Here is a 72,089-nt window from a genome sequence, read left to right as displayed (position 1 = left end):
TGTATTTAATTAATTTAATTTTATGTACCTTTTTATTTAACCATACTATTACAGACAAGACCGGGGGGATAGAGAAAACGGGAAAAAAAAAAATAAAATAAAATAAAATAAAAATTGGGGAGAAAGTCAACAGAAGAGGGGGAAAAGAGAGAGAGAGAGAGAGAGAGAAGAAGAAGAAAAAAAAAATAAAAAAAAAAAAAAAAAAAAAGGAGAAGGAGGATAGAGAAAGAGAGAAAGATCAAAAAAAGATAATCTGCTTCCATACCTGCTGACAAAAGGAGAAAACACAACAGCAGAGTAACTGCAGCAACAACCAACATCTATATAAATCACAGTAAATACTACATGTTAAATGTTATTGTGCAGCACACATAACTAATATTACAAAACATGTTTTGAAGCAACAGCAGATCAAGACAGTGTGTGTCTGTGAGCACCTGTTTTTACACCAATGTGAATGCTTGTGTGTACACCTGTGTGCACACCTGTGTGTGTGAGCGCGTTTGTGTTCATAAGGTTCTTCCATGTAAATGTTTAATAGTGTGTGTGGGGAACCACAGCCCCGCCCCGCAAGGTATGAAGCAGACATGGAGGAGACCCGGGCCCAAACATCCGGATGCCCCCGAGCACGAGAGTCCCAGGAGAACCACCGCAGGGACAACCGCGGCCCCCACCCAGAAAAGGGCAGAGGAGGGCCCGGGGGGGATCATCCGGCAGCCACAATGCAGACGTCCCAGGGGGCGTGGCGGCAAGCCCGCAGGTTCCGCCGGCAGCCGGCCACACCAGAGCAGACCGGCCCTGGGCCCGGCGATCCAAGGGCCCCCACCCCCTAGCCGGGGCCCAGCAAAGCCAGGGGGCCAGGCCCCGCCAAGCAACCGCCGAGATCGGGCCAGCGCTCACCCGAGCATCCCGCCCGGAGCGAGAAACCACCAACGCACCGGCGGCCGGGGCATCCTCCACCGGCAGGGCGTGGTGGGGGCCTGAGATGATGAGTGAGGCGGAGTCTAAGGCCTGACCTGACACATGGACATAGACAAACAGGCACACATATATACAAGCACACGTTCCCACCCTCATGCACGCAAACAAATATTCACGCACTCGCCCCACATGTAGACATACAAAAATGGACACAGTACCCACAATCACACTCCCCATTTGTACTCTATACTCCTGGATCCAGGCACCACTACCCCCAGAGGGGCAATCAGCGCCAGACCCCGGAGCTGAACCCTCTTCACTCTGGCGTGGAGACAGGAAGACCACCCCGGTACCCCGCAGCAGCAGAGAAGACCACCAGCCCAGACCCCGACCGGATGGCCAGCTCGTCCTCACAGCCCCCAGCCCCGGACAAAGAACAGAGAACAGGGGTGTGGAGAAAAAAAAAAAAAAAAAAAAAAAGAAGACCCCATGCCTCACCTCACCCGCTCAAATGTAGTGTTGGTGTGTGTTGTTCTAAAGTGCTTTAAAACAGGGGAGGGGCAAGACACTAACCACCCTCCGCCAGCTCGTGTCAAATCGGCACCTCCCCAAGAGCCCTCAATGTCTATGTGTAACTTAAAATTGAGAAGTGGGCACCAGCACCAGAGAGAAGGCTGAATGAACAGACCGCCCCCTGGATGCCATTCAGTGTGCCCACCCCCAAGGCCCTATATGTATGTGTCATGTGACAGTAAGTAATGAGAGTGTCTAAGTTGTGATGTATGATTGAGATGCAGGTGGCCACAAGGAGACAGAGGAGTACCACCTCCCCTGCATCCCAGCAACACACCCGCACCCCAAAACCCTACCTGTATGTTGGTGTGATGGAGCGGGAGAAGGGAAGCATTAGGGATGGGGAGGAAATCATTGGAGGGGGCAAAGTACCCCCCCCCTGGAGCCAGCTCCCCCCGCTGACCCCCATAGGCACCCCCGTTGCCCCAAATCTGCCCAGGGCAGGGGGTCCAGGCCCATCCAGACCGGGGCCCAGGCCCATGTGGATGCTATCTCTACTGCATATGAGTCCTCTGGTCTCCCTACTCCTTTAGGGGTCAAGGCTCACTCAACCCGGAGTGTTTCGGCCTCCAAGGCCTTCCTCGAAGGTGTCCCTATTCAGGACATCTGTAATGCTGCGGGATGGTCCACGCCTCTTACTTTTGTCAGGTTTTATGACCTAGACTTACGAGTCTCTCCTGGCTCTTCCGTCCTTTGTCCTAGCTCTTCCTAGGCAGGGACTTGGCTTCTGGCGGCGTGGGCATCTCGTTCCCCTAGCGTTTCGACGTGGCTCGAGTTCCTGAAGGGGAACGTCTCAGGTTACGTATGTAACCCTGGTTCCCCGAGGGAACGAGACGCCGCGTCTCGAGGCCCTCATCCTGCATCCCTGCGAGCGCTGCTTCTCTCCTGAAGCTGACGCCGGTTTCCAACGCACGTGTATTTATAGCTTCCTGGTTGGTGACGTCACCCGCCGTTGATGTCTCGCTCTTCCATTGGACTGATTACACATGTGATTCAGAGCACGGTCACGCTGAAGGCGTTCCCCTAGCGTTTCGACGCGGCGTCTCGTTCCTCGGGGAACCAGGGTTACATACGTAACCTGAGACGTTCTATTTAGGGAGCCATATCATTTGGCATAGTTCAGCAATAAACCAAACAGCTCTGTGTTTATAACCACTTTTGGCTTTTATAATTCAGTAAAACTCAGAAATGCTTACACCTATGAATATTTCATGTAATTATACTAAACCTGTAAATTATACTATTATAAACTATTATATTATTAAACCTTTTCAGAATACCATCTTGTTTTGTTTTAATTATATAGCATCAAAAATCTCTGTTCTCACAATCGGCTTTTAACCATGTTTATTATGTGTGATTGTTGACCAGATTTTGTGCCAGCAGTTTAAAAAATGCAATATGTCTTACGCACACTGAACAGACTAGTTAGAGAATTGTTTCTAATAAAGTGCATGCAAACAGAACTGAAATGAAGAATTATTTTTTTCCTCATGCATTACTTGTGGGAAATGTCTAAATGTAACCTCATCTTGTTCACTGGAGACTCAGAATAGATGTTTATAACCACAACTAGTGCTTTACCACAATAAACCACTAATGGGAGAAATGTGCTGTGGTATCTGTGCTACAGACCAACAACAAATGGAAAGATGGTCACACCACTGAGAATGCAAATGGGGTCTTTATGTGTTTAAAAGCATGCGTGATTGCATATCTGTTTAAAAAGGCATTAGTGTGGACTGATTCAATAAATCAACATTTTATTAGTTCATGTGTGCATTTTGACATGTATTTAATTTTATTATAGTATTTTTTTAATAAATATATAAATAAACATAATAAACATTTCTAATTTTTTAAAGCATTTTTTAATTTCATTTTTTTTTAATTCTTGTTTTGTACTGCATGTTAGGCCTTAGACATTTTGCCATTTTTTTACATATTTCAGAAATGCTACTCCTTAAATGGTTCATATGCCTCAGTACTAATAGAAATGCCTCTTATACATGTGTGTAGATGGCATTAGGGACGGGGGTGGGTCATGATTTATAGTGACCCGATCCATCCCCCTCACTGTCCGTATGAAAGACGACAAACATCACTAAAACGGAGGATTAATCAGGGTTTCTGCTATGTACATGTTCATCCCAAGTAGCTGCTCCTTAATCATTGCCGCCACTGCTTCAGAATCTGGCAGACGCAGGCTGACAAGGGCTCTAGACTCATTTCTCCACTGGTCACTCATTTATGACTAACTTTCTCAGTTGGCTGCAGGAGCACATAAATTGGTCGTTTTGTGCTACAACATTAATCAATGCAAGCTGATGAACTTTTATCATAGTTTATAGTTATATGGTAACAATAAATGTTAACCCTCAACCCTTTCTTTTCATCAGTAATGTTTGGTTTGGATTTTGTGAAAGGGAGTTCCTCTTTCGCTATTAGCTGGGCTTCAGACGCTTTAACTTTCACTTTTGAATTCGCGATCTTGTCACGTTTTACAAGAAAAGATTGTTGTCTGTTTTGCTTACATTTATACACCTTTCACTTCTTAAGACTAAAACAAAAGACGGATTCATTGGTAGCCTATTCTTTATTAAAAGCACGACAACAATGAAACAGGCTACAGTGACAATGTTTATTAACAAAAACAAATAAGATAATACACCATATGCTGTATTAGCCTATTTCACAAAGTCATGTTTATGCCTTTTTATGCTCTTAAATTATGGGCTATTGAAAACAGATGTTTAGTTATTAATGAGTCATACACCATTTGAAAGAGCTATTTTTAATCCATAAATTGCAACAAACTTGTAATTAACACTTTTACTTATTTTTGAAGTTGAAGTTGTTGTTGAATTTTATTATTATTATTATTATTATTATTATATGCACAGGTTCTTTGCTTTTTGTTTATAATGACAGAATTTATATGCTTAGATAAGCAAGTGTTTAAAGGCATCAAGGCATGAGGTGGGTGGGTGATTGGCATACTAGTAACAGTTTGATCATGCATTGCTAGTGTTGATCAGGCAGGCCTTTGTTTACCTTTGTTCTTTGTTGTTTATCCATGATTTCAAATAAGAATCCCAAATGGTGCAAACCATTAGTCCAAATTACACAAAGTAACTTCTTGAGCACTAGTTAAAGCCCAGATTACACAAAATAACTGGGTTGAAATCATTTGCTGACAGCTTGGTCCCCCCCAGTTAAAAAATCCCATCTGCGCCCCTGCTATTATATATATCAGATATTATGTAAATAGTTTTTTTTTTTTTTTTTTTTACAAAATGTGTTACCCTTTTTGATTTGAACATCTTTGTTCTGTTTTTTTTTTTTTTTTATTGCATTTTTTTTTTCTTAGGCAATTACAGGAATAATTTAAAATCATGATGCAACAAAATAAAAACATCCCCACAAAATACAGAGAGTGAGATATCACAGACATTATACAACTTTACATTATACAGCTCTTATTATATATACATATATACACATATATACCTACACATACAGAGAAATATTTAAGGAATACGCATGTCTAAGTACCCACAGGTACTCACAAATCCGTCTACATAGATCTGAATACAGACACATTTAAAAAACAAATAATAATAAAATTAAATTAAATAAATAAATAAATAAATAAAAATAAAGGGGTTGTGGTCGTTATCTACTGCAACAAAATACACTTGCGAGCACAATGTAACAATATTTACAAGAGCTGAGTACCTTTAAAACCACAAGGAGTTCCTGTGTAAGACTCAGTAGGCAGATCTTAGGTCCTAACCGCAGAGGGCAGGAAAAAATTCTCTCCAGTTCTAAGAAAACATCTGCCCAGAACTCTAGGACCTTAAAACACTCCCAAAAAGAATGTATGAGGGTTCCCTCAGCAATCTTGCATTTATTGCAGAAACTGGATAAATTGGGGTTCATTTTGTGCCTGCGTACCGGAGTAATGTGTAATCTATGCAGTATTTTAAACTGCATTTCCCAGGATCTGCTAAACAAGAGGGTGTTTCACATGCAACTCTCCAATCTGCTTCATGTATATCCTCAGGGCCCGAGCACCGGTGGTGCGAGGACCCTATTGGAATTGCTCCGTTTATTATTATTATTATTAGGGCTGGTGCGAGGACCCTATTGGAATTGCTCTGTTTATTATTATTATTATTATTATTATTATTATTGGAATTTCAGTTTCTTCTTCTTCTCCAAAATGAATCGCATTTTTGAGGGCCTAAACATGCCCGAAAAGTCATGAAACTTTGCACACGCATCAGACCTGGCGAAAATTTACATCTGATATGGGTTTCAGAAGTGGGTGTGGCAAAATGGCTCGATAGCGCCACCTATACACTTCAACAGAGTGCGCCTCGAGCTACGTTTCACGTACATGTATGAAAATTGGCACACACATGCAACACACCAATACCTACAAAAAGTCTCTCCAGGTAAAATCCAAAACCCAACAGGAAGTAAGTTATTTTAATTTTTTCTCAGCAAATTTTGTGTCATTTTTGCCATTTCCAGGCGTCGTACTTGAACGAACTCCTCCTAGAGATTTATTCAGATCAACACCAAATTTGGTCAGTCTAATCTAAAGCCCTTTGTGACGTTAAATTGCGAAGATCTAGAGTTTTCACTGGAGGGCGTGTCCGTGGCGGCCTGTCAAATTTCGATGATTCGCCATGAAAAAGGAAGTTGTTATAACTCAGCCATACAATGTCTGATCTGCCCCAAACTTCACATGTTTGATAAGAGTCCGGTCCTGAACACATGCCCATAGTCATATTCAGTTTTAGTCATAGCGCCACCTACTGGCAACAGGAAGTGACATGTTTTACTCTGTAACAGACTCCTCCTAGAGATTTATTCAGATCAACACCAAATTTGGTCAGTCTACTCTAAAGGCCTTTGCGATGTTAAATTGTGAAGATCTTGAGTTTTCGTTGAAGGGCGTGTCCGTGGCGGCCTGACAAAGTTCGATGTTTCGCCATGGAAATAGAAATTGTTGTAACTCAGCCATACAATGTCCGATCTGCCCCAAACTTCACATGTTCGATAAGAGTCCTGGCCTGAACACATCTAGAGGCCAATATTCAGTTATTATCATAGCGCCACCTGCTGGCAACAGGAAATGACTTATTTTACACTAACTTAAACATGCAATGTCCAATCTGCACCAAACTTCACATGTTTGGTAAGAGTACTGGCCTGAAGACATCTAAAGGCCAATATTCAGTTATAATCATAGCGCCACCTGTTGGCAGCAGGATATGTCATGTCTTACACTAGCTCAAGCATACCATGTTCAATCTGCACCAAACTTCATATGTTTGATAAAAGTGCTGGCCTGAACACATCTACATGCCAATATTCAGTTATAGGCATAGCGCCACCAGCTGGCAGCAGGAAGTTTGGCACATATAAATGACTTTGACATATTCCTCCTAAATTTACTATGTGAAAAGCATAGTGCCCACCTTTCGCCACCGATCGGCGGTGAGCCCGGGTGCGAGGGCCCTTTCATCGCTGCTTGCAGCTTTAATTATTATTATTATTAGGGCCCGAGCACCGGTGGTGCGAGGACCCTCTTGGAATTGCTCCGTTTATTTTATTATTATTATTATTATTATTAGGGCCCGAGCACCGGTGGTAAAAGGACCCTTTGAGGGCCTAAACATGCTCCGAAAACTTATTATTATTAGGGCCCGAGCACTGCAGTGCGAAGGACCCTATTGGAATTGCTCTTTTATTCTTCTTCTTCTTCTTCTTCTTCTTCTTCTTCTTCTCCAAAGTAAAAAGTCTTTTTGAGGGCCTAAACATGCTCGAAAACTCATGAAACTTTGCACACGCATCAGTCCTGGTGAAAATTTACATCTGATATGGTTTTCAGAAGTGGGTGTGGCAAAATGGCTCGATAGCGCCACCTATAAAATTTCAACGGAGTGCGCCTCGAGCTGCGTTTCACGTACATGTACGAAACTGCTGGTACACAGGTGTAGCACACCAATACCTACAAAAAGTCTCCTGGTACAACATCCTAAACCCAACAGGAAGTCCGTTATATCGAATTTCCTGTCGATTTTTGTGCAGTTTTTGCCATTTTCAGGCCTCGTACTTTAACGAACTCCTCCAAAGTAAGGTGTGATCATCTTCAAATTTGAACACATATCAGTGCCCATATTCAGTTATAGTCATAGCGCCACCTGATGACAACAGGAAGTGACATGTTTAACACTGTTACGGACTCCTAGCAACATATTAAAAAGCATTAGCAAGTTTTAAATAGGCTAGCATCATGCTACAAACTTCAGGTGTGATAACAGTCTGGTCCTGAACACATTAGCTAAGAGCTAATGCATGCTATTAATACAAAGAAAAAGAAAATTGCTGTAACTCATGCAACACACAATGTCCAATCTGACCCAAATTTACAAATATTCAACATGCTGCGAACATAGAAAAAAATTGCTGTAACTCATGCACACAATGTCCAATCTGACCCAAATTTAATATGCTAAAGCATGCTAATATGCTAAAGCATGCTAATAATACAGGAAGTTACTTTAACTCGGGCATACAATGTCCAATCTGCCCCAAACTTGACATGTTTGATAAGAGTCCTGGACTAACACATGCCCATGCCCGTATTCAGTTATAGTCATAGCGCCACCTGCTGGCAACAGGAAGTCACATGTTTAATACTGTTGTGGATGCCTAGCAACATTTTAAAAATATCAACACGTGTTAAATAGGGTAGCAACATGCTAGAAACATGCTAAAACATGTTAGCGACACTTAGCTAAATGCTAAAGCATGCTCTTAATGCAATGAAACAGGAAGTTACTGTAACTCAGGCATGCAATGTCCAATCTGCCCCAAACTTAATATGTTTGATAAGAGTTCTAGCCTGAACACTACGTGCCTATATTCAGTTATAGTCATAGCGCCACCTACTGTCAACAGGAAGTGACATGTTTAACACTGTGATACACTATTATCAACACACTAAAAAGCCATTGAGTGCTAAAGTAGTTAAAAACACACTCAAACATGCTAGCAACACTTACTTAATGCTAAAGCATGTTGTTAAAGACATAAAACAGGAAGTTGTTGTAATTCATGTGTAATTCATGTAAAAACAATGTCCAATCTGCCCCAAACTTCACATGTTTGATAAGAGTCCTGGTCTGAAGATATATACATGCCCATATTCAGTTATAGTTATAGCGCCACCTCCTGACAACAGGAAGTGACATGTTTAACGGTGTTACGGACTCCTAGCAACATATTAAAAAGCGTTAGCAAGTTTTAAATAGGCTAGGATCATGCTAGAATCATGTTAAAACATGCTAGCAACACTTAGCTAAGAGCTAAAGCATGATATTAATACAAAGACAAATTGCTGTAACTCATGCATACAATGTCCAATCTGACCCAAACTTAATATTCAACATGCTACAAACATAGTAAAGCATGCTAGCAACACTTAGCTAAAATGCTAAAGCATGCTAATAATACAATGAAACAGGAAGTTACTGTAACTCAGGCATACAATATCCAATATGCCCCAAGCTTAACATGTTTGATAAGAGTCCTGGCCTGAACACATGCCCATGCCCATATTCAGTTATAGTCATAGCTCCACCTGCTGGCAACAGGAAGTGAGATGTTGCACTCTGTAATGAACGCAACATTTTAGAAATATCAACAAGTGTTAAATAGGGTAGCAACATGCTAGAAACATGCTATAACATGTTAGCAACACTTAGCTAAGTGCTAAAGCATGTTATTAATGCAATGAAACGGGAAGCTACAGTAACTCAGGCATACAATGTCCAATCTGCCCCAAACTTAACAGGTTTGATAAGAGTCCTGGTCTGAACACATTTACATAACAATATTCAATTATAGTCATAGCGCCACCTACTGTCAACAGGAAGTGATGTTTAACACTGTGATACACTATTAGCAACACACAAAAATAAGCCAGTGAGTGCTAAACTTGCTAAAAACACACTCAAACATGCTAGCAACACTTACTAAGTGCTAAAGCATCTTGTTAAAGCCATGAAACAGGAAGTTGTTGCAATTCCTGCAAACAATGTCCAATCTTCCCCAAACTTCACATGTTTGATAAGAGTCCTGGCCTGAAGATATCTACATGCTCATATTCAGTTAAAGTCATAGCGCCACCTGCTGGCAACCGGAAGTGACATGTTTAACACTGTGATGGTCTATTAAAAGCACAGCAAAATATGCCATATTGTGCTAAATATGCTAGACACACTTTCTAAGTGCTAATGCATCCTATTAATGCCATGAAACAGGAAGTTGTTGTAACTCAGCCATACAATGTCCGATCTGCCCCAAACTTCATATGTTCGATAAGAGTCCTGGCCTGAACACATCTAAAGGCCAATATTCCATTACAATTATAGCGCCACCAGCTGGCAACAGGAAATGACTTGTCTTACACTAACTCAAGCATACCATGTTCAATCTGCACCAAACTTCATATGTTTGATAAAAGCGCTGACCTGAAGACGTCTACATGCCAATATTCAGTTATAGGCATAGCGCCACCAGCTGGCAGCATGAAGTTTGGCACATCTAAATGACTTTGATATATTCCTCCTAAATTTACTATGTTAAAAGCATAGTGCCCACCGTTCGCTGTTTCCCTAAAGCCACCGGTCGGCGGTGAGCCCGGGTGCGAGGGCACGTTCATCGCTGCTTGCAGCTTTAATTCTTCTTCTTCTTCTTCTTCTTCTTCTTCTTCTTCTCCAAAATGAATCGCATTTTTGAGGGCCTAAACATGCCCGAAAAGTCATGAAACTTTGCACACGCATCAGACCTGGCGAAAATTTACGTCTGATATAGGTTTCAGAAGTGGGTGTGGCAAAATGGCTCGACAGCGCCACCTATTCACTTTCTATGAAGTGCCCCTCCCGCTACGTTTCACGTACATGTATGAAAATTGGTAAGCATATGTAACGCACCAATACCCACAAAAAAGTCTCTTGGAGGAAAATCCGAAACCCAACAGGAAGTCAGATATTTTTCATTTTCTCAGCAAATTTTGTGTCATTTTTGCCATTTCCAGGCGTCGTATTAAAACGAACTCCTCCTAGAGATTTATTCGGATCAACACCAAATTTGGTCAGTCTAATCTAAAGCCCTTTGTGACGTTAAATTGCGAAGATCTAGAGTTTTCGCTGGAGGGCGTGTCCGTGGCGGCCTGTCAAATTTCGATGTTTGGCCATGAAAAAGGAAGTTGCTATAACTCAGCCATACAATATCTGATCTGTGCCAAAATTCACATGTTTGATAAGAGTCTGTTCCTGAACACATATCCATGACCATATTCAGGTATAGTTATAGCGCCACCTGCTGGTAACAGGAAGTGACATGTTTTACGCTGTGAGAAACTCCTCCTACAGATTTCATGAAATCAACATTATATATGGTCAGTCTAATCTAAAGGCCTTTGCGATGTTAAATTGTGAAGATCTTGAGTTTTCATTGAAGGGCGTGTCCGTGGCGGCCTGACAAAGTTCGATGTTTCGCCATGGGAATAGAAGCTGTTATAACTCAGCCATACAATGCCCGATCTGCCCCAAACTTCACATGTTCGATAAGAGTCCTGGCCTGAACACATCTAGAGGCCAATATTCAGTTATTATCATAGCGCCACCTGTTGGCAACAGGAAATGGCTTGTTTTACACTAACTTAAACATGCAATGTCTGATCTGCCCCAAACTTCACATGTTTGGTAAGCGTACTAGCCTAAAGACATCTAAAGACCAATATTCAGATATAATCATAGCGCCACCTCTTGGCAGCAGGATATGTCATGTCTTACACTAGCTCAAGCATACTATGTTCAATCTGCACCAAACTTCGTATGTTTGATAAAAGTACAGGCCTGAACACATCTACATTCCAATATTCAGTTATAGGCATAGCGCCACCAGCTGGCAGAAGGAAGTTTTGCAAATCTTAATGACTTTGACAGATTCCTCTAAAATTTACTATGTGAAAAGCATAGTGCCCACCGTTCGCCTCCGATCGGCGGCAAGCCCGGGTGCGAGGGCCCTTTCATCGCTGCTTGCAGCTTTAATTAAGAATTATATTACCTTTGATTAAATCTGATAATTTTGTGGATGAAATATATAATAGATTCTGAAGAGGGACAGATCCGATACCTGCTGCTTCTGCACTAATCCAGGTTGAATTAGGATCATCTAAGTGCCACTCCAGTATAAAGTTTAATTGAGCAGATAGCTGATATAAATCAAGTGAAGGAGCTGCCAATCCTCCCATTCTACTAGGAAGTGCCAAAAAACTGTACCTAAGTCTAGGCCTTTTTTTCCGCCAGATGAAAGTTGTAACTGCACTGCGTAGTTGTCTTAAGGCTCTAGTAGGGAGCAAAACAGGCATCATCTGGAAGAGGTATAGCAGACGAGGAACTATGTTCATCTTCACAAGATGAATACGTCCTAGCAATGATAATGGCAAACTACACCATCTTTCCAAATCATTAATAATAGATCGGATGACTGGACTAAAGTTTAATTTATAAAGGCAATCCAATTTAGGTGAGATCTTTACACCTATATACGTAAACCCAGAAGGAGACCACTTAAACAGCAAGGGAGCTGCCAGATCTGGAAACGGAGCATTACAGAGAGGCACTGCCTCTGACTTTGCAAAGTTAATTTTATATCCAGAGACCACACCGAAGTGAAATCTTGTGGATCTTTTTCCCTAAAGAAACTCCTTTAATGTCAGAATCTTCTCTGATAGCAATCGCTAGTAGCTCAATAGCTAATACAAATAATAGTGGTGATAACGGGCACCCTTGTCTTGTCCCACGAGATAAGGTAAATTTAGAAGATCGAACACCATTTGTAATTATACTAGAAGCCGGAAGTGTGTATAAAATTTTAACCCAGTTAACAAAAGTACTCCCCAACCTGAATCTGTCCTGAAAATAAATAGGGCCACTCGGCCCTATCAAATGCTTTCTTAGCGTCTAATGAAATGACTATACCTCCTTTTGCGTAAAGATCTGAATGATTAATAATATTGAGTAACCGCCTAATATTATGGGATGAAGATCTCCCCTTAATAAAGCCAGTCTGATCTATATTAATGATAGTAGGAAGCACCAACTCAAGCTGAGTGGCTAAAATCTTTGCTAGTATTTTAAAATCTACATTAAGCAAAGAGATAGGATGGTAAGATGGTTCATTATCATGACATAAATTTCCAGCATTGTCTTTAATGGTGGAAATTATTTGAGCCTGAGAGCGTCTACGTAGGAGATTGGCAAGATATTTATTTTGTTTATTTGCAAATTCATACATTCGTTGATTTGCAAAAAATAATGATTTCTCTGCCTTTTTTGTGAGAATAGCTTCAAGGGATATTTGTATAGTTTGGATTTCTGCCAATAGTTCATCAGAGGGGGATATATTATATCTTGAATGAAGATCATGGAGCTTCATTTCTAGCTTTCTTTGATCTGCTAAACTTTTCTTTTTCATATTTGACACATACGAAATAACCCCCTGATATATTAACCCCCTGATATATGCTTTCGCAGTATCCCATAACAAATTGGGAGAGATCCCATGGGTTTTATTGTCTATAAAGAACAATTTAATTTGTTCTTTTAGGTAGGATTCAAAATCTGGATCAAAGGCAAGCCAGGAGGGAAATCTCCACATACCCTGATGACATCTGACATTAGAGAGGGATAAGTTAAGGAATACAGCCGCATGATCAGATATGACAATATTACCTATCTCACAGTTTAGTATATTATGAAGGGAAGCTTTAGGTGAAAAAATATAGTCTATTCTACTGCTAGTTTTGTGTACTCCTGAAAAAAAAGTATACTCCCTTTTCCCAGGGTGTAGAACCTGCCATGTATCTACCAAGCCCAATTCCTGGCAAGTCTTGTCCAGGGCAAGGCCCTGCCAGAGCGTCTGCCTTTTAACGGGACAGATTTATCTAATTTAGGTGAAAGAACACAACTGAAATCACCAGCAATTACACTGTGCTCGCACTGCCATTTAGCAAATTTACAAAAGATTTGTGTAATAAGATCATTAGATTGAATGGGGGGTATATATACATTCATTAAAATAAAAGGTACTCCACTCAACATCCCCTTAAGAAGCACATATCGACCTGAGTTATCGGCATGAACATTTACATTTGAGAGAGGGAGATGTTTGTGAATGAGAATGGCCACTCCCCTACTCTTGCTAGTAACAACACTTGCCCAACTCAGTCTCCCTTCAATTTGATGTGTTCATTCACTGTTAAATGTCTCTCCTGTAAACAAGCAATATGAACTTGTTCTTTTTTTCAAATAATTCAGAATCTTTTTTCTTTTAACAGGATTTTGAACACCCCTTACGTTCCAACTACAAAGTTTCAATTACAGATTATTCATGGACATTAATGTAAAGTAACGTAAAGATTAATGCACAATAATGTAAAGATTTAACAACAGGCAAGCTATCCTGTATGCAACATACCTTAGAAATAGGCAGTGTTATATTGTGAGACGCGAGTAAATTAAGGTCATCAGACCCACAGAGGTTAGAGGAAGTTGAGTTAACGAAATGAGGACACATAGAAAAATACATACAAAAAAACCCTGCATGCCAAACAAGAAATTATAACTATTTACACTCATAAAAACACAAGCATTTATGTAAATCAAAGAGCGGAGCCTGACACCGGTCCATTTCTTTTTTGAAATCCATGGGGAAACAGCCCCATGTTCAAAAGAAACCTTACAAGACCGAGAAGTACAACAGATAGCTGGTTTAAACGTTAGAAGATATAGAAATAACACAAAAACCAGTCGTACAGTCATTGGTGTTAGAAAAGCTGGCAGCTGCGAATGCCTCTTTATAACAGAACTTAAAACAAAACGTACTTAATCAGACAGTCAAGTCAAGATAAATCCAGATCCAGTATGTCAAAAGAGTCAAAATTCCTGTCATCTCTTAGAATCCTGCATCTCTAGTGTGATCTCTTATATATAAAAAATATTTAAAAAATGTATTAATAAAATAAAATAAATAATACTAATAAAAAATAAAGAATATCGTTGACTCAAAAAAATAATAATAAAAGACAAAATAAAAATATAAATCCTTTCGTTAAATGTTCATAATTTTTGTCCAATGAATAATCAAACTTCCTTACGTGCAAAACACTCGGGTTGCACAGAAAACTTGTGGACTAAATTTTAAAGTCATTCAGCCACTTCAAGACGGGCTGAGTCAGCTTGTTAAGCAGGAGTCGAGGCAGGTAAGCTAGATAGAAAATCCTCCACATCACTCGGCAGTTTGAAGAACTTGGCGCCTTCATATTGCACTCTGAGGACTGCCAGATATATCATGGAGAAGCTCAATCCCTTCTCACGGAGATGTTTTTTGACTGCACCAAATGCCTGCCTTTTCCTAATAATCGCAGCTGAGAAATCCTCGTAGATGGAAATGACACGCTGCTTGTGCAGAAGTTTTCCGGCTGTTCGCGCAGCTTGTAAAACACTCACTTTATCCTAAAAATTGTGAAGCTTCAGGATCATGGCGCGGTCTCTCACCTGGAGCAGGTTGGCGCATCGGGATGCGGTGCATGCGTTCTACTTTAAGTTGACCATGCTTGCAGTCAATATTCAGCAGACTAGGCAGCCAGGACTTGAAAAACAGAACAGGGTTGGTACCTTCCTTCCCCTCAGGTAGGCCAATTATTCTGATGTTGCACCTCCTGCTTCTATTCTCCAAGTAATCCATTTTGTCCAGAGCATTTTCAAGGGTCGCCTTTATCTTGACCAAGTCTGCATTATCTTTGACAACTGTGTCTTCCATCCTGGATATACGATGATATGACTCAGCTCCAGCAACGCGGGTTTCCAACTCTGTCACATGTGCAGTTACGGCAGAAAGCTTCTCCATCAGAGGATAAATTTTGTTCTCAAGCACTTTGTTTACACCTGCGAGGACTTCTGAGGTAATACGCTTAACTAGCGTGTCTATTTCACCAGCGGTTAACGATACCTCCGCCATCTTGGTTGTGTGCACGGGAGTGGGAAGTTTTGATTGTTGTCGTCTTCTGAGCGTGTAATTTAGATTCAGACTTTTCTCTGACATACTTTGCGTCCACCACACTCAGAATAACACCAGTTAAGGTAGACTATTCTGAAAAAGTTAAAATCAAAGGCCTCAGCAGTGTCTCAGCAAAAGTATGACTACTCTGCCATCTTGCGTCACGTGACTCTTGATTATTCTCATCTTTGTTGTTGTTTAAGGATGTGTGCACTTTACATATTTTTACTTTGTTCATATCAGTGTCTCTTTATTGTGTTGTCTATTTATGCATCCCGTAATATAGGTTTTATTTGCTAGCCAGATATTTGTTTTATATTTCTGTAGCTGTTTTGCAACAACTCAAAATGCTGGTGTTAACATTGTGGTTTGATCAAGGATTTTGGTGGCATCCTCCACTAGATATTGCACATGCTATTACTGCCATAGAAATGCTTGCAAACACTCGGAAACATCAACCACAGCCAAAACCGATAGATGCTGATCATACTTTATTTGTAGTTTGAGACCTCAATTGTTCCATCACACATCATCATACTAACATTTCCATGTTTTTCTCATACAATTCAGTCTTGCATCACACTTCTTGTCAGGAGTAACTTATTAAACAGTGGTCACTAATGGGTCATGTTTGCAGGACCATCCAAGAGCTTGGCCGCATGGACTTATTTCTTTGAATTTTCCTGCAAAATTAAAAAGAATAATAATAAAAATACATAAATAAATAGTTATACAGTGCATTACAATGTCACAATCATCAGTTTCTCCCCATGACTGTTTATCTGGTTACTGGGATGCTGTAAGTGGTTGCTAGGCTGTGAGTAGACAGTTGTCAGGGTGATATCGAAGACTGCTTGCTAGCCAAAATCAAAAGACCCCACCCTGATCTAGCCCAAGTTCTGATCCAGAGTTGACCCAGGGTTAATTTAGGTGCTAAATTTGGTTCATAAGTAATAGTACGTGAGTATTGCTATACTAAAATGGTGCAGAATACTATACGTGAACTATTGTTACAAAAACTTCAAAATTTTCCCTTTCAGCCATGAGAATATTCAAGGTACTTGCTTGTTTGCCTTAATTAGTTTTAAGGAGGAAAGGAAAGAGGAAAGTGCATGGGCTACATCCTGGTAATTGCAAGCACATTTATTTTTGTGGATGATTTCATCATTTTTCCATTCTGTCAACAAATGTGGATATCAGTTTAGTTTAGTTTGGGAATGAATTCAGTAAGCTTATCTGTTTACTAATCATTGGCTGTGAAATTATTGATCACACTTTATATTATGTGACCTTAACTACTATGTATACTTGCATTAATCACACAACCATGAATTTATGTGTATCTAAATGTTGTTCTGGAAAATGACCACATTTACTGTTAATAAATTTGAGGTATGTATTAAAGGTATGAAGTAAAGGTAGGGTTGAGATTAGGGGTTGTTTGTGGGGTTAGGTGCTCCAATGAAAGTATAAATTTATATAAAATCATTTATATTTTTTACAAATGCATGCAAACCATTAAATTAAGGCAACTGAAACCAATGGAGGACCCTGCACGGCCAAAAGTGACACTAAAGGGGTACCTTGAGCGTCAAAAAGCAACACCAAAGGGTCCTAATGCCAAAGGGTCCTAACCAAGCGTCAATATGTGACGAGTTGCTAGAACCCCTAACTGTTTATATCAATGCTTTATGATAGGTCTTGCCACTTTAAATATGTAACTTCTGGACTTGAATAATGACAATACTTGCAATGACCTGTACCATTGTATTTTGTTGTGATTGTATGCATCAGAAACCTCCTAACATCATTTTTTATAGTGTTATTTACTGTGTGTGATTGTTGACTCATAAATGTAGCTCTTGTGCCAGCAGTTAAAGAAAGACATCTCACGCACACAAACAGACACTCTATTTACAGAAATGCTTATAATAAAATGATACAAGCAGAACTGAAATATAGAATTAAGATACATTTTTTTTGGATGGCATCTTTCATTTTTTGTGGGCATCTGAAGTGATGACTTTGATGAACATGTCCTAAACTTTTTATGTTAGACATATATTCTGTTCAGTGGCTGTTAACCACATCCTGTTTTTCACTGCTATCAGTCACAATGGTTATTTATAAACACATATAACACAATGAGCAACTAATGGGAAAATGTGCTGTGGTATCTGACCATACATAGACATTTTAGATATGCTGTTGCTCATAGGTGAGTATTGACGTTGTCTTTTGTTGACAGAAAAGCCTCTTATACAGTATGTGTAGCATATATAAATTACATAAATGTTACCTTTATGTCTATTTATGCATTCCATAACACTAGTTTTATTTGCTAGAGAGATATTTGTTTTATATTGCTTCAGCTGTTTTGCAGAGTCAAAGCAATTCAAAATGCAAGAGCTGACTTTCTGATTGATCAATTTTTATGTGGCGTTTTCCACTAGAATGGCACGCATGCTATTACTGCCAGAAAAGCCTGCACACAACCCAAAAACTCCCAACCCAAACCAGTAGCTGCTGATCATACTTTATTTGTGGTTTCAGACTGCGATCGTTCCATCGCACATCATCATACTAATATTTCCATGTTTTTCTTCATAAAATCAGTCACTCAGACTGTCAACCTTTTGTCAGGGTTATTTCTTTGAGATTTCCAGAAAAAAAAAAAAAAAATAGATAAGAACATTTTCTGAAGAAACTGTGAGTGAGTCATGACCTTTACCCTCTTTACCATCTGTGTGGATAGTAGGGTGCTACTAAGGTACACCAATTCTGTATCTGCTAAAAACAAAAACGAAAGCAGAGAAATCTTAAAGTTACATCAGAAAGAATACTGTACAGTTAGAAGCACTTTACCTGTTATAATCCAGATCATAAATGCAATAACAACAACAGCTAAACTCCTCATGAGGATCCTTAGTGTCTCCATTTTTGTAGCCGACCTCCAAATTAAGGAGGGATTTGTGCTTTTGACACATCCTTACAGCAGTAGACAAAAACCACAAACTGTCACGTAAATGGCAACAAACCACGAAGAGCGAGTGAGTGAGCGAGAGAGAGAGAGAGAAAATGATTCTGAGGCAGTTTATATGTAAGTATGTGAAATTATCAAGTGCTTTAATTTCACTGTAGATATTGTTTGATAAATGGCTTGTGATGGTTCTTGTTTGTATACTGATTTTGATAAAAACTTCTGCTACATGATGAATTGTCAATAATCACCAAGATCAAGATCCTTGTTCACTGTCAAGTAAGTTTTTGGATGTACAATTTCCATATAAACCAAATAATTTTATTGTTTTGTCTCCAGGTTTCTGTATTGTCTTGATGGTTGTCACTGAAGGATCATCAGTGAAAGTTCATCCAGGAGGAAACACAACACTCCCCTGTAGCATTGAAGATGACAGAGAGATTACCTGGATCATTACAAATGGAAACCAAACATTTGTCAGAATTCTGAAACTAGAATATGGTTATGGTCCAGAATCTAAACCAGAACCCTTCAATATTCACCCCAGTTATGCAGGTCGGATAAAAGCTGTCAGTTCATCCACAAACACTCACTCTCTGCTTCTGATGAACATCACTGACACTGATCTCATGCTCTACTGCTGCACTGACTATAAGAATGAACAAACTCACTGCACAAAACTGGACTATGAAGGTAGGATTTTTTTTTATATATATATAATTTTAACCTAAAATAAGAGGAATAAATGTGACCACTAACTTTATTTTGCTTCATATGAATCAAAACACATACTAAATTAGAAATCTGTATTTGTCTGTGTCGTGTGTTAAAGTGAGCATTGAAGATGTGGATCAGGAGGTTACAGATACTATCAATCATGATCCAGTGATCATCTGTATCATTCCGTGGCTGCCTGTCGTCTGTGTGCTTCTGTTACTGTTACTGGTGTCAAGTGTCTATGTGTGTTGCAGAGGTACAGGACTGTGGAAAGGTGATTTCCATTTAAGTTTAGTCATTAAAATACCATCTATTATATTTTCTGTATAACTGTGTTCTCTTTTAAAGGTTGTGCAAGAACTAATAACCTGCACCAGGACTGGATTCACAATAGTGTTAAGGTCAGAATCTTTCATACATTAGTCTGCTAGTAATATAATACTGCATTTACCACAGATGACTATAAAATTCTCTTATTTCTTGCTCTCCAGGGTAATATAAAGTTCATTCATTTTTGGATATCAGAAGATGATTGGACACTGGATGAAGTTATTTATACACCACTAAATAATATTTTTTAAATAATCATTTTAAAATTCCTTTACATACCTAACATCATCTTTTGTGCTCATACACATTATATTGCTTGTATATTAAATTGTATCACACTGAATGCTAAAATAAAAAAACAAAGCTATGAATGAACCTTTCTTCAACTATGTGTAAAATACTCTTTAACTTAAGCACATGTATTGCTCAGTATCACCTGTAGTGTTGTCTTGTAGCTCTGATATTATTTTGTTTTGATTACAAGACATCATAAAGCACCTCTTGGATACTGTTGTTAGTGTAAAAAAAAAAGTTACACTCTAATTAGCGTGCTGCTAATAAAGTTAATTCAAACAAAATAAAATGAAGAAATAAAAGTATGGATGCATTTTCTTTAGTGTACATATACTAAACTTTATATTAGACAAATATTCTGTTCAGTGGGAGTTAACCACATCCTGTTTTTCATTGCTATCAGTCACAATGGTCATTTTTAACTGAAGTGATTTATTCCATACAGACTGTTTTAAAGCAGCACAGTGATAAACAAGAACGCTGTGATACAATGATGCAAGATTCAAGATAAATCGCTCTTTTGAGTGATGGATTGTTTGTGATTAAATCTGAATCACTTAACTTTTTTTTTTTTTGTTGGTTCTTTATATTCTTGTATAGTTTATGTACTTTTGTACATAACACATAATACATATATGTATTTGTTATATATTTTTGTATATACCCTTGGCACTTCTGTTATGTACATGTTGTTCAAGCATTAATAATAATAAATAAAAATAATAATAAAAAAAAAAAATCACTTAACTGTCCTTTTGCAGATATACAGGGGTTGGACAGTGAAACTGAAACACCTGGGTTTAGACCACAATTAATATGCCGTTTGGCCTCCTTTTGCAGCCAATACAGCATTATTTCATCTTGGGAATGACAAATACAAGTCCTGCACAGTAGCCAGAAGGATTTTGAGCCATTCCTTTCGCAGAACAGTGGCCAGGTCACTATGTGATGTTGGTGTATGAAAACATTTCCTGACTCGCTCCTCCAAAACACCCCAAAGTGGCTCAATAATATTCAGATCTGGTGACTGTGCAGGCCATGGGAGATGTTTAACTTTACTTTCATGTTCATCAAATCACTCTTGTCACCAGTCTTGCTGTGTGTATTGGTGCATTATCATCCTAATACACGGCACCACCTTCAGGGTACAATGTTTGAGCTATTGGGTGCACATAGTCAACCTTCACACTCTGCTCTTATTGGTGGAATGTGCGATCAGTAAAGACTGGCCACCAGGCTGCATAAATATAGCCATGAAACCTCCAACACTATATTGGCCAGTGTTTCAGTTTCATTGTCCAACCCCTGTAATAGGCCTCTGGTTAGGGACATTTCTGACACCTAGTGGCGGAATTGCTCTCTACATTTTCAGATTCTTAAATAAATCACTACAATCAAAGAATCAGCTCTTTTCCATGGAGTGTTCGCGATTCCGTCTGAATCAAACAAATCATGCATGCATCTGAAGTGATGACTTTGATGAACATGTCCTAAACTTTTTATGTTAGACATATATTCTGTTCAGTGGCTGTTAACCACATCCTGTTTTTCACTGCTATCAGTCACAATGGTTATTTATAAACACATATAACACAATGAGCAACTAATGGGAAAATGTGCTGTGGTATCTGACCATACATAGACATTTTAGATATGCTGTTGCTCATAGGTGAGTATTGACGTTGTCTTTTGTTGACAGAAAAGCCTCTTATACAGTATGTGTAGCATATATAAATTACATAAATGTTACCTTTATGTCTATTTATGCATTCCATAACACTAGTTTTATTTGCTAGAGAGATATTTGTTTTATATTGCTTCAGCTGTTTTGCAGAGTCAAAGCAATTCAAATGCAAGAGCTGACTTTCTGATTGATCAATTTTTATGTGGCGTTTTCCACTAGAATGGCACGCATGCTATTACTGCCAGAAAAGCCTGCACACAACCCAAAACTCCCAACCCAAACCAGTAGCTGCTGATCATACTTTATTTGTGGTTTCAGACTGCGATCGTTCCATCGCACATCATCATACTAATATTTCCATGTTTTTCTTCATAAAATCAGTCACTCAGACTGTCAACCTTTTGTCAGGGTTATTTCTTTGAGATTTCCAGAAAAAAAAAAAAAAAATAGATAAGAACATTTTCTGAAGAAACTGTGAGTGAGTCATGACCTTTACCCTCTTTACCATCTGTGTGGATAGTAGGGTGCTACTAAGGTACACCAATTCTGTATCTGCTAAAAACAAAAACGAAAGCAGAGAAATCTTAAAGTTACATCAGAAAGAATACTGTACAGTTAGAAGCACTTTACCTGTTATAATCCAGATCATAAATGCAATAACAACAACAGCTAAACTCCTCATGAGGATCCTTAGTGTCTCCATTTTTGTAGCCGACCTCCAAATTAAGGAGGGATTTGTGCTTTTGACACATCCTTACAGCAGTAGACAAAAACCACAAACTGTCACGTAAATGGCAACAAACCACGAAGAGCGAGTGAGTGAGCGAGAGAGAGAGAGAGAAAATGATTCTGAGGCAGTTTATATGTAAGTATGTGAAATTATCAAGTGCTTTAATTTCACTGTAGATATTGTTTGATAAATGGCTTGTGATGGTTCTTGTTTGTATACTGATTTTGATAAAAACTTCTGCTACATGATGAATTGTCAATAATCACCAAGATCAAGATCCTTGTTCACTGTCAAGTAAGTTTTTGGATGTACAATTTCCATATAAACCAAATAATTTTATTGTTTTGTCTCCAGGTTTCTGTATTGTCTTGATGGTTGTCACTGAAGGATCATCAGTGAAAGTTCATCCAGGAGGAAACACAACACTCCCCTGTAGCATTGAAGATGACAGAGAGATTACCTGGATCATTACAAATGGAAACCAAACATTTGTCAGAATTCTGAAACTAGAATATGGTTATGGTCCAGAATCTAAACCAGAACCCTTCAATATTCACCCCAGTTATGCAGGTCGGATAAAAGCTGTCAGTTCATCCACAAACACTCACTCTCTGCTTCTGATGAACATCACTGACACTGATCTCATGCTCTACTGCTGCACTGACTATAAGAATGAACAAACTCACTGCACAAAACTGGACTATGAAGGTAGGATTTTTTTTTATATATATATAATTTTAACCTAAAATAAGAGGAATAAATGTGACCACTAACTTTATTTTGCTTCATATGAATCAAAACACATACTAAATTAGAAATCTGTATTTGTCTGTGTCGTGTGTTAAAGTGAGCATTGAAGATGTGGATCAGGAGGTTACAGATACTATCAATCATGATCCAGTGATCATCTGTATCATTCCGTGGCTGCCTGTCGTCTTGTGCTTCTGTTACTGTTACTGGTGTCAAGTGTCTATGTGTGTTGCAGAGGTACAGGACTGTGGAAAGGTGATTTCCATTTAAGTTTAGTCATTAAAATACCATCTATTATATTTTCTGTATAACTGTGTTCTCTTTTAAAGGTTGTGCAAGAACTAATAACCTGCACCAGGACTGGATTCACAATAGTGTTAAGGTCAGAATCTTTCATACATTAGTCTGCTAGTAATATAATACTGCATTTACCACAGATGACTATAAAATTCTCTTATTTCTTGCTCTCCAGGGTAATATAAAGTTCATTCATTTTTGGATATCAGAAGATGATTGGACACTGGATGAAGTTATTTATACACCACTAAATAATATTTTTTAAATAATCATTTTAAAATTCCTTTACATACCTAACATCATCTTTTGTGCTCATACACATTATATTGCTTGTATATTAAATTGTATCACACTGAATGCTAAAATAAAAAAACAAAGCTATGAATGAACCTTTCTTCAACTATGTGTAAAATACTCTTTAACTTAAGCACATGTATTGCTCAGTATCACCTGTAGTGTTGTCTTGTAGCTCTGATATTATTTTGTTTTGATTACAAGACATCATAAAGCACCTCTTGGATACTGTTGTTAGTGTAAAAAAAAAGTTACACTCTAATTAGCGTGCTGCTAATAAAGTTAATTCAAACAAAATAAAATGAAGAAATAAAAGTATGGATGCATTTTCTTTAGTGTACATATACTAAACTTTATATTAGACAAATATTCTGTTCAGTGGGAGTTAACCACATCCTGTTTTTCATTGCTATCAGTCACAATGGTCATTTTTAACTGAAGTGATTTATTCCATACAGACTGTTTTAAAGCAGCACAGTGATAAACAAGAACGCTGTGATACAATGATGCAAGATTCAAGATAAATCGCTCTTTTGAGTGATGGATTGTTTGTGATTAAATCTGAATCACTTAACTTTTTTTTTTTTTGTTGGTTCTTTATATTCTTGTATAGTTTATGTACTTTTACATACATAACACATAATACATATATGTATTTGTTATATATTTTTGTATATACCCTTGGCACTTCTGTTATGTACATGTTGTTCAAGCATTAATAATAATAAATAAAAATAATAATAAAAAAAAAAAAAAATCACTTAACTGTCCTTTTGCAGATATACAGGGGTTGGACAGTGAAACTGAAACACCTGGGTTTAGACCACAATTAATATGCCGTTTGGCCTCCTTTTGCAGCCAATACAGCATTATTTCATCTTGGGAATGACAAATACAAGTCCTGCACAGTAGCCAGAAGGATTTTGAGCCATTCCTTTCGCAGAACAGTGGCCAGGTCACTATGTGATGTTGGTGTATGAAAACATTTCCTGACTCGCTCCTCCAAAACACCCCAAAGTGGCTCAATAATATTCAGATCTGGTGACTGTGCAGGCCATGGGAGATGTTTAACTTTACTTTCATGTTCATCAAATCACTCTTGTCACCAGTCTTGCTGTGTGTATTGGTGCATTATCATCCTAATACACGGCACCACCTTCAGGGTACAATGTTTGAGCTATTGGGTGCACATAGTCAACCTTCACACTCTGCTCTTATTGGTGGAATGTGCGATCAGTAAAGACTGGCCACCAGGCTGCATAAATATAGCCATGAAACCTCCAACACTATATTGGCCAGTGTTTCAGTTTCATTGTCCAACCCCTGTAATAGGCCTCTGGTTAGGGACATTTCTGACACCTAGTGGCGGAATTGCTCTCTACATTTTCAGATTCTTAAATAAATCACTACAATCAAAGAATCAGCTCTTTTCCATGGAGTGTTCGCGATTCCGTCTGAATCAAACAAATCATGCATGTGCTGAGCTTGTTTGAAGCGGTATCTATCGCTGTAACTCCATACTTAAAACAGAAAACAAGACGAGCGTTGTAGCGTCCACATATGGATGTGGTTTTATTTAAGCAGGGCTTTGTACCTTTGACACATCCTTTTAGCAGCAGACAAACTGATGTAAATGCCTACAAACCACAAAGATAGAGAGAGAGAAAATGATCCTGAGGCGGTTTATATGTGAGTATGTGAAGTTATCAAATGCTCTAATTTCAGTGATGCTATAGATATTGTCTCATAAATTGCTTGTAATATTCCTTATTTGCAATTTGATTTTGATAAAAACGTATGTTGCATTATTAAATGTCAGTAATCACAATGACTCAGGCTATCAAATGATCTCTGTCAAGCAAATTTTTATTGGATTCACATTTTCCCTATAAATCGAATTATTTTATTGTTTCATCTCAAGGTTTCTTTGTTGTCTTAATGATTGCCGCTGAAGGATCATCAGTGAAAGTTCATCCAGGAGGAAACACAACACTCCCCTGTAGCATCAAAGATGATAGAGAGATTACCTGGATCATTACAAATGGAAACCAAACATTTGTTAGAATTTTGAGACTAGAATATGGTTATGGTCCAGAATCTAAACCAAAGCCCTCCAATATTCACCCCAGTTATGCAGGTCGGATAAGAGCTCTCAGTTCATCCACGAACGCTCACTCTCTGCTTCTGATGAACATCACTGACACTGATCTCATGCTCTACTGCTGCACTGACTACAAGATTGAACAAACCCAATGCACAAAGCTGGACTATGAAGGTGGGATTTTTTTTAAATTCCTAGATTATTTTTAATTTCATTGCCATTTAATTTTGACCTAAAAAAAGAGGGGAGAAATGTGGCTACTAACTTTATTTTGTTACCCATGAATCAAAACTCATACTAAATTAGAAATCTGTATTTTTCTGTGTTGTGAGCACTAAAGATGTGGATCAGCAGGATACACATACTAAAAGTCACAAATCAGAGATCATCAGTATCATCCTGTGGCTGCCTGTCATCTGTTTGCTTCTGCTACTGTTACTGGTTTCAAGTATCTATGTGTGTTGGCGAGGAACAGAACTGTGGAAAGGTGGATTTTACTTAAGCTTGATTTTATTTTCATGAATACCAAGATTTTATTTAATCATATATTTTGGTATAATTGTTTTCTCATTTAAAGGTTGTGGACGAACTGATAATCTGAACAGGGACTGGATTCATAGTGTTCAGGTCAGAATCTCTCATTTAATAGTTTGTTAGTGAGTAGTTTGTAATTGCCATATAAAACTCTCACATTCTCTTTTTTTTTTTGCTTCCCAGGGTAAAATGGAAGGTGATTGGACACTGGAAGTTTTGTATACACAGATACTTTAATTATTTCAAAATTCTTTTATACAATTTGTAAGTGGCAATGGTGTCAACTCCTCTCTCACAACTTTTGACTGTTATTTCCTGTGTGAGCTTGTTGAATCAATGTAGCGCATGTGCCAGCAGTTAAAAAAGCAAGACGCCTCATGCACAGAGACACTCTATTTAGAGAAATGCTTCTAATAAAGTGATACAAACACAACTGAAATAGAGAATTGAGAAGTTTTCTTGTATGCATTTTCTTGTAGGTGTCTGAAGCATCGACTTTTGTGAACATGTTCTAAACATTTTATGTTAGACATTCTGTTCAGTGGCTGTTAACTGCATCCTGTTTGTCACTGCTGTTAGTCATGATGGTTTTTTATTACCACTTATAACACTTTACCACAATGAGCTACTAATGGGGAAATGTGTTGTGGTATCTGACCTGAGCAGGTCCAAAGAGACTGTGATCGTTTCAGAGAACAAAGGATGGTAGCATGGTCACACCACATCTTTATTCTTGTTTAGGGATGTGTGCATTTCGCTATTTATGCATAACATACAGTACATTAATTTTTATTTTCTAGCCACATATTATATTGTTTTTATATATTTTAATTATACTAATGAAATGAATACATTCAGTAATGGATAAAAACGGTGTGATTAGACTGTGTACAGAGAGCTTACATTATAGCACTCACACATGGATGTGGTCTTCTTTTAAGGAGGGCTTTGTACCTTTTGACACATCCTTTTAGCTGCTGACAAAAATTACAACCTGATGTAAATAGCAACAAACCACAAAGAAAGAGAGAAAGAGAAAATGATCCTGATTCAGTCTATATGCGAGTATGTGAAGTTATCAAATGCTCTAACTACAGTGATGCTATAGATATTGTTTCATAACTTGCTTGTAATTTTCCTTGTTTGCAAATTTACCACATATGACTATCACATTGTCTTATTTTTCTTGCTCTCCAGGGTAATATAAAGTTGGGTCATTTTTGGATGAGACAAGATGATTGGACACTGGCAGAAGTTATTTATACACCACTAAATAATATTTTTTAAATAATCATTTTAAAATTCCTTTACATACCTAACATCATCTTTTGTGCTTATACACTGATTGTATATTGAATTGTATCACATTGAATGCTAAAATTAAAACAAAGCTATGAATGAACGTTTCTTCAACTTTGTGTAAAATACTCTTTAACTTAAACACGTGGTGCTCAGTATCACCTGCACTGTTGTCTTGTAGCTCTTATATTATTTTGTTTTGATTACAAGACATCATAAAGCATCTCTTGGATACTGTTATTAGTGTAAAAAAGTTAAAGTCTAAATAGCGTGCTGCTCTTAATAAAGTTCATTCAAAAAATAAAATGAAGAAATAAAAGTATTTTGGATGCATATTCTTTAGTGTACATATACTAAACTTTATATTAGACAGATATTCTGTTCAGTGGGAGTTAACCACATCCTGTTTTTCATTGCTATCAGTCACAATGGTCATTTTTAACTGAATATAGTACTACTAATAGGAGAAATGTGCTACGGCATTTGTGCTACAGCCCGAAGCAGAGCTTGTGATTGTTTTAGAGAACGTCATATTGAAAGATGGACACATCACTCAGAATGTAAATGTGCTGCTTATATCTGAATTGAATGCATTACATGATGTTTTCATGATGAATCCACATTTAATTGGTTCTATAAACTTTAGTTTCTTAAATTAAAGTCAAGTTATCTTTATTTATATAGTGATTTATTCAATACAAATTGTTTCAAAGCAGCTTTACAGTGATAAACAAGACAGTAGTGATTCAATGATGCAAGATTCCCTGATAGCACATCAAGGAGACGTCTATTTGACGTCTGCATTTACATCTGGAAGATGTCTTTTTTAGCGTTTGCTCATCTGCAATACGTCTATAGGATGTTTCCTATCAGGTGTCAAATAGACGTCTATTAGATGTCTTTAAGATGTTTATAATTTAGAATGCATGTAAAACTGACATCTTACAGACGTCTGTCAGATTTGTTTGTACACAGCAGATGCTTTCTAGATCAAGTGATCTTTAACAGACATCTTGCAGACGTATGTGTGCTATCTGGGTTCATAGATAAATCACTCTTTTGAGTGATGGATTGTTGTACAGTGGTTGCAGAAAGTCTGAATCAAGTATAATAGACCTCTGGTTAGGGATATTTCTGACACCTAGTGACAGAACTGCTCTCTACATTTTCAGATTCTTAAAGGGGTCATCGGATGCTAAGTTCAGTTTTTCATGTTGTTTGATTACTTTTCTAAATTTCTAATATTTTCAACTGTTAATCATTTTGAAACATTTAAAGCAGGCAGAGTTAACCTTACAGTAGCACTCAACACTGATTACTGTCAGACTTTCAAAATCCTTCATCACTTGAATTAAGATTATAATAAGTGAGGGATAATATACATCTTTATTTTGCAATAACAACTGGCTGAATGTACATTATCTCACTTATTACACAGCTGCTTGATAGATTATTTAGATGTTTCATGTCAAAATTATTAGATCCAAAACACTGATCTGAGTTGAAATATTGAACGCAAAGCTTCCATGAAGAAATCAGTTCAAATTAGATATTTTAGGGATACAGTGCAGTCATACCAGTTTTCTTACACAACATTTCACCACATAAATAATTAAGTAGTAGTACTAGTTTGTTAGTTATCTTATAATCCATTAAAAAAAAAAAAAAAAAAAAATGGCAGCAGCTGTGTTTGCATGAAACAATAGAGCAAGTCCACGATACCAGGATGACAGAATTAAGAAATTGTAAACATGATATTGAATTAAGCTTTAATATTTTATTAGCTAACCAAACGCAAAGCTTCCGCCAAGAAAAATTATCAAGCAGCACTGACTTAAGTTGCCCCAAAAGAGTCTGAGCTGTGTAATAATTTAATTTAAAGCACAGCCACCACAAATTCAGACTTTTTTTTTTTTTTTTAGTTATATATTTGGGCTTTTTATGCCTTTTATTATGATAGGACAGTAGAGAGATGACAGGAAAGAGGTTTGAGAGGACCTCGAGATGGGAATCAAACTCGGGTTTGATTCCCATGAGCACAGTTGCGCTATATGTCATAACAAGATCATAACATAAATAACATCATAACAAGAAATAGTTTAATAGCTGTGGTACTGGGTTTGAAATCAGATGTTTGCATGACAGAAAACACTAGCATCTAACAATGCCTTGGAAAAAAAAAAGTTTATGCATAAACCCAAATAGGAAATAAAACAGTTATTGAATAAGCATGTGTCCTATTCTGTGTCCTAAACTCCTGAAACACTGGCATCTCATTTTAGAGATCAATGCAATTTAAAAGAAGTCAATTAAATCTGTAAGTGGTGGTGGCTGTGTGAAAAAATTCAGATGTAATCCCCTTTGTAATCACTGGCATTTTTCAAAAGTAACTAATTTAATTACACATTTTTTCTCAGTAACTGTAACTAATTACAATTACATTTATTTTGTAATTAAATTACGTAATTCCGTTACATGTAACTAGTTACTCCCCAACACTGGCTCTGCATGGGATAGCACCACAGTATCTCTCTTAAAAGTAAAGGTGCTTTAAAACGTCCTTCACAGAGATGCCATAGAAGAACCATTTTTGGTTCCACAAAGAACCATTCAGTCAAAGGTTCTTTAAAGAACCATCTCTTTCTTACCTTTTTATAATCTGAAGAGCATTCTTTTGCCAGCAAAGAACCTTTTGTGAAACAGAAAGATTCTTCAGATGTTAAAGGTTCTTTATGAAACCATTTAGACAAAAAAGGTTATTTTATAGCACTGTGAAGCACCTTTATTTTTAAGAATGTATATTACTGATCTCCTTCTACCATATTCTGTATCAACATCACTCTGTTCATGTAACCAATTGCTTCTTTCTATTCTGTGCTCCCGCTTAAAGACTAAGGGTGACCAATCTTTTGCAGTTGCAGCTCCTAAAAAGTGGAATGCACTTCCAGTTGTTGTGAGATCCTCTCCCACTGTGGACACATTTAAATCTAGATTGTAAGAGGTAAATTGATTTCCTCATGAATTTAAAGTCCAGGAACCCTGAAAAAAAAAACAAACAAACAAACAAAAAAACAGATGCCATGCAACACAACAATAAAACTAATCTGGAGAAGAGATCTCCAAAGAAAGCATGATACATTTTTACCTGACAAATAAAATGTTATATTTCATTTATTCTGATCTCCTCTGAAATCATTATGACTAGTAGAGCATGTGGAGGCTGATGTTACCACAAATCTATGACCAGGACAGAGCAAACTGCAGGCTCAGGACTGAATGGAGCAGTAGGCACTTCACCTGAGACCTCCTGATTTCTGTCTATCACTGATGTTAGCAAGTTGTACGGGAGAAGACTAAAGCAAACTACACTTTTTGTGAAGGCAAGCAGTTGGCAGCCGTCAAAAAGGTATTAGTCACCTACAGACCTCTGACTAACATCAGACTGGCGAGTTTGTGATCGTATGATCCATGGAGAAAGGACAACGTGAGACATAAAAGAGGCTTCGGGTCCCTGACGAACGGATAATTGAAAGTATGGGATTTCCAGAATAATCAAATAATTAATAATTAATACATAATCGATATTTGTGATCAGCGTAAATTAGAGTAAGTGTCTACATTTTAACAATCACATAAAATTGGGATCAGATTAAACATGGAGCTAGATTCAAATTGAAACTAAATCCTAATAAATTAAGTGAACTTTGCAGAAGCGCTGTGAAAAGACCGAACATGCATTAAACCTTCAACCAGGCCGCTGGACTCCGCGTTTGGGCCGGTGGATGGATCCTTACAAGATTGAAGACTCATTTATTTTCTTTAGCCTACAGTGTTGCCTGAGAATATAGTTTTTTTTAGTTGTGGTTTATTTGCATGTTTTATCTCTATGAGTTTTTGCTTTTTTATATTGCCAATTAATTAATGTTTACATTTGTACAGCTCTTTGGTACAACACTTGTTGTGCTCTATAAATAAACATGAACTTGAACTGAACTTGAACTTCTTAAATCTTGCCAAAAGAGGCATCGATATTTAATGCGTTGGTTTCCTTCAAAGATTGAAAGTATATTTGAGCTGGTTCAAAGGTTTTTGCACTACAGTTCCTGTTATGTGTGAAATGTGAAATTGAAAAAAGGAACCAAAATTGTACAGACATGTGCCTTTCTCGATCTCATTTTGCACTGGAAGAAACCTTCTGAAAACAGTGAGTCAGGAGAAGCTTGTGACAAATTACAGAGTTTCTAGGTTAGAAGTGACTTCTCTCAGGGTTCTATTCATTTAGGCGTGTCAGATCATCATCCCTAAGGTATGGGTATTTTTAAATGTACTTTTCTTTTGGAATTTGTCTTTAGGGAGGATGGTTTGACACCAATAAATGCAAGCACTGGGCTGCTCATAGTTGTTCCAAATAGACTGGAACCATGGAGAAAAGTTAACAGTGAAGGTACTGGACCATACTGTATGTTGTGGAAACTCTCCTTGAGTGGGTCATAAATGGCCCACTTAACTATGGTATGAATGATGAGTGTTGGGTTCTGCCCCTTTAAGAATGCGATGCTTTAGAGCGTATATGATTCTGAATCATTCACCAGGAAGAGAGACGATGCACAGCACGAGATTCATGTAGCTAATAAGACTTTAAACTACCTAATAACAACAAATTTCTTTACATTTTTTATTCTTTCCTGATCCCAGCGTGGTGAGCATATTTTGTTGTTGTTTATAAGTCATTTATGGTTTACGTTAAGGTTAATTGAGATCGCTGTGGATAATTAGCGTCCAAACGCCAAATGTGACGCAGTTGTTATTTAACTACGATTGTAGGCTTATTTAGTTGTATTGAAAAAGCGAAAGTGTTTTAAAGATGTCTAATAGTGTATTTTGAGATATTTAAGGCTTAAGTTTAACGATTTCCTGAATTTATTACGTGATACAGTAACTTAAGTGAAGTAACTTGTGTTAATTCTGTAATCTGATTTATGTTGTTTATTTTGTTACAGTTTGACCACATACACACATATGTACAGAAACAAAACAAGCCTACAACGATGTATAACAAAGAGACTTCAATACAAAGTCTGTAAATTTTGAGTTCTGCACAAAGGAATTAAAAGGAAAGAAACAACAACTATTCTAATGTTATCTTTGTCGGTAACATTGAGAATAAAAAAAAGAAATGTCAGTAGATCAACAATTCATGAACACAATCTCAAAGACTACAGACTAAAGACTACTTTTCATTCTTTGAATGCAATAATTTTTTTGCTGAGTACAAGTAAAGGGCACCTGTAATGCCCCTTTTTACAAGATGCAATATAAATGGCTGTGCCCAGGTGTCCCCTGAATGTGATGTTTCAGCTCAAAATACCCCACAGATATTATATCATTTTGAAATTGCCTATTTTTAGTTGAAGCAGAAACAGGCTGTTTTAGTGCATGCCTCTTTAAATGCAAATGAGCTGCTGCGCCCCACCCCCTTTTCCATCTCAGATCTCTGCCAAAAAAAAATAGGTTTTGATTATCATGTCTATCGCGCTGAAATCACGCATTATAAAGGCATATCAGTTTACATTTCTGATATACGCTTTTCTGGAGGCACACATCCATGAGTATATAGTGTGTTTGCGGCTCACTCAGGTCAGGGTCTCGGCTAATACAACAGTGCCAGTCAAAAATCGTGGGTGGGACCGGTAAAGTGTGATTTTCTTTTATCAATAAGCTCTGAGACACTGATCATGATTTATAGTGATTAAAAAAAAAGGAGAAGATAATTAAAATCATTTTATCTCCAATAAATTTACTCTTAAATGACTTCTCTGACTGGACACATCTAAAAAGTGTGGTAGCATGGATCCACAAATTTATGGAAGTTATGAAATGGCAAGTGGTAGAAAAAAAAATACAAAAACTCAGCAAATTTGTAAGCTGGAAACGAAACCACAGAACACTAAGAATGTGAGTTCAACACTTTGTTTTGAGGATTTGAGTACAGATCATCATATCTTGTTTACAAAGAGAAAATTAGAATCAGAAATATCAACCACAAGCAAAAACAGTAGATTCTGATCCCAGTTTATTTGGAGTGTCAGATTGTAGCTGTTCATTTGCATCTTCAAATAAAAAAATAAAAATAAAAATAAATTTCAAGTTTGTTCTCATACAAATCAGTATAAAATACATTCAGACTTGCATCAGCGTTCTTGACATTTGAGAAAACAAAATCAAAATACAACAGCAAAATCTCTCAAATCTGAAAAATACTTTTAAAATCTACTTTGTGATGCATTCTCATTATACATATTTATTTGTAGATATTCATGAGCTGTCACTTGTTTGTGTAGATCGTCCCACACAAGTTTGTTCACTAATAGATGATGTTGATAGTGAAGTGAAAGTCAGGTATTTGTTGCTTTAAGCACTGCTGTAAAAAACAAACAAAACACAAAGAAACAAAACAAAAAACAATGTGATTGTGAATACAAGAATACTACATGTAACAATGTGAACACTTTATAAGCTTTTTATGTTGTTACAAATTTTGTTATGTTTCATCATACTTTTTTGGGATTATCTTTCAAAAGCTGCAGAATTTTTCTTTCCACCCATGGTTGTCTCCAGTCACTGCAGATTTCCCCCCCGTTCAGTCTCAAACCTGTCAAAAAGAATGAAAAGGTTGAAAACAGAAATTGCATTGAGGAAAGAATAAAGATGCTAAGAGAGAGATGTCTAAAATCCTGAAGGAGGACCTCTTGCAGACATTAAGAATCATCAACCATAAGCAAAACACAGAAATATAACAAAAGATGCTGTTGATCTCTAATCATGACATGTTTTCTCTATAGAGGAATTGTGATTCTTACATGACGGCCTTCACACATGGAAGACTTTCATGTTGCAAATATTGATGATGGGATCGGTCACCTCTGCTGTGGAGACTTTAATACAGCATGATATATCCCTATCTTGTGCTAAGACTGAAGGTAAACCTCAATATTCTGCATCATTTCATCAGATAGCATAAAGTGTGAACAGTTAAAGCTCTTTACCTGCTGTTGTAGTCCAGATCACAGCTGCAATTACCACCGCAACAGCCAAACTCATCAGGAGGATTCTCCATTGCCACACCAGTTTGGATCGCTAAATCTTGAATGACTGTTAACTAGTGATGTGTCATTTGAACTCAGCCATCAGAGCTTGTGTTAAGAGGTGTGCCAGATGAAGCCTCGATTCGAGTCTTGTGTTATTAATGTAGAAATCACGAAACCAATGACAAACAAAAAGCCTTGATTTTCTCTCCCCAGTTCGAACTCCCAGATCTTACTTAATCATTTATATTTTAAAATATCCCGTCATACAAGTAATATGAAAAATACAAATTATTTCAAGAAAATTAAATATTTGCCATATGCACTTAATGTGTACATCATTCTTCTATTACATCATACTAGCATTTAATGCCACAGTTTAATGAGTAAATGAATTTATCAGAGACAGAAATTCAACAAACACACACGCTGTTTGACTTATATTTGTGCACGTAACAGTCGATCTGTGATATGCGTGAATGTTTCGTCCGACGTGTTTTTTTCACAGGCTTTTGGCTGCTTTTTACTAACCACCAGATGGCGCTGTTTTCGAAAAACTCTAAGTTTTGAATCTTTCCCCCGAAACAGAGAAAAATGTCATTGCTTCACGAGGCTTCATTTGCCTATCACTACTGTCAACTGTTGAATAAATGAGTGTTACCTCCTGCTTGTTTACTACGAACCGGAAGAGTTCCCACTTTTGACACAAGGCCTCATGGGGTGTAGGAAACTTGTGGATAGAACAGTAAACATTTTTAGCTGAAACCATAATCCTTGGTGATTCATAAAATGCAAGTCAGCTGCCTGTTTTTGAGAATAATAAAAAGCATATCAAGGAAAACAAAGTCAACACCCCTGGCTCCTGACTGTCACACTACGGTAAATGAATGCACAAAGAAGATGAAGATCAAGTCAAACAGTCCTTCAAATCCACAAGAGAGTAAATCCACAACAGAAGAACAGGTAACACATGTAGACACTTCACAGACCGGACCAGGGAACGTAGGTCTGAACACATCTTAAATACATTGGCAAATGAAGATAATTAATAAGACACACCTGAACCAAATGATATAATCAACAGAAGACAAGAAACTGGGTCACACTGAGCACATGGGAAATGAAAACACAACAAACAGTTTATGGGTGTGACACTGATGATATATTGAAGTCTTATGAAGCAAAACGATTGGTTTGTGCAAGAAACTGAACATTATTTACAACATTATTACCTGTAATCCATAGCCTGGGACCATGGTTCCAGCTAAAATCTTTTTTACTGTTCTGCTGAAGAAAGAAGTCATGCATATCTTGGATGGCCTGAGAGTGAGTACATTTAACAGCATTTTTTTTTTATTATTTTTATTTCTGGGTGAACTATCACTTTAATAACTGGGTCACTGAATGACTCACTTGATTATTTGAATAATGCAGATTCATTCATCAACAAAATACCACTGTGCTTGCTTGGAGATGCTTCTTTGCATGGAATGTTTGTTGATGAAATGGATCAAAATCAGACTTGTTTGTTGTTCCTAAAAATTAAGTTACTTAACATTAACTTCTTGTTTATTGAATTGTGTATAAAATTCACATCTTACATTTGCAAAAAGGCTGATTTTGGCAAAAAAGCACCCTTACTAGTTTGGTATTGTTTAATATATGTTATAAATATTAAAAATGAACTCATACAGGGCATTTTTGCAGCTATATCTCAAAGTTTGGTAGAATTTATATTAATTTCAGTGTCATTTTTTAAAAACCCTGTTAATTTCAAAACCTGTTTTGTCATTACTTTTAAAAATAATTGCAACAGCATTTAAAAAATATTTTGATGTGAAAATTTAAATGTTTTTCTCTTACTAATCTACAGAATTTTTTACAGTCGAACGCATTAATTTTCTGTCGTAAATGCGGGGTCATTCAGGGAGCATCATCAGGCATTGTTTGGAGCGATATTCTCAAAGAGTTGCAGGTAACCATAAAAACACTTCAAAAAACAAACAAACAAAAAATCATGGGCAGTACATGAAATCACTAAAAATACCATGCTATTTTCAACACCATGCGTAAAGTACTAGGTGGTTAGCATGTGATGCAATACTTTATTATGGTACTACCCTGGTAACCTACTTTTTTAAAGGTTATTTTGAGAAACATGTATCATTTTAGTAAGTCTTTTAGAGATACTTGAGGTATTTCTTGTTTAGGGGTGTGTTGTTACTCTGGAGTTGACACTATGTGGTTAAGTTGCATTATGACCTACTCTGTGCATTAGGTGCCTGTTCTCCACTAGATGGGGCCATCTACATTCCATTACTGTAACACATTGTAGGCAAAGGAATATTTCACCCAATATGAATTATTTCCATTAATTTACAGGTGGATTAATTCTTTAAAGCCTAAAAAAGAACACCATTATAAAGCAACATTATATTATCATTATAATATCCCACACAAGAGAGAAAGTCAAACGTATTAGGAATGACATTAGAATGAGTAATGACAGAATTTCCCCTTTTTTGTGCTACTGTTTCTTTAATGAATCAGCTTAAGTATGATTAAACACAGTGCAAACTGTTACAGAGAAAAGGCTGCGTGTGTATGTAAAAGTAAGCAGCTTGAATGGTTATTTAAAAAATGTATTTTGTTATTACAGCAGATAAAACAAAGCAGGTAAACATCTTTTAACACACATAAGCTAAAGAGCATCTAATAGTATTTTTTTTTTTGCTTAAATAAACATACATAATATACATTTCTTATTTTATAGATAGATATTATGATAGATATTATGATAGATCTGCAGCATCCTCTAGGCCTCCATTGGCTCAGTCCACTATCTCCTTCAGATCTGGGGGAAAGATGATCATTTTATCAGTTTTTTAATTAGTACATAAACATATTGAGATGTCGTATTAATATGAGGGTTGTACCTCTCAGACGCGCTGGAATCCAGCGCGCATCTGGATCAGAGCAGATCTTATCCTTCTCTGTGTAGAATCTGCATGACCGATAAATTGAAATGAAAACAATATCATGCATATTAACGCCTGTGAAATAACAGTGTGTAGAGTGCTTACATTATGGCATCCACACATGGACTCAGAGCATTCTGTTGCTTGTATCCAACCAGTTTAACTGTAGGAGGGATCCTTGCTCTCGACACCTCTTTACAGCAGCTCACTCCAACACGAGTGGGTCGACGATCTGAAAGAGAGACCGAGATTGAAACACCTGTTGTGTGGATACTGTACGTGTGAAAATGAGATGATCGTGATAACGATAAGGACTCCATCAAAGAAAACAAAACCACACTACAGTTAAATGCAATATATTGTAATGGATTCACTATTGCTACAAGGGTCATACACACAAAAAGGGAAATTCTGTAATTTACTCACTCTCATGTTTTTCTAAACCTGTGTATACATTTATTTCTTCTTTGGAAGACAAAAAAAGATATTGAGGAATTTTGTTAGAAAAACAGTTTCTATAATATTTCTAGTACATACAATGGAAGTCAATGGGAACTGAATTTTTTTAGGTACTAAAGTATTTAAAAATATCTTCTTTTGTCTTCCACAAAAGACATAAAGTCATACAGGTTATTAGGAATAACATGAGGATGAGTAATGATAACCAAATTTGCATTCTGGGTAGACTATGCCTTTAAACATCAACACTAGTCAACATGTTGGTGTGAATTAAATGAATCTAAAATGCAAAGTCTGACTATAAAAAAGTATACAAAAGCATCATAGAAACTTACAGTTGCTTTGCTGTGCAGTAACGCACACAAGAACCATCATCATCAGAGCTAATTTCCAGCAGAGCTGCATGATGTTGGTGTAAAATATTCAGATAACCACAAGATGAAGATGCTTGCAGGTTAGCTTCTGTTTTGAACGTGCTATCTGGACTCAGGTCTTTTTATATGATATTTTTCAAGACAGGATATTCACTTCCTTTACCTCTCTAACCAGTAAGAGTAGCCTGCAAACCCCATGTGACAAAGTGTAAACTTCATGATTACAGCACTATGAGATCCTGCAAATGTAGGGCTCTTCCTAAAGTTTCTCATTAACGGCAGCCTATGAAAAGACAGTGAGATTGATTTTGATATTGAAGTATCATGCGCTGCATGTTTAGTTACTTACAGTTGCCTTGTGCACCAATGAAACATCCCATGAGGGTGATCAGAACTGCAACAGTGATTAATCTAGAAGTCCAGGCCATAGCTCTTGGTGTCCAAATCAAAGGTATTTTGGTGTTGGCCAGTTAGATGGTGTTGATTATGTGGGTGAACTATTATGTGGAGGTCTTTTAAGAGATGTACAGTACAGTAGCAGTCAGATGGAAATGTAATGCGTCACAAACTTACCACCACCCTTTTGAAACCATTGCATCAAGAGATCATCGAAGCATTCACACCTCTCAAAAAAACAACAACCGCAATGCAGTAAGTTTTACCCGTCAGCATAGTTTATGAGAAACTAATATCCCCCCTTGAGTAGTAAGGAAATGCGAAACAGGCCACAATACATGAAATGAGTTTAGGGGTTAAAGAAGTTTAGCTGAAAAGTATGTCTTAAGTTGAAGAGTTTCTGATTTTGATGCAGATGGATGTTTATTAACTAACAAAAAATGTTTATACACTACCAGTCAAAAGTTTTTGAACAGTAAAGGTTTTTTTTTTTTTTTTTTTTCACACAAAGCCCGCATTTATTTGATTCAAAGTACAGCAAAAACAGTAAATTTCAACAGTATTTTGAACAGTATATATAACTACATTTATCTGAAATAGAAATCTTTTGTAAAATTATACATGTTTTTATCATCACTTTTGATCAGTTTAATCATTTTTAGCATCCTTGCTAAAAGTATGAATTTCTATAATTTCTTTCCCCCCCAAAAAAGCATATTAGAATGATTTCTAAATTATCATGTGACACTGAAGACTGGAGTAATGATGCTGAAAATTCATCTTTGATCACAGGAATAAATTTCATTTTAAAATATATTCAAATAGAAAGCAGATATTTTACATGGTAAACATATTTCACAATATTACTACTTTTGCTGTATTTTGGATCAAATAAATGCACCCTTGGTGAGCAGAAGAGACTTCTTTAGAAAACATTAAAAATCTTACTGTTCACAAACTTTTGACTGGTGGTGTATTTACACCATTTTATTAATTATTATTATTATTATTTATTATTATTTATTTTTTTTTCTGAAAAATAGTTTAACCACATTCTCATTTCCACATTTCACATTATGTATTGTTTAATATCATTCTGTGGGAGAAGTTATTGTGATAAAAATTAAATTTGAATCAGCTTATGAATTTTATATTTGATGACTGAAAGTCTGATTTATGGATATTACAGTAAAAATACATTATAAGAAAAAAAAAACCGTAGAAAATTGGAAAATTGTAATTTAATGTTTTCTGACATTTTCTTTAACCCTAAAACACAACACACTTTAGTGTAATGTGGGGGAAACACCTGTGCAAAAATCAATACGGAAAGATTTCTCATTTATAAGTGTTTGGACCCTATTTTACAGACTTTTCATTGAATGTATACATAAAGGACATTCAAAAAAAGGATAATTTATAAATGAGGGCATAATTAAATATTTTAAGACAGGCTGAATGTCACTTCCATATGAGAAAAATAAGAGAAATCTATTAATAAAAATCAACCACTGGGACATAAAAGTCCTATGTGTTGTGTGATGTTGAAGGAACGTTCAGCTATTGTGTTTTTAATATCTAATATAGCTGAGAAGTCTAATATACATGAATATGTGGAAAAAAAAGACAAAATCAAAATCAAGAGAAAAAAAAGAGGAAAAATCAAAAAGGACTTTCTCAACATCAGTGCTCAAGTTTATACTGTATCAATTTATTCATGCTACAGAGTGTTACATCTGTTAATGGATGAAATGTACATAATCAATAGTACAAATTACAATAAATATTGCATAGCCAGCAACCAACCACAAAGAAAAGAATAAACTAGCTTCATGTCTGAGGAAGGACCTCTTGCACACATTCAGACACGTCAACTGCAAGCAAAACCAGTAAATGCTGATCAGAGTTTATTTGTAGTTTCAGATTGCAGCAGTTCAATTGCATCATCAAATAGAAAAGAAAATTCCAGTTTTGTTCTCATACAAATCAGTTTAAAATTCACTCAGACTTCTTGACATATGAATTAATGACATCAGTACATTAATTGAAATATATTTCAATGTGAAATACAAAATAATATATTTAAACCACAAATGTTACAGAACAGTTTCACTGTAATTCAGTTTCTGAATAGATTAAGAACTGTCATTGTCAAATTGCCCAATATGTATTTGACAACATAAAATTTTTTAAATATTCAATTTAAATATGAATAAATTTACAAAAATGTTTAAAATACAACAGCAAAATCTCTAAAACTTTAAATTTAGTTTAAGCGCTTAGAAATGTTTTCTCATTATGAGTTTATTTTTAGACATTCTTCTCTGATCTGTCAGTTGCTTGGGTAGACTGTCCTTCAATGGTTTGGTCACTAATAGTTGTTGAGCTGTCAGTTGCTTGGGTAGATCGTCCTTCACGAGTTTGGTCACTAGTTGATAACCTGTCAATTGCTTGGGTAGTTTCTCCCACACGAGTTTGGTCACGAATAGTTGATGTTGGTGGTGGTGTGGAGGTCAGGTCTTTTTGAGATCTGTTGCAAAAAGCAAAAAAAAAAAATTCTAAATGCATCACAATACACTTTATAAGCCTTTTACGTTGTTACTAATTCTGTTATGTTTCATCGTACTTCTTGGGTTTATCTTTCAAAAACTGCAGAATTTTTCTTTTCACCCATGGTTGTCTCCAGTCACTGCAGAAATACCCCCGTTCAGTCTCAAAGCTGTCAAAAAGAATAAAAAGGTTGAAAACAGAAATGTAACAAAAGATGCTGTTGATCTCTAATCATGACATGTTGATGTCTTTTCTCTATAGAGGAATTGTGATTCTTACATGACGGCCTTCAAACATGGAAGATCTTCTTTTAGCCTCCTGAAACTGATGATGGGCTCGATCACCTCTGATGTGGAAACTTTGTATATGTGGAATATTGTACATCAATCTTGATAGGTTCCGCTAAGATAGAAGAATCAAGTAAACCTCAATATTCTGCGTTGTTACATCAGATAGAATAATATATGAACATTATAAAGCACTTCACCTGTTGTAGTCCAGATCACAGCTGCAAGAACCACTGCAACAGCCAAACTTCTCATGAGGATCCTTTGTGTCTCCATTTTCACTGTTGATCTTAAACACTCACTTCTAGTGTCAGAGAGAATGTCTTCAAGACTCTTAGTTCTCCTTTAAAAAGTCAGTAAAGCGGAAGTTAAACCGCATGGTCTGCATCCTGTCCATTGCGGCCGAATTTATTTTTGTGGATGATTTCGTCATCACTATATCTGGACTTTCATGTAGTTTAGATTTGGAGTGATCTCATTTGTGATGCAGATGGGGGAATTTCTGTTTAAAAACTTCTTACATTTAATTTCTAACCTTGCTGTCAGTCATTTAATTGATATGAATTCAGTGTATGCTGAAAAAGTACTTTATTATTTTAAATATATGGTGATAGGACATTAGTGTATCAATAGTGTTTTTTTTTGTTTGTTTTTTTTAAGTCAGAAACGTAAATTTATTACAGGTATATCTTGTAAAATTGACCAGTTAAAGCAAAATAGGAAGGAAGAGCGAACATCCTACTGTTACTTCGCTTAGAGGTTTGTTGTTCACTGGAGACTCAGAATAGATGTTTATAACCACACTTAGTGCTTTACCACAATAAACCACTAATGGGAGAAATGTGCTGTGGTATCTGTGCTACAGACCAACAACAAATGGAAAGATGGTCAGACCACTGAGAATGCAAATGGGGTCTTTATGTGTTTAAAAGCATGCATGATTGCATATCTGTTTCAAAAGGCATTAGTGTGGACTGATTCAATTAATCAACATTTTATTAGTTCATGTGTGCATTTTGACATATGTATTTTATTTTATTATAGTATTTTTTAATAAATTTCTTTTTAAAAAGCGCCGTTGTCAACTTTTTCTTGTCAAAAAAGACGCCAAGTGTGAACATAGCCTTATAGGGCCGTTCACATATCGCCTCTTTTGCGCGCTCAAGTTTGTTATTTCAAATGTAGGCGCGCGGTAGCCGCGCTCATAAAGGAAGCGACGCGGTCTCGACGCACACGCGGTGCGACGCGGGCTACGTTCACACTTGGCGTCTTTTTTGACAAGAAAAAGTTGACAGCGGCGCTTTTTTAGTAAAAAAAGAAGCTGGCAGCTTTGCAGCCGAGGGCGTTTTTTGTTGCTATAACAACAGCTGCAATCGTATGAATCTCGAGAAAAGGGGAAGCTCGCTCTGCGCTGGTGTTTTATTATTATTATTATTATTATTATTATTATTATTATTATTTTAGCATTTTTGCCCTTTACTTGATAGGGCAGTATTTAGACAGGAAGCAAAGTGGGAGAGAGAGAGAGAGAGGACGGGATCGGGAAAGATCTGCGAGCCGAGACTGGAAAAAGGGACGCTCCTTTGTTAACAAAAACCGACGCGCGGCTCCGATAGGCAGCGCGTCGGTTTTTAAAGTTAACGGGGAGGAGAATGTCAGTTAACAACAATAAAATAAAAGTCTATCAACCGGCACCGTCTCCATTTTTCTTGCTGTTCTTGTTGTTATGGAAACGACAGTTCTCGCTACTCGCTTGTCATTGGTCAGCTGTCAAAAAGGCGCTTGACGTAGGGCGTTCTTTTCAGAAAAGGTGAACTTTTTTCAACTTGAAAAGACGCTCTGAGCTGCAGAAAAAGACGCCGGCGCTGGCGCTTAAAAAAAGCGCTCATGACTTTTTTGAAAAGACGGTTTACTCCATAGGATTAGAATGTAAAACAGACGCTGGCAGTTTGAAAAAAGACGCCAAGTGTGAACGGGTCCGCGCCGCATCGAGATAAAAACATCAACTTTTCAGAATGCCGCAAGCGCACCGCGGTTCATGTGATAAGAACCAACCAATTAGCTTTATCTTTTCCCGTAATAACACTGAAAGCTGTGATGCAGAAACAGCTGATCATAGCTGTACAGGGATGTAAATAAAGTCGATTTATTTTAAATAAATTTAGTAGCGAAGCTACAGCAAGCGATTTTAGTGCTGGAAATTCTTTTGTCCTTTGCTGAAACTTCCGCGTCTTCATTGAGAGTGAGTTCACTGGTCATGGTTGCTTAGCAACGGCAGATGCCACGGGAACGCAAGCTACAGAGCGCTTTGGAAAGAAGTAGAAAGCGGCGCGCTTAGCGTTTTCCAAGCGTTCTTAGGTGGGACATGTGAATGGCCCCTCAAGGCGCACACACTCAAAGCGTACGCACAGAACGCGCCTCTCAAGGTGCGTTCACACCAGACGCGAATGAAGCGTTAAGCGCAAGCGATTTACATGTTAAGTCAATGCGGACCTGTATGATACATATGTATGAATAAAAAGGATCTTGCTTGGAATAAAGTGAGTGAGGAGGTCGGACGACCTGGTAAGTTATAAAAAACTCAATTTTCAAACTTTACTCAATTTGAGCTATATATATTTATATACATATTGAGACTACAAGGTAGCTAAAGCTGGCAAACTGAGCTTATTCTGAGTTATGCCTGGCAGAAGACCCTCCCATGACGCGAATTCGCGTCTGTTGTGAAGCGAATTTCACGCGTGAGTGAAGCGAGTAAACTCAAAATGTTCAAGCGTCCAACTACGCGCGAATAGCGCGATTTATTCGCGCAAGTCGCGTCTGGTGTGAACGCACAGTCAGTTCAGTGTGCGAATGCCGAGTTCTCTTTGGCTTCTAATAGGTCTGTTATTGCCACACACATGCTCGTCTTGGAGACTATTTATGTAAATGAAGTCGATTTTGTCTTAAGTAAACCTTAACAGTTGGGAGAAATACTGATGCGTCAAAATATTTGATTGTGTGCGTCAGATCTTAAAGCGACAGCAGCGTAAACCTGCAGCCGCCGACCGCGTCATAAATATTGATAAAACAACAAAAGAAAAAGAGAAAATCACTCACTGTTCTTGACTGAATCAACTGTAATAAGAATCTTTAATGTATACAGTGAAGATTTTGCAGTGCTTTATTTTAACATTTATTACTTCATGAAATGTATTTAGTCTATTTCTGTAGCCTTTATATAGACCTAAAAAATTATTTTAACAATTCTATTTTTAAAAAGGTTCTGTTTTTAAAAAATATTATTTCATTTGTATTTTTGATTAATATATTTATTAATACTTTTGCTTACTTGGAGTGTTTACTTGCCTCCGGTAAGCTTGAGAATGTTTTACTTACATGAGTTGATTAGTTTTTTGCTGTATTAAAATTATTATTATTTTTTAAACATGGTGGCAGTTTCTAGCTTCAAAGAAAAATTATTTTTCTAACATCTTTGCAGCAAGACTTTTTATGGGTCCAAAACCACCTTGTGTGTGCATGATTTTCTAATAATTCAGTGGCCTGTCATCAATTATTCCTTATATAATGTTATTTATTGTAATTAATGTAACTATAAATGCATTAAAAAATAAAACAGGTGTGAGTTTGCTGTGACTTATGGGAAGTATATGTAGGGCTTTATACACAGTGTGTGTCACTGTAAAGACTAGTTTTATCCCTCACAGCCTCATATTCATCCAGAAATAAAAAAAACCCAAAATACACACAGCCACAATCAGAAATAAAAGAGGTGCATTTTCTGCTCTTAAGGTCCCATTCACCAAGATACCTACTCCTTTACCCCCACCCTTGAATTTATACATTTACTACATCGATGAATAAAGTCAAGTCCCGCCCTATAATTTTTCACATTCTAAAACCTGTTTCACTGTAAAATATGTCACATTACATAGATCAGCCATAACTTCTGTTACATGACTTTAAGTTTGCTAAGCAGAGCATGGACACTTACGAGATGTTGTGAAATCAAAAATCAAAATGGCAAGATCCACTAGAGGTTTGCTTTTCTTACATTTCAACTGACATTGCGTTTTTCTAGTTGCAAAGTTTAAAAACAGGGGTGCCCAAACTCAGTCCTGATCCTTGGTTTAGCTCCAACTTGCCTCAACACACCTGCCAGGGGGGTTTCTAGTATGCCTAGTAAGAGCTTGATTAGCTGGTTCAGGTGTGTCTGACTGGGGTGGAGCTAAACTCTGTAGGACACCGGCCCTGCAGGGCTGAGTGTGGGCACCCCTGGGTTAAAACAATGTTAAGATACTGACAAACAGGAGTGTTTCCTTGGACTCGGACTTGGCCCTTTGGGACTCGGACTTGAGTCCAACTTGGCCCATTTTGGACTCGGACTTGTCTCGGACTCGATTGACTAAAGACTCGGACTCAACTCGGACTCGACTTAGGTGGACTCGGACCCAACATTAGCAGGTGTTAACATTGTGGTTTGATCAAGGATTTTCGTGGCATCCTCCACTAGATATTGCACATGCTATTACTGCCATAGAAATGCTTGCATACACTCGGAAACATCAACCACAGCCCAAACCGATAGATGCTGATCATACTTTATTTGTAGTTTGAGACCTCAATTGTTCCATCACACATCATCATACTAACATTTCCATGTTTTTCTCATACAATTCAGTCACTTAGACTTGCGTCACATTTCTTGTCAGGAGTAACTTATTAAACAGTGGTCACTAATGGGTCATGTTTGCAGGACCATCCAAGAGCTAGGCCGCATGGATTTATTTCTTTGAATTTTCCTGCAAAATTATAAAGAATAATAATAAAAAATACATAAATAAATAGTTATACAGTGCATTACAATGTCACAATCATCAGTTTCTCCCCATGACTGTTTATCTGGTTACTGGGATGCTTTAAGTGGTTGCTAGGCTGTGAGTAGACAGTTGTCAGGGTGATACTGAAGACTGCTTGCTAGCCAAAATCCAAAGAGCCCACCCTGATCTAGCCCAAGTTCTGATCCAGAGTTGACCCAGGGTTAAAATTTGGTTCATAAGTAATAGTATGTGAGTATTGCTATACTAAAATGGTGCAGAATACTATACGTGAACTATTGTTACAAAAACTTCAAAATTTTCCCTTTCAGCCATGAGAATATTCAAGGTACTTGCTTGTTTGCCTTATTTTTAAGGAGGAAAGGAAAGAGGAAAGTGCATGGGCTACATCCTGGTAATTGCAAGCACATTTATTTTTGTGGATGATTTCATCATTTTTCCATTCTGTCAACAAATCTGGATATCAGTTTAATTTAGTTTGGGAATAATTTCAGTAAGCTTATCGGTTTACTAATCATTGGCGGTGCAATTATTGATCACACTTTATGTGACCTTAACTACTATGTATACTTGCATTAATCACACAACCATGAATTTATGTGTAACTAAATGTTGTTCTGGAAAATGACCACATTTACTGTTAATAAATTTGAGGTATGGTTAGGTTTAGAAGTAAAGGTAGGGTGAGATTATGGGTTGTTTGTGGGATTAGGTGCTCCAATGAAAGTATAAATTTGTATAAAATCATTTATATTTTTTACAAATGCATGCAAACCATTAAATTAAGGCAACTGAAACCAATGGAGGACCCTGCACGGCCAAAAGTGGTGCTAAAGGGGTACCTTGAGCGTCAAAAAGCGACGCCAAAGGGTCCTAACCAAGCGTCAATATGTGACGAGTTGCAACAACCCCTAACTGTTTATATCAATGCTTTATGATAGGTCTTGCCACTTTAAATATGTAACTTCTGGACTTGAATAATGACAATACTTGCAATGACCTGTACCGTTGTATTTTGTTGTGATTGTATGCATCAAAAAGCTCCTAACATCATTTTTTATAGTGTTATTTACTGTGTGTGATTGTTGACTCATAAATGTAGCTCTTGTGCCAGCAGTGAAAGAAAGACATCTCACGCACACAAACAGACACTCTATTTACAGAAATGCTTCTAATAAAGTGATACAAGCAGAACTGAAATAGAATTAAGATAATTGTTTTTTGGATGGCATCTTTTCATTTTTTATGGGCATCTGAAGTGATGACTTTGATGAACATGTCCTAAACTTTTTATGTTAGACATATATTCTGTTCAGTGGCTGTTAACAACATCCTGTTTTTCACTGCTATTAGTCACAGTGGTTATTTATAAACACGTATAGCACAATGAGCAACTAATGGGAAAAATGTGCTGTGGTATCTGACCATACATACACATTTTAGATATGCTGTTGCTCATAGGTGAGTATTGACGTTGTCTTTTGTTGACAGAAAAGCCTCTTATACAGTATGTGTAGCATATATAAATTACATAAATGTTACCTTTATGTCTGTTTATGCATTCCATAACATTAGTTTTATTTGCTAGATAGATATTTGTTTTATATTGCTTCAGCTGTTTTGCAGAGTCAAAGCAATTCAAAATGCAAGAGCTGACATTCTGATTGATCAATTTTTATGTGGCGTTTTCCACTAGAATGGCACGCATGCTATTACTGCCAGAAAAGCCTGCACACAACCCAAAAACTCCCAACCCAAACCAGTAGCTGCTGATCATACTTTATTTGTAGTTTCAGACTGCAATTGTTCCATCGCACATCATCATACTAATATTTCCATGTTTTTCCTCATAAAATCAGTCACTCAGACTGTCAACCTTCTTGTCAGGGTTATTTCTTTGAGATTTCCTGAAAAAAAAAAAAAAAAAAAATAGATAAGAACATTTTCTGAAGAAACTGTGAGTGAGTCATGACCTTTACCCTCTTTACCATCTGTGTGGATAGTAGGGTGCTACTAGGGTACACCAATTCTGTATCTGCTAAAAACAAAAATGAAGGCAGAGAAATCTTAAAGTTATATCAGAAAGAATACTGTACAGCAGGCCCGTAGCCAGCCTAGAGGAAGGGGGGTTCTTTTTTTTTCCAAAAAGTGGACCTTTTTCAGTTCCCACTCATTTTGTATTTAACTATGAGTCTCAAATACTTCATTTTGTTGACTACTCATGCACCAATTTGTGCTGTATTATCATGTGTGCTGGTATTTTAATAAGCATGATTTTTTGATTCACCAAAAATATTTACTACAATGTTGCCAAACTGCTTACCAAGATATCGCCTTGTTCAGTAAATATACACAAATACCTAAAGCAATAAGTAATTAAATTAAATGAATGACATTTTTAATGCAATAAAATCACAGATTTTTTGTACTAACACATATCCAAATGGTGGGTGGATGTGTGTCCCTCTAGGGGGGGTCTGGGGGCATGCCCCCCCCAAGAGAAAATTTTACACATTTTAAAGTGAAATTCATTAATTTGGTGTACTTTAAGAACTCAAAAGTAAGAAATCCAACCCATGTTCATTGTACAAATTGAACAAACAAAAAAGTTGATGACAGTCTGAAAAATCGGTTCTAGAACTGGCCCTGATCAGAATATATGATCCATGCTACACCCTTCCACTGAGTTTTCTGAGCCCCCATTCTGGGCCCCTTTCAACCTCTGAGCCCTATGCAGTCTTTCCTCCTTTTCAAAATACAAATATCAAGAAAGGAAATTTATACAGAAAATAATAATAATAATAATAATAATTTATATATATATAATTTTTTTTTTTTAAAGACCTGCAGAAATAGAATTAATATGGGAAAAGCTGTCTAGTAATATGTTAAACTGATGTCCTGATTTACAGCTCAGATAATGTTCATTATCAAAAACAGTAACATCTGTTAAAATTGTAACAACCTTATTTTTGTTTAAAAAAAACTTTATTATGGACAGGACAGATCAGAAAGGACAGCAAGTGATATGGGCGGCGGGAAAGGTCCCCGAGTCGGGACTCGAACACGGGAAGCCCGGAGCGCGCTGCCCACAAGGCCATCGGCGCCGACAACGACCTTATTTTTGTATGATGAAAGTATTAATAATAATTATTCACCTCAATACCATGGTATAAAATGAACTACATGGGTTCTAGGTGTTTGTATGAAGAACAGTGATCTTAGTATTAATGCACAAACGCTATTAATCACAAAATACTGTAATTATATTCCATTACTCCTTTAATAGATTTAATACCATAGTGCAGTCAGTGTTACAGTAAAAATAATCCATATTAAATGATTCTGACTATCGTTGCGCACAGTGTTTCTGCTGTTTGTCAGCGCTGTTTCATCTGGTTAAATCGCCATGTCATTGTGTTCTTCACGGAATTCAAGCGCATCACTCTGGATCTCACAGCGCTGTTTAGTGCTCGCGAGTAAACTCATCTGCTCTAGTAAACTTGCGCTCTGCTGCTGTGTGAACTGTGATCCGCGCGGATAAATGGTCCGTGTGGCGCTTCAAACGACTAGCACATTTAATCCATAACGCTATTTTTGTCTTTCCGTCCCCAAATTTAAGACCTCTTGAAATTATAATCAAGACTTTTCTTATACTTATTAAGGTATTTAGTACTTTTTATGGCTTTAAAAGTGAGTTGTTATTTAAAAGAACACTTGTTTATTAAAAAAAAAAAAACGTACATAAATTCCGGGCCTTTGACTGGATGGGGTGGGTCGTTCGAACCACCCGAACCCCCCCTGGCTACGGGCCTGTTAGAAGCACTTTACCTGTTATAGTTCAGATCATAAATACAATACAACAACAACAGCTAAACTCCTCATGAGGATCCTTAGTGTCTCCATTTTCGCAGCCAACCTCCAAATTAAGGAGGGATTTGTGCTTTTGACACATCTTTACAGCAGTAGACAAAAACCACTGTCACGTAAATGGCAACAAACCACGAAGAGCGAGCGAGCGAGAGAGAAAATGATTCTGAGGCAGTTTTATATGTGAGTATGTGAAATTATCAAGTGCTCTAATTTCACTGTAGATATTGTTTGATAAATGGCTTGTGATGGTTTTTGTTTGTATACTGATTTTGATAAAAACTTCTGCTACATGATGAATTGTCAATAATCACCAAGATCAAGATCCTTGTTCGCTGTCAAGTAAGTTTTTATAGTATTGAGCAAACTCACTGCACAAAACTGGACTATGAAGGTATGATTTTTTTTTTTATATATATAATTTTAACCTAAAATAAGAGGAATAAATGTGACTACTAACTTTATTTTGCTTCTTATGAATCAAAACACATACTAAATTAGAAATCTGTATTTGTCTGTGTTGTGTGTTAAAGTGAGCATTGAAGATGTGGATCAGCAGGTTACAGATACTATCAATCATGATCCAGTGATCATCTGTATCATTCCGTGGCTGCCTGTCGTCTGTGTGCTTTTGTTACTGTTAGTGGTGTCAAGTGTCCATGTGTGTTGCAGAGGAACAGGACTGTGGAAAGGTGATTTCCATTTAAGTTTAGTCATTAAAATACCATCTATTATATTTTCTGTATAACTGTGTTCTCTTTTAAAGGTTGTGCAAGAACTAATAACCTGCACCAGGACTGGATTCACAATAGTGTTAAGGTCAGAATCTCTCATACATTAGTCTGCTAGTAATATAAGATTGCATTTACCACAGATGACTATAAAATTCTCTTATTTCTTGCTCTCCAGGGTAATATAAAGTTCATTCATTTTTGGATATCAGAAGATGATTGGACACTGGATGAAGTTATTTATACACCACTAAATAATATTTTTTAAATAATCATTTTAAAATTCCTTTACATACCTAACATCATCTTTTGTGCTCATACACATTATATTGCTTGTATATTAAATTGTATCACACTGAATGCTAAAATGAAAAACAAAGCTATGAATGAATCTTCAACTATGTGTAAAATATTCTTTAACTTAAGCACATGTATTGCTCAGTATCACCTGTAGTGTTGTCTTGTAGCTCTGATATTATTTTGTTTTGATTACAAGACATCATAAAGCACCTCTTGGAAACTGTTATTAGTGGAAAAAAAAGTTACACTCTAATTAGCGTAATGCTCTTAATAAAGTTCATTCAAAAAATAAAATATTCTGTTCAGTGGCAGTTAACCACATCCTGTTTTTCATTGCTATCAGTCACAATGGTCATTTTTAACTGAATATAGTGTTTTACCACAATGAACTACTAATGGAAGAAATGTGCTGCTGTATTTGTGCTACAGGCCGAAGCAGAGCTTGTGATTGTTTCAGAGAATGACAAACTGAAAGATGGACACATCACTCAGAATGTAAATGGTTCATGATGAATCCACATTTAATTGGTTCTAAAAACTTTTGTTTTTTAAATTAAAGTCAAGTTATCTTTATTTATATAGTGATTTATACAAATTGTTTCAAAGCAGCTTTACAGTGATAAACAAGACAGTAGTGATTCAATGATGCAAGATTCCCTGATAGCACATCAAGGAGACGTCTATTTGACGTCTGCATTTACATCTGGAAGATGTATTTTTTAGTGTTTGCTCATCTGCAATACGTCTATAGGACGTTTCCTATCAGGTGTCAAATAGACGTCTATTAGATGTCTTTAAGATGTTTATAATTTAGAATGTACGTAAAACTGACATCTTACCGATGTCTGTCAGATTTATTGTACACAGCAGATGCTTTCTAGACCAAGTGATCTTTAACAGACATCTTGCAGATGTATGTGTGCTATCTGGGTTCATAGATAAATCACTCTTTTGAGTGATGGATTGTTTGCAATTAAGTCTGAATGGAACATACCACTTAACTGTTCCTCTGCAAGTAGAATAGACCTCTGGTTAGGGACATTTCTGACACCTAGTGGCGGAATTGCTCTCTACATTTCCGGATTCTTAAATGAATCAGTACAATCATTTTTGTGTGTCGGCTCTTTTCCACGGATTGTTCGCGATTCATTCTGAATCAAACAAATCATGCATGTGCTGAGCTCGTTAGAAGCGGTATCTACCTCTGTAACTCCATACTTAACTCAGAAAACAAGAGGAGCGTTGGATTAAGTGAATATTTACCTGCAGTCAACTGAAACAAACCAAAGGCGTCCGTTTAGTTCTTCACATGTCCCTCTTTTCAGATATCATCGCTGTATCCTGTCCTGCAACAGTAGGTAAGGTTTTTTTTAAACATAGCTAATTTTGAGAAAATGTGTGAGTTAAAAAAGTATGTTGGAGCAGTTTGTTGCCCATAGCTTCCCCTTTTAGAAGGGTGCACTTGATCTGGGTTACATAGGCTATATAATGTACATAAAAGACGTGCTTTTTTTTTTATTATTTTTTTTTTTTTTACCTTTTGTGGTTTAATGATTTTGCATGTTGCTAAGTTGTACTTAGAAGTTACATGAAATAATGGAGTTTTAAAATATTATTTTGCATCAACATTAATATGAACTGAACACAGTTATAAAATACAGTAATTTGACAAAATGTGTCAAGTGCTGACATTTTCTGTGTATTTCTGTTTGATGTTCTCCACTAGATGGCGCACAAGTGCACACATAATAACAGTTAAAAGAAGGGGCCTATTAGACAGAGTGCTGTATCACTGTCAACATTAAAGCTCACATGGCCATATAAAGTGCTGCCTAAATCGTACTCATGCTAATTAACATTTGTTTATGGATACATTTTTCCTAAAAAAAATAATGGAAGGTTCTGGCGCGCACTCAGAAACATCAGCCAAAAGCAAACCAGTAGATGCTGATCTTAGTTTAGGCTATTAACATTTTTAATCATACAAAACAATCAATCTCCAATTAGTTCTCACCCTTCATGTAAAGACTTAGTCTTTTGTATATGCAGTTACTAATGGCAGACATATGTGACATGGATGATACTAATGATAGGAGTAACAAACCTTTTCGAAGCTTCAAATCAACTGAACCGATTGCATACCAAAATGATTCACTGTTTTGAAAAGCTTCAAAACACCACACGCTGGTGACATCTGCTGGTCATAAGTATGTAAATACAACAAAAACCCTAAAACTTGCATAATAACAGCTTTTACCAACCCATTGCAAATGGTGTTTTTTTTTTTTGAAAGTATAGGCTGGTACATTAAATGCATTATCAGAGAACATTCTGGATGTTAGTGTGAAAGCAGCTTGAATGGTTATATTTTTAAATTGCATTTTAATTTTAAAGCAAATAAAACAAAGTGATTAAGTGAAACATCTCTTAACATCCACATAATCTAAAACGTATCTAATATGATTTTTTTCCTTAAACAAACAAACTTTATATATTCTTTTTTCATAGATAGATTTGCAGTGTCCTCTATAGGCCTCCCCTGGCTTAGTCCACTATCTCCTTCAGACCTGGAGGAAAGATGATGATGTTATGAGATTTTTATCAGTACATAAGAATTAATTTGTCACATTAATATTAGGGTTGTACCTTTCAGATGCTCTTGAAACCAGCGCGCTTTTGAATCAGAGCAGAACTTGTCCTTCTCTGTGTAGAATCTGCTGGACAAATATACAGCACCAATGAAATAAACACAATATCATGCATATTAGCCTCTGTGGAATGATACTGTGTAGAGAGAGCTTACATTATAGCATCCAAACATGGACTCAGAACATTCTGATGCTTGTATCAGTTGCTTGTATCAATCAGTTTAACTGAAAAAAGATTTTTGCTCTCCATACCTCCTTACAGCAGCTCACTTCAACACGAGTGAAATGACGATCTGAAAGAGAGACAGAGGTTGAAATCTCCACTGTACTCATGTTCTGTCCAATATTTACCCAGCATTGCCAAATAACCCAAGTTTAAATGCAAATGAGCTGCTACGCCCCGCCCCCTTTTCCATCTCAGGTCTCTGCCAAAAAAAATAGGTTTTGATTATTATGTCTATCGTGCTGAAATCACACATTATAAAGCCATATCAGTTTACATTTCTGATATATGCTTTTCTGGAGGCACACATCCATGAGTATATAGTGTGTTTGCGGCTCACTCAGGTCAGGGTCTCGGCTAATACAGCAGTGCCAGTCAAAAATCGTGGGTGGGACCGGTAAAGTGTGATTTTCTTTTATCAATAAGCTCTGAGACACTGATCATGATTTATAGTGATTAAAAAAAAAGGAGCAGATAATTAAAATCATTTTATCTCCAATAAATTTACTCTTAAATGACCTCTCTGACTGGACACATCTAAAAAGTGTGGTAGCATGGATCCACAAATTTATGGAAGTTATGAAATGGCAAGTGGTAGAAATAAATACAAAATTTGTAAAATTTTGCAAATTTGTAAGCTGGAAACGAAACCACAGAACCCTAAGAATGTGAGTTCAACACTTTGTTTGTTGTTTTGAGGATTTGAGTACAGTGGAAAAGATCATCATATCTTTTGTACAAAGAGAAAATTACAGTGAGGAAATATCTGCTTTAAAAAAGGGCACTCAAAGTCATTTAAGCTTGACACAAAGATTGTTGGAGTGTTGAGAGTGTGTCGGAGGCTAAACACAGCCTGTAATTTTACCAAAATCATGTCATGTTCTAAAATGATTGAGCCCCCGCCTCTTTAATCACCATTGCAAAAGTGCCCTTTTAGTCCTGTGGTCAGGTGGTCAGTCAGGTGGGCTTTAGTAAAAAAGTACTGTATTTCAAATACATTTATTTCATACTAAGTATAAGTGCAAATGTATTAACATATTTACTGACATACTGCTTGAGACGTACTGATATAAAAATAATAATTAAACTTATTTAAAATCTAAAATAATAATTAAACTATTTAGAGCACTCCTTGCGCACAATGCACGTTTCTTAATATTAAGTCTAAAATGCAAGATGCAAGATGTTTAAAGTGTACCTAATGTATTGCAATTGTTCACTTCACCACAATCAAATATAAGTATATATTTAGTTGAAGATCAGCACAATTAAAGTGCATTAAGTACAACATTAGTTGTTCCAATTTAGCAGACTTTAAGTATACCAGTTTAGAATAACAAAAGTAGAATTGCAGCGTATTTTTTATGAATACACTACCAGTCAAATGATTTGTTATGGTTTTTTAAAGACGTCTCTTCTGCTCGCCAGGCTTGCATTTATTTGAAGTAAAGCAAAACAGTACAATTTGGAAATATTTTTAACTGCTTCCTATTTGTCTATATTTTTAAATGTAATTTATTCCTGTGATTAAAGCTGAATTTTTCAGCATCATTACTCCAGTCTTCAGTGCCACATAATCCTTCAGAAATCATTCTAATATGCTGATTTGCTGTTCAAGAAAAATTTTTGTTATCATTATTTAAAACAGTTGAGTACATTTTTTTCGTGATTCTTTGATGAATAGAAAGATCCAAAGATCAGCATTTATCTGAAATAAAAAGATTTTGTAACATTTATTTTTGTAAAATAATCACCTGTCCCTGATTCCATGAAATAATATGAAAGACAGACACACCACATTTGTTTCATTATAATTCAATTTCTAAAAAATACAAATAAATACTAAAACTATTTTAAAATAGTTTAAAAATAGTTTTAAAACAACTAATTAGAGATGTGTTCTTATAAGCATTTTTAGACATTCATAATTCATGATCTGTCAGTTGCTTAGAACTAATGGATGATGTTGATGGTGGCATGGAATTCGGGTGTTTGTTTCTTTGAGCTCTGCTGTAAATAACAACAAACTGTTGTATCTTCTTTGCATAGCAGACAATAATGATCACTGATGACTTGAATTAAAAACAAAAGTACTGTTTACTGAAGATTTGTGCAGAATTATATAAGGATTCATGGGCGGATCTACCGGGGTGGCACGGGGTGGCAAGTGCCACCCTAAGAAAAAGCTGTGCCACCCCACTTGCCACCCCAGAATTATCACAGAATACACATCACAATACACTTTAAAAGTTTTTTTTTTTTTTATTATTATTACAAATTTTGTTATGTTTCACCACACATTTTTGCTTTTACAAAAATGCATATATTTATCCTGCACCCATGGTTGTGTAAGATCACAGCAGAACTCTCCCCTTTGTTTTTGCCTCCTGAAACTGATGATGGGATCGGTCACCACTGCTTTGGAGACTTTTGTACAGGCATTTCACCTTTCCATTATTTGCTATGAAAGAAGAACCAAGTTAATCCTCAATATTCTGCATCGTTCCATCAGACAGACCAATATATGAACAGTATAAAACACATCACCTGTTATACACCATCAGCAAGAATCAACATATGAAGTTGAGTGAATTTATCCTGCACCCAAGGTAAGAACAAATGTTTGAAACTGATTTGAGGGCATGATGCATTTCACTTTCATAGCTTTCAATATTCTGCATCGTTCCATCAGACAGACCAATATATGAACAGTTCAGCAAGAATCAGTATATAGTTGAGGAATTTAGAAGGTTGAACAAATGTTTGGATTTGAGGGCATGGTGGTCACTCATATTTTTCTGACCACCTCGTTATTTGGATTGGGTTTTCATTTAGTTTGAGATACAAGTTGAATTTGTAAACACTTTTTTATTTTAAAATGTTTAGTTTAAAACAAAAAAAATGTTGAAATTGTGTTGAAGACGTCATGTAGAGTTGTGTTCATGCAAAATAATCACCTGTCCCTAAATCCATGGATTTATAAGAAAGACCGACAGACCACATTTGTTCAAAAACAGTTTCATTATAATTCAGTTTCTGAATAAATTAGGAACAATCACTGTCAAATTTCCCTATGAATATTTGACAGCATATGATATTTTAAATATTAATTTATGAAAATACAACAGAAAAATCTCTCAAATTTTAAAAATAGCTTTAAAACGCAACTAGTGATGCATTCTCATCATGAGTTCATTTTTAGACGTTTATGATTAATGAGCTGTCAGTTGCTTTAAAAAACAAACAAAAACTAAATAATTTGAATACAAAAATACTGCATGTAACAATGTGAACTTTTTATACGCTTTTTATGTTGTCACAAATTTGTTTCAACATACTTGTTGGATTTAACTAAAAAACGGCTTAACTTTCTTCTGCGCCCATGGTTGTCTAGGATCACAGCAGAACTGTCCCCGCTCGGTCTCAAAGCTGTCAAAAATAATGAAAACATTGAAAACACAGAAATATAACATTAAATGCTGTTGATCTTTAATCGTGACATGTTTTCTGTAGAGAGGAGCTGTGATTCTTACATGACAGCCTTCAAACATGGAAGACTTTGACGTTGCAACCTGACATTGATGATGGGATCGGTCACCTCTGCTGTGGAGACTTTAGTACAGCACGAGATCTGCTTTTCTGCTACGACAGAACAACCAACCATTAAGAAGCACACAGAAGAAGCATTTTCCACTAAGATACAAGAACCAAGTAAACCTCAATGTTCTGAACAATATAAAGAACTTTACCTGTTATACAGGATCAGACTGGTAAAAAATAAAAAAGCATCTAGCATTTATAAGCATTTAGGCGTCTTTACAGTGTAGGGCATCATAACCAATCACACGTTTCTTTTGAGCTTATCAATGCACTGTCCAGACGTATGATAATTAACGTATTTGTACGATAGCTTTGACCTCTGTACGATGTACGATCAATAATGAAAAAAATCCCATAATGTACGATAATGTAAGAATTTTGTGACACAAAAAGGATGCAAAAGGACCCCCTCGACATCTGGCAACATGCATGCTTTCAATGATAGAGACAGATAGAGTTTTCTCTGTATTCTGTATGTAACACATGTCTTACCCTGACATATAACATAAGTGCATAAAACGCATGTACATTCTTAAAAATAAAGGTACTTTAAAAGGTTCTTCACAGCGGTGCCATAGAAGAACCATTTTTGGTTCCACAAAGAACCATTCAGTCAAAGGTTTTTTAAAGAACCATCTCTTTCATACCTTTTTATAATCTGAAGGACCTTCTTTCACCACAAAGAACCTTTTGTGAAACAGAAAGGTTCTTCAGATGTTAAAGTTTCTTTATGGAACCATTTAGAAAAAAAGGTTCTTCTACGGCATCGTGAAGCACCTTTATTTTTTAAGAGTGTATGTATGCCACACACTGAGAGTCCTTAAAGGCTTTGCAACCTATAGTTATGATAACATTGTGTTTTTAAATAACATATCACAATTATCGATGATAAACAACAAATTGCAAACTAATAAGTTGCTTTTTGAGAAGTTTTTTCATTGGATATTTTGTTGACGCAAGTAATTGTTAAGATTATTACTTCTACTTTCACTTGAGTAATTATTTATATAAGTAATTTTACCTTTACTTGGTTTTTCTATCCACCTTCTCGATGCTTCCCCTTTTCAGCATCTACTAAGACAGAAGAACTATAGGTAAACCTCAATATCTGGCATTGTTCCTTCAGTAACACTGTATAAACATTTTAAAGCACTTTCCCTGTTGTATTCCAGATAATAGATGCAATGATCACAGCAACAGCCAAACTCCTCATGAGGATCCTTCTTGTCTCCATTGTCACAGTCAATCTTCAACTCTCACTTCTTGTAGCCAATCAGAGAGAATATATTCAAGACCTTTGGACCTTCATCCTGTCCACTGAAGCCACATTTAGTTTCATCACCATCTGGCTTTCCATGTAGTTTAGACTGGAAAGTGAGCTCATTTGTCACTGGTGTAAATATGTGGTAAATCAATATGTGTAAATGTAGATGTGGTATTCTCAGTTTGATGGGGGATTCTTCTTACATGATTTTTTAATTAACCTTGCTGTTAATTAATTATTATGCAAGTTAAGGAATTAGTTTACTTCCAGGACAAAAATGTATAGATAATTTAATCACCGCCCTTGTCATTCAAGATGTTCATGTCTTTCTTTCTTCAATCGAAAAGAAATAATGTTTTTTGAGGAAAACATTCATACTAACATAATCATACTAACATTTCCAAGTTTTAACCATACAAATCAATCTCCAATTAGTTCTCACCCTTCTTTTATAGATACAGGAGTTACTAATGGTAGATATATTGATGACATGGATGACACTAATGATAGGAGAAAAGAACCTTTCTGAAGGTTGGATGACACTAACCAAATAGGAAACAAAAGCTGGTGACACCTGCTGGTCAAAAGTGTGTAAATGCAACTAAAACGCACATTGTTCTTTGCTGAGTACAAGGAGTTTATGAACAAAATGATCAAATGTTTTCAAAGCTGTACCCAATGACCAACTGGCTGTAGTGACCAATGCATGGTCTTTCAGTTTGCAATCAAATGCAACTAAAACACACATTGTTCTTTGCTGAGTACAAGGAGTTTAGCAATCAAACAACACTTATAACAAATTCTGCAGAATCTGTGCAAAATCAAACTCTGATGGAATGAGAAGTTCCCTTTAAATTCCCTTGAACACCCTTAGTGTAAAAGGATGTTTCACAAGCAAAGATTTCAGGAACATATCTGCACAGTTACATAACTTTTCTAATGCAAGTGAGGATGGGTACAGGGCTGTGTCACACCTCAGACTGTTGAATAGCAATGGAGAAGTGAATTGCATTTGCCATAGGAAAGACCAAAGCAGCAACACTAACAAACATACCAAGATTGAACTAGCAGCTGCTATCTTAGCTGTATGTTTAGACAGGATGTTAAAAGCAAAATTGCAATTTCACATGGATGACTCTTTCTCCTGGTCTGACAGGGCAACAGTTTACTGAAATACATAGCTAACACAACAAAAACTTTCAAAACTTGCAAAGAGAGTCTATGAATTCTCCATTATTCACACCCATTCAAAAGCCTCACAGTGGAAGAACGTCAGCTCTAAGCTAAATCCTCAAGAGGCATGAAAACTGAGAAATTCCTTTAATCTAAGTTTGGATCAGTGGAACTGATTTTGTCTTATAAAGCCATCATCTCAATGATGCAAAAAAGAAGTGAGCTTAATGACATAGAAGTGAGAGAAAGATCTGGTTTAAAAAAAAGGAATCTCCAACAAATTGACTGTTAAATTAGTTTTCTGAGTGGACACATCTACTAGGACAGTAGCATGGATTCACACATTTATGTAAGTTATAAAATGGCAAGTGTAAGAAAAGAAAGTGCAAAACAAGTCTAGTGAACAGCAAATTGCAAGCAGGAAACAAAACCACAGAACACTTTGTGAGGATTTGGGTACAGTGGAAAAGGCCATCGTATCTGTTTTTAAAAAGGGCATTTTTAAAAAATATATTATAGTCATTTTTGCAAGCTTGACCGAAAGATTGTTGATGAAGTGTTGAGAGTGGGTGGGGGGCTAAACACGTCAGCTTCACCAGAACATGTGAAATTTACCAAAATCATTTCATGTTTCAAAACAGATTCTCCGAAGTGTACATGAAAAGACAGAGGAAGAAATCACTTACTTTGTCAGCACTACTGGATTACTCATGCTAACTTAACGTCTAGGGAAGTAATCGAAGAATGAATAACTTGCCAAAAGCCAGATGAACAAAAATGATATAGTTTCTGTAGACACAAGTTTCTGGAGACCATCTTACATTTACATAGGCTGAATTATTTAGGCCCAGGTGAGGCTAAGCAAGGAAGAAAAACTGTTAGAAGGTATGGTGTTATATTTACGTGTTTGACATGTTGTTTAAATAGCCCATATACTCTCGATACAGACTTCTGTATCAATGCTATTAGAAGATTCTCATGTCCATGAGGACAAGTGGACTGATAGAAAAGGAGATTAGCTCAGACAATGGCACCAATTTTGTCATTCTAATGAGGAATTAAAGAATGCTTGGAAGCTAATCTTGATGGTGTTTGGGAGTGCTTAGTCCAACAAGTCAGTGAAGAAAGTGTTTACTCAGTGATAAAGTAGCAGAAGCGAGATTGAAGAGGCTTTGCACAATGTTTTATTCAAAATAGAAGCAGTACTGAATGACTGTCCCTTCACTCCATCTTTTGAAGATCCAAAAGACCTCAAAGCATTAACACTCAATCACATAATACAGCTCAAAGTGAAACCAGTCTAAAAATCAGGTCTGTATAAAAAAAGAAGACTTCTATTTGAAACCACTGGAGACAAGTTAGTAGATTTGTTTTGTAAATGGTGGGTGAAAGACAGGGCCAGATTAACACTTTGTCGTACCCTGGGCAACAATATTCAAGGGCCCCATCATCACGACCCCAGGATCACCATAATATGGTCATATATAGAATATATTACTGTAATATACAGTAAATATACTCAATACTTCAAATCCTAACTGTCATCATATTTTGATTTACAAATATTTAAATGCTCATAGAACTACAAATGCACTACTATGCATTATCAAAGACATTCACTCACATATGATGCTATGAAAACAAAACACATCAGCATCTGTGTATAATCTGGTAAAATTGACCCACTACATTGAGAGGGAGGGAAGTATCCTCCATTTTCACAAAAAATGAATAGATAAGCAACCACTTTAGATAAGCATCGTTTATTTAACAACACTTATTCCCAATAGAAATGTATGGAATTGATAGAGCTATCACAGAAGACAAGGCAATCAAGTTATTAGTCCAACACAAACAATTTGAAATCTGCCAGTTATCCCTCCACATCAATTTACAGCATTTTCATAAAGCTGGCACCACAAGGAAAAAATAAAAAAAATAAAATGCAGTATCACTATTTGATCATAAACATTTTGATCCTAAGCTCATTTAACTTGTTTTAAAATAGAACAACAACATGTTATAGCACAACTAACCAGTTAAACATTTTAGTGCTACATAAATACACTACACAATACTAAATACACAAAACAATTTCTCTGAAGAAGACAAGATAAAATAAATGCTATATAATCTGGCAAAACACACAACTTTAGTCCTAAATAATGAGGAAGTGCATGTTTGAATTTGAGTATATAGGTATATACTTTAAATTTTCAGCGTTTCTGATGTCCTTTTCCTTTTTTAATTTTCGCTTCGCGCTCCCACTTAGCTTCTCCATTGTGTCTGATTTTTTTTTTCTGTTGTAGCAACGCCTGACGTCACGTAACGCGTTCGGGCTCGGCGTAAGCTTTGACCCACCTCATGCGGACTGACCAATGCGGAGAGGGTCTTAACTTGAGGCCCTCTCTTCATTGGTCAGTCCGCATGAGACTGACTCTCAACCGCTCTCAACTCACGTTCAAAGTCATAGGCAGCTCAGCATATCTCTGTGCAGCGCAAAAGCCCGGGTGGACAGTTTGTTAAATATAAAGCGGGAGATTACAGATACAGTATTTTGCTCGTGCCCTTGCTGTCCTGGGCCCTTTAGATGTCGTGGGCCCCTGGGCAATTGCCCAGTTGCCCGTATGGTTAATCCGGGCTTGGTGAAAGAATACCTTACTATTATGCTTCAAAGCGAGAAATTTAAAAAACATCCTGAAACTTTAGAAGTGGTGATCTAATGCACTTGCATAACATCTTTTTTTTAAAGATGATTTTAAACAATTTTTAACATTAAAGGTCTAAACACCTATTTTAATTTGATAATCTATAAATTTATGGACTTGAAATATGTTTCTTCAAGGGTTACTCCACCCCAAAATGAAAATTTTGTCGTTAATCACTTACCTTACTTTGTTTGAAATTGAGTTGAATTTGTAAATGCTTTTCATTTAAAAATTTTCCACTGAAAGTCATTGAAAAAATGAAATGAAGACGGCAGGAGTTGAGTGCGTGCAAAATAATCACCTGTCTCTGAATACACGGCCTAGTACGAAATGCAGACACACCACATTTGTTCATTGTAATTCAGTTTCTAAAAATACTAAGAATTGCCCTACATGTATTTGACAATATATAATATTTTAAAATTCAAATAAGATATGCATAATTTATAAAAAATTCTCCTAAAAATATTTTTAGCATACATAACTACTGTGCTCTCATTATGAGTTTATTTTTAGACCTTCATGACTCCTGAGCTGTTGTTACGGTTGCTGGTGCTGGATGGAAGACAGGATACAACGTACGAAACAAATCTTATTTTAACTTTCAAGAGGAACAGGCAGGAACACAGAGCGATATCCAGACACACAGAAACTCAATTCAACAATAAAGACCGACAGGGAACTCATGACAAAGACAGATTTATAAAGGCTAATTAATAATGACAGACAGGTGAACCAGATAACGCTAACAGGGACTAAACCAAAGTAGACAGATCGACGGGGGGAGACAATGGGAGAAACTAAGAATGCAAACAGACAGAACTGTGACATTACGCCCCCCTCCAAATAGGCGCGTCCTCGCGCCGTAGAGAACAAAAAACAAAACAGACAAGAGGGGCAAAAAAACAGCAGAAAAACAGAGTCCATGTGGGAGGAGGCTTCGGCGGAGGACGGAACCCCGGGAGGGGGACAAAAAACAGAGTGATAAGGGCAAAAAACAAAGTCCAAGGCGGTGATGATGGTGGGAGGAGCCAGGGAGGAAACAGGAGGGACCCGGAGCAGGAGGAACCTAGCAGGACCCAGAACGCAGCCATGATGACCCACGGTGGAGCCGATGGAGGGAGGAGCCATGGTGGAAGAAGGGCTGACGACTCCATGGGGCCAACCGACGGAGGCGGAGCCGCTGGCGGAGGAGCCCGAGGCGGAGACGGAGAGCCAAAGATCCAGGGCGACACCGAGGATCCGAAGGGCCAAGGCGGAGCCCTAGGCTCTGGCGACCAAGGCGTAGGCGGAGATCCGGAGGTCCGCGGCGGAGCCGGAGCGACAGAGGATGGAGGCTGTGCCGGAGGGAGGGAGGAGTCCTTAGGAGCCGGTGGGACGGAGTGACGAGGTGCAGCCGGAGGAACAGAGTCTTGAGGTGACGGAGGGACGACGACCGACCAGGGCAGAGCCGGAAAGACGAGGGAGCCCGGTGGAGCTGGTGGACCGATGGGTGACGATGGAGACGAGGGCGCTGAGAGCCATGGTGGAGCCGCAGGGTCGGAGGGCCAAGGCGGAGTTCTGGACTCTGAGGCTGGAGGCGGAGATGAGGGATCCTCCAGCCCTGACACCGATGGAAGCTGGCAGACCCGCGGCGAGCCCACTGCACAGGTGGTGGGCTGAGGGTGAGCAGAGGGGCTGTCAGGGGACAGCGGTGAGCAGACAGACGTTGACATAGGCAGAAGAGGGAGGGTGGGTGGGGATTCCATACAGGCATGCATAACGTGACAGGTAGATATTTCTGTAAAGAAGTCTATTAAATCCCCAGAGTCATTTTCTAGAACTTCCATAGAAAAATCAATTAAGTCCCCAGAGTTTTCTTCCAGCTCACCCCCAGCGGTGGTGCAGTGGGCAGGGCTCTCCATAGCCCTCTCTTGCTCCACGCAGCACTCCACCGTCACGAATGTAGTGGCCGGCTCTCGCACCTGGTCAGATGTGTCAGGCTCTGGCTCTGTCGCTCTTGGCTCTGGCTCTTCATCTGCGTGGGCTCGGGCTCAAACTCCGCTTGTTGGGGTGATGGTTGGCTGGGTTCTGGGTCTGGAGTGGGGATGACGTCCTCCTCGATGATGTCGATGGTCCACGACGATCCACAGGATGCCAGCACCCACTCGATGTACTCCGGCAGGCTCTCTTGAGGACCCTCCCCAGATAGCAGCGCCTTGGTGGTGGTGTTAAGTCCAGTGTAGTAGAACTTGCATAGGCTGCTATCCGTAAAGTGGGAGTGTTCTGCCAGGAAGATGTAATCACGAGTGTGGTCCTCAAGAGAGCGTTCCCCCTGCTTCAGGAGGATGAGAAGAACGGTAGGATCCATAATAATAATAATTAAAAAACAAAAACACTGAGGGAAAAAACGGAAAAATAAACGCAGGGGAAGATGCCGGGAAAAAACTGTATAGGATGGTCTTTCTGTTACGGTTGCTGGTGCTGGATGGAAGACAGTACGAAACAAATCTTATTTTAATTACTTTCAAGAGGAACAGGCAGGAACACAGAGCGATATCCACACACACAGAAACTCAATTCAACAATAAAGACCGACAGGGAACTCATGACAAAGACAGATTTATAAAGGCTAACTAATAATGACAGACAGGTGAACCAGATAACGCTAACAGGGACTAAACCAAAGTAGACAGATCGACGGGGGGAGACAATGGGAGAAACTAAGAATGCAAACAGACAGAACTGTGACAGCTGTATTACCATTCAGTTACAGATTAATTAAACCTTTTACAAGCACTATTATAGTATCCTACAGAAAAAAAAGAAATTAATAGATTTAGATTGACATGAGGATGAGTAAATAATGACATCATTTTCCTTTTTGTGTGAACTATTTCTTTAATAATTCAGCTTAAATGTGGTTAAATACAGTCTAAACTGTTACAGAGAAAAGGCAGATTGTTATGCAAAAGTAAGTTGTTTGGTTGCATTTTAATTTTAAAGCAGATAAAATAAAGCAATTAAGTGAAACATCTTTTTACATTCACTTGCTATAGAGTATCTAATGGCACTTTTTTGCTTCAAAAACATAATATATATTTTCTTTTAATAGATGGATGTATAGATATATAGATAGATCTGCATCTACTAGACCTCCATTGTCTCAGTCCACTATCTCCTTCAGATCTGGGGGAAAGATGATCATTTTATGAGTTTTTTAATTAGTACATAAACATATTGAGATGTCATATTAATATGAAGGTTGTACCTTTCAGACGCCCTGGAATCCAGCGCGCATCTGGATCAGAGCAGATCTTATCCTTCTCTGTGTAGAATCTGCAGGACAGATAAAATTAAATGAACACAATATCATGCATATTAACGTCTCCAAAATAAAATTGTGTAGAGAGAGATTACATTATGGCATCCACACATGGACTCAGAGCATTCTGTTGCTTGTATCCAACCAGTTTAACTGTAGGAGGGATTCTTGCTCTTGACACCTCTTTACAGCAGTTCACTCCAACACGAGTCTGACGACGATCTGAAAGAGAGACCGAGATTGAAATCTCCACTGTACTGTGTGCATACTGTATATGTGTGAAAACAAGATGATCATGATCTTGATAAGGCTCCATCAAAGAAAACAAAATCGTGCTAAGAGCTAAGAGCAATATATAGCAATAGATTCAACATCATTATGAAAATTCTGTCATTTACTCACCCTCATGTCTTTCCAAACTTGTATGCATTTCTTTTTTTTCTGCGGAAAACAAATTAAGATATTTTGAAAAATGTTGCTAACCAAACAGATTTGATTCCCTTTTACTTCCATTATATTTTTTTCCATACAATGGAAGTCAAATTGGGAACTGGAACTGTTTAGCTACCAAAATTTTTCAAAACATATTCTTTTGTATTCCACAGAATACAGAAAGTCATATGAGTGAGGAACAACTTGTGGATGAATAAATGATGACAGAATTTACATATTTGATAATATAAGTATAAAAAAGTTAAATAAAATCAAAAGATACATCATAGTAACAACAAAAGGCATTATGAAAATACAAATCCAGCAATAAAATCCCAAAACTTACAGTTGCTTTGCTGTGCAGTTACACACACAAGAACCACCATCATCATCAGAGCTAATTTCCAGTAGAGCTGCATGATGTTGGTGTAAAATATTCAGATAACCACAAGATGAAGATGTCTGGAGGCTAGCTTCAGTTTTGAAAGTACTGTCTACACGCAGGTCATTTTATGAGCTATTTTTCAAGACAGTATTCACTTCCTTTACATCTCTAACCAGTAAGAACAGCCTACAAACCCCATGTGACAAAACATTCAAATTCATGATTACAGCACTATTAGAACCTGCAGATTTTAGCTTTCTCATTATCGTCAGCACATGAATGGACTTTTTAGAATTTTTTTTCCAGAAATGTTTAATTAGTCATAACTAACATTTCTTTCTCTCGCATACTTAACATTTGTATGCTTAGTATCTTCAATAAACATCACGCTGCCACTTGTATTGAGTTAATTTAAAGTTAACACTTTACTTTCTGTCTGCAGCAATCACAGCAACAGATGTAAACACTGTATCAACTTATCAAGTAAGAACAAAACACTTGCAATAGAAAATCTACATCTACTGGTTATTTCAGGATACTACATTTTAAATACTGAATGTCCCCAACACTTGAGCCACATTTAGTTAGTGTGTTGCAATAATGGATGTATATGGACAGGATGGTGAGACATCTATCTGAATAATACCCATAGGAATTCATGACTTGAGGTTATCAAAAAGCAAATTTAAATTACAGAATATTTAAAGGCATTGTCTGGGTTACTACAGCACCACACTTCTTGGGTTTAACTTGGGTTTAACTTAAAAAAACTGATAAATTTTCCTTTTCACCCATGGTTGTCTCCAGTCACTGCAGAAATACCCCTGTTCAGTGTTTTGTTTTAAAAATTATTTAATCATTTTTCTATTTTATCACTATATCTGGCTTTCCGTGTAGTTTATGCAAGTGCTGTTGCAGAGATGTTCTGTATATTTGTTTCATAATTAATTACTTTGTAATTAACTCCATAATTTCTTGTATTAATCCATTTCAATGTAAAAATGTAAACGTGTTGTAATGTGATATAAATTATAACGTAACACTTGAACGGATGTAGTATGTGGTGTTACGCACCTTAACGTTGGCTTGTAACCGCCAGAAAACTAAAAGAGGAAGAAGAACACTTGAATGGAAATGACGTGCTTGTTAGTCACCCCGATGGACTGATGATGAGCGGACACCTCACAAGGCTCTGCTAAGTTTAAGTTTAAGTTTAAAATCAGTGCTGTCGCAAGTCAAAAGGGCAGTAAAGAAGATTTTCATAAACTTTTAGGAACACTTTTCATGACAAGCGGCCAAGGAGGTCTTTGTTTCTCTTGTTTAATGTATTGGACGACTGTGTGTTGTATAATATCTGATGTGTTTGTACTATGCTCATTTACGAATACAGTTCTCATGGCGTTAACGTGTTAAGACGTTAAAGGCGCAGAAGACATAAAGAAGACAACCCCAAGAATAAAACGTTTGTTCTAAAGAACCAACCTGTGTCTGTGTTGTCATGAAGAGAGCTACATGTGAGTTACAAAAACAGTGGGTTATGTCTGTGAAGTTAAACAGCTGGGAAAGAAATTGCATGTTTATATTAGATTGGTGTATTAAGTAACAGCAGCGTAATATACAGTACCTATGTTGCTTTTTGGGTCTACACTGTTTGTATGACCCAAACAATAAAATAAAAGCTGAAAATCACTCACTGCTTTGAACTGAACAACTTTTATATCTGTAATAAGAGAACATTTCTTACTTGAGTGCTGCTTTTAAATGCTCTAGTGTGACGATAAACATGGCAGATAAAAGGGCAGCTCACTTAGGTCAGGTCTCGGCTAATACGACAGTATCAGTCAACAATCGTGAGTGGGGCTACAGATTCTGTGATCAGTAAGCTTTGAGACACTCATGATTTATGGCGATAAAAATTATTCACAATCTCACACATACAACACCCATACAAAAGCCTCACAGCTAAATCCTGCAGATGCAGCCTCAAGAGACATGAAAACTGAAGAATTCCATTAATGTAAAATTTGTGGAAATGGTACTGTAATTAATGAAAATGAGTCTCCTATAAGTCTACCCTTAAATTACTTCTCCCACAAGACACATCTAAAAAGAGCGGTAGCATGGATTCACAAATTTATGGAAGTTGTGAAATGGCAAATGGAGGAAAAGAAAATGGAGAACAAACTCAGTGAACAGCACATTTGTAAGCGGGAAACGAAACCACAGAACCCTGAGAATCTGAGTTCAACACTTTATTTTTGAGATTTGAGTACAGCAGAAAAGATCATCATATGTGTAACAGTGAGTGAGAGGCGTGAGGCGAGCGGATCCACTTGCAAGCTTTTATTGGTGGGATGAAGCAAAGACATGGTCGTACAGGCAGGGTTGAGACAGGAGCAAACAGGTAAATCACAGGCAGTAGTAGAGAATAATCCAATAACGAAAGAAAGTCCGAAAAGGCAGGCGGCGAACAGTTGAAAAATGGGGGAGCCAGGCGAGAGAATCAAAAAACACAAGGAACAAGAAACAAGAGTACGTTAACAATGGGAGAAACACAATTGAAAATCCGTGACTAGCATGGGGAAAGACCGGGGCTTTTATGGTGCTGCTGATTCGTCACATGTGCTGACGCAATCTGCGTGATGCATGATGGGAGATGTAGTCCGGGGTGTGGTGCAACAGTCAGAGTATGATGATGGGGTGAGAGTGACCTCTGGTGGTGAGCGGACAGCGAACCCCGACCAGATTCGTGACATAGCCCCCCCAAGGAGCGGCTTCCAGACGCTCCAACAGCAAAACAGTCCTGGGGAGCGGTGGGAGGGCCAGGAGACTGAGGCAAAACCGGTAGGGAGGAAGCCTTCCAGGGCGGAGCCAGAGGCGGAGCAGGAGGCGCAGGAGCCCTCCAGGGCGGAGCAGGAGGCGCAGGAGCCCTCCAGGGCAGAGCCGGAGACCCAGCAGGAGCAGGAGGCACCGGAGCCCTCCAGGGCGGAGTCAGAGGCGGAGCAGGGGCCCTCCAGGGCGGAGGCGGAGGCGGAGCAGGAGCCCTGCAGGGCGGAGCTGGAGGCTGAGCAGGGGCCCTCCAGGGCGGAGTCGGAGGCGGAGCAGGAGCCCTCCAGGGCGGAGCCAGAGGCTGTGCAGAAGGCGCCGGGGCGGACTTGTGAAAAGATGTGACCTCGAGGGCGGACTCGTGAACAGACGTGACCTCTGGAGTGTAGTGTGCGGCCCACATACTGAGAATGGTGATCGCCATCACACTGGCAGACATCATGTGACTTGACTCTGGGCGGTCAGACGAGACGTGACTTGACTCTGGGCGGTCAGACGAGACATAGTGAGGCTCTGGACAGATAGACGAGACGTGACGGGGCTCTGGGCTGTCAGATGAGACGTGGTGAGGCTCTGGACAGATAGACGAGATGTGACGGGGCTCTGGAAGGTCAGACGAGACGTGATTTGACTCTGGACCGTCGGGCGGGACGTGACTTGACTCTGGGCCGTCAGGCGGGACGTGACTTGACTCTGGGCCATCAGGCGGGACGAGACTTGACTCTGGGCCGTCAGGCGGGACGTGACCTGACTCTGGGCCGTCAGGCGGGACGTGACTTGACTCTGAAACAACAGCAATACCTTGACTTGGCTCAATAAGTGCTGCTGTGACTTGACCTGACACGTGAAGTCCAGCGATGGTTTGACTTGGCCTATGAGGATCAACAGTGACTTGACCTGGTTTGTGGTGACTGGCTGAGGCCTGACTTGGCTTGTGAACATCAACTGTGACTTGACTAGGCTTATGGAGATCTACTGTGACTTGACTTGGCTCGTGAAGACCAGATGTGGCTTGACTTGGCTCATGGAGATTGGCTGTGACTTGAACTGGCTCGTGAAGATCAATGACTTTACTTGACTCAGGAACCACGGCTGTGACTCTGCTTGACTCAGAAACCACGGCCTTGACGTTGTTGGACTTGGAAGCTTGACTGGACTTGGAAGCTTGACTGGACTTGGAAGCTTGACTGGATTTGGAAGCTACAGCTGTAGCCTGACTTGACTCTGGAGCAGCGGTTGAAGCTTGACTTGGCTCTGGAATAACAGCAGCAGCTTGACTTGGCTCATGAGGATCTGCTGTAACCTGGCTTGGCTCATGGAGATCCGCTGTAACAGGACTTGACTCATGAACAACATGGCTTGGCTCAGGAACAACAGCTGTAGCGTGACTTGACTCAGGAACAACTTGGCTTGACTCAGGAACAACAGCTGTAACGTGACTTGACTCGTGGGGAACAGCTGTGACTTGGCTTGACTCATGGAGAACGACGGGTTTGGCTTAACTTGACTCGGTGTCTCGACTTGACCCAGGGGTAGCCGCCGCGGCATGAAGAAGCGCCATTTTAGCTGCCCATACCGTCATTAGGGGTGAGTCCAGCACGTGGGCCATCATGACCCCAGGTGGCGTCCGGGTGCTGACCACAGGTTCAGGAATGGCGGCCATCTTGTGGAGTGGCTTGGAGACGGCGGCCATCTTGTGCAGTGGCTCTGGCGTGGCAGCCATCTTGTGCAGTGGCTCTGGCGTGGCAGCCATCTTGACAGTGCTTGGCTCAGGAAAGATGGCTGTAACTTGACTTAAGATAGGGGCGATAGCTCTGACTTGACTTGACACAGGAAACACAGCCTTAACCTGACTTGACACAGGAACAAGAACCGTAGCTTGACTTGACTCCGGGACAGCAGCTGTAGCTTGACTTGGCTTGGAAACTTGACTTGACTCAGGAAATACAGCTGCAACTTGACTTGACTTGGAAACTTGACTTGACTCAGGAAATGCAGCTGTACAT

The 72,089-nt window shown here is 37.6% G+C and overlaps 1 protein-coding gene and 1 long non-coding RNA gene across 4 annotated transcripts; both read left to right on the top strand.

Annotated features, from left to right (window-relative positions):
* The first annotated feature begins 18,714 nt into the window (after positions 1 to 18,714).
* Positions 18,715 to 27,676, top strand: LOC127155622 (uncharacterized). Of its 3 annotated transcripts, none has more exons than XM_051097969.1 (5): positions 18,715 to 18,742; positions 18,962 to 19,315; positions 19,455 to 19,613; positions 23,457 to 23,509; positions 27,551 to 27,676. In XM_051097969.1, the coding sequence occupies exons 1-5, from the start codon at positions 18,721 to 18,723 to the stop codon at positions 27,638 to 27,640; spliced, it is 678 nt and encodes a 225-aa protein (XP_050953926.1). In that variant the 5' UTR covers positions 18,715 to 18,720; the 3' UTR covers positions 27,641 to 27,676. The 3 variants fall into 3 exon arrangements, with proteins under 3 accessions (XP_050953926.1, XP_050953925.1, XP_050953924.1); XM_051097968.1 differs by lacking the exon at positions 23,457 to 23,509 and adding an exon at positions 19,688 to 19,740; XM_051097967.1 differs by lacking the exon at positions 27,551 to 27,676 and adding an exon at positions 23,600 to 24,225.
* A 23,383-nt stretch (positions 27,677 to 51,059) lies between these two features.
* On the top strand, positions 51,060 to 51,692 carry LOC127155626 (uncharacterized). Its single transcript, XR_007825628.1, has 3 exons — positions 51,060 to 51,181; positions 51,256 to 51,308; positions 51,399 to 51,692. It is a non-coding gene; the product is annotated as an uncharacterized LOC127155626 (long non-coding RNA).
* Positions 51,693 to 72,089: the final 20,397 nt, after the last annotated feature.

The sequence above is a fragment of the Labeo rohita genome, chromosome 24 (assembly GCF_022985175.1).
Source record: "Labeo rohita strain BAU-BD-2019 chromosome 24, IGBB_LRoh.1.0, whole genome shotgun sequence".
Classification (NCBI taxonomy): domain Eukaryota; kingdom Metazoa; phylum Chordata; class Actinopteri; order Cypriniformes; family Cyprinidae; genus Labeo; species Labeo rohita.
This window is presented reverse-complemented; position numbering and strand designations above follow the sequence as displayed.

Excerpts from the sequence above, each read along its gene's own strand:
- LOC127155622 (XM_051097969.1), top strand. The coding sequence starts at position 18,721 with ATGATTCTGAGGCAGTTTATAT. Across the intron at positions 19,316-19,454 it reads CACAAAACTGGACTATGAAG|TGAGCATTGAAGATGTGGAT; the intron begins GTAGGATTTTTT and ends CGTGTGTTAAAG. Across the intron at positions 19,614-23,456 it reads AGGTACAGGACTGTGGAAAG|GTTGTGCAAGAACTAATAAC; the intron begins GTGATTTCCATT and ends TCTCTTTTAAAG.